Here is a 68,704-nt window from a genome sequence, read left to right on the forward strand (position 1 = left end):
ACTGGGCACTTAGCGGATGGCAGCAATGGCTGGTTTGGGAACAGAGCTGGGGGTGAAGGGCTGGGGTCCACCCACTCAGCCCCGCTGCAGGGGCTACCCCAGCTGCTCTCCACGCTTTGCTAGCTCCTGACACTTTCTCATTTTCCGTCTCATTGATTGCAGGCCCCGAGTGACAGTGTGGGGGCGGGGATGATGGGGAAATGGAGAGGGATGAGAGTGGGGAAGAGGGTGAAATGATCACCCTCTGGACAGCTTTAATCTACTGCCGCCTGAGATGGGAGAGGGATTCAGAGAGGGAGCCAAATGCTCAGGACACGAAGAAACCATGCACCCAGGCTGGCCAGCAGCTGGCACTCCACAGGCGGGTCTGAAAGGACTCGCTGGAGTCATCTGCCTGTGACCTGGGGGATGCTGGGGCAGGAGCACAGCCTTGTCTCCTGTCCCACCCACCCAGACTGGCGAAGCGCTGGCTGTCTCCGCTCCAGCCACCTACCCTGGTGCTTGGGGCTCTGGGGCCAGTTCTCTGCTGTCACCTTCTGCAAATTCTGGTGGCTTCCCTCCTGCATTCCAGCTTTCCCAGCGATGACATGAGGACTCCCCAACACTGAGTTTAAGCATGCCTGGTATACATACAAAAAGGTTCATAGCTTTGGGGTAAAAGCCAGGAAGCGGGATTAAAGTGACCTGGCACCTGCCAGAGACAGGAGCCTCTATACAGAAGACTGTAGTCAGTAGCAATATTTGCATGTTACAGATAGGGAAACTGAGGCTGAGCTGGTCACACAACTCAGTGGCTTTCAGAGCTAAGATTTAAACTTCGTTTTGACTGCCTGGAGCCGGGGACCTATTTCCTCTGCTCTCTATCCTCCTTCAGTCACCAGCTCTGACTCCAAGAAGCCAGTCTCCAGAGCATTCTCAGCCGGCGGTGGTGGCACACAGCTTTAATCCCAGCATTCAGGAGGCAGAGCCAGGTGGATCTTGGAGGTCGAGGCCAGCTTAGTCTACAGAGTGAGTTCCAGGACAGCCAGGGCTGCACAGAGGAAAAACAAATAAAACCCCCAAACAACAACAAAACCCAGGGCATTCATTCTCCATCATCCATTGGCACTCCCTCCCAAGGGAGCCCAGGAAACCCTTATCTGCAGAGTGGCCATTGCCCCTTCCTATTATCCCCAGCCCACTTGCTTATCTAGAAGTCCCCCCCACCCCCACATGTACAGGTCTGTGCTGATAAAATACACAATGGCGGTGAGGTGAGGGAGCTAAAATAGGAAAATAGGAGTGATTGGGAGAGGCTAGCGAGAATACAAGCCAGAGGAGGACCCGTCTGTCTATCAGCATCCTGACATCCCTGGGCAGCTGAATGACTGGGGAAGAGGAGGGGAGCCTGCCAGTCAGAGAGGGGTCAGAAGAATGGAAGCCTAGCAAGGATGACGGGGACAGGCTGGGGGCTGGGCTTGTCTTGTGAAAGTGCGGCTGAAGTCTTCAAAAGAAAGCCTGGAGACCAAGGGAGGCTGAGGCTGGGGGGCCTGAAACACCAGTGCAGAAAGAGTTCCCGCCCTTCTCATTGGGAAGCCAAAAGCTTGAGTGTACCGCGTATGAGAGCCACAGGCCAAGGCTCAGCAGGGCCGGATGGTCTGTTCGTAAAACCTTATCCACCGCCAGCCCCTCTCCCGAGCTTCACTACAGACCAGACTGAAGGGGGCATGGCGAGCTGTCACCCAGGAGCCAGACAGTCGGGGAGCAGCGCCCCCACGCGGCTGGTGCTATGACAACAGCCGGCCAGAGTTGACGGGAATCTCAGGGCGGAGTGGGATGGGAAAACCCAAACGCCGCTGCTCCTCTTACCTCTCCCTTCATTCGCAACTCTTCAGCCTCCCTTCACCCAGTTCAGCAGGCCTTACTGTCTCCGACCTGAGCCCCAAGTCCGGTCCATCAGCACCGTTTTCCAAAGGGTGCTGACAACATGTAGGCTCAGCTGGGGCAAAGCCTGAGACTACAGATAGATGCAACTGTGGGCACCCAAGATCCCACAAACTACATCCTATTGACCAGAGGAGAGGAGTGTGTGGGAAGTGATGGGGATGGAGGATTTGGGGTACAGCCGAGGGCTCCTGTGCCACTCAGGGTTAGTCTCACCCCCACCCTCACCTTGAAGATAAGCAGCGGCCAGGCTGGGAACTATCCCGCAGAGGGACCTCACCCAAACAGCCCTAACACTCAGTCCCGTTCTGTTTCCCTAAGCCCAACAATTAGGCGCTAAGTTAAAAAGAACTGTGGCCAAAAACAGGGAGAAGCAAAAGGGACCAAACCCAGGGAAGAAAGCACAGTGAATCTTTCCCAAGCCAGCAACTTTAGAGCCCACAGCAGCAAATTCATTTTCCCGTGATCCTACAGTGCCTGAAGATCACCCTGCTTCCTCTCCGCCTACTTCCTGGACCACTCAAGACTTCTGGGAGGTGCTGGTGGGGAGGCTGCCCTGGGTGGCAGAGTCCTTGAAGGAAGCCCCCAGTCTGGCTCCTATGCTGGTGAAGGAATGGCTAGGAGCCATTGGCCCATTCCCAGCTGTCCCAACATTACTCAGCCAATCAGTGTCCCTATTGTCCCCATCTCCCACCGCTGGGCCAATGAGCACTTTGTTACTTGCTGGCCACCCCCCCCCCCTCTCTGGGAGGCCCCTCCTTGGTGGGTAACATTCCTTTGCTTAGGCCTATCCTGAACCCTGCTTCCCCTTGACACAGGTCTAGTGACTGAAAAGTCTCTTTGGGCTTTACTGCCGTTCTCCCAGCCTTTCCTAGGCAATCTGAGGTTGTGGTTCCTGTACTTCTTTTATCTTGGTCTCTTTGCAGTTGATGTCAGCTTCTAAACCAGGCCCTCCGTAACCAGGTGAGGTTCTGAACCCACCTTCCCACCATAAAACACCAACTGGAAATAGGTCAGCCCTCACTTCTGGCCTATACCAGGATCCGATGCCACCTTCTATCCAGCTACACTGGTGCCACCTCTTGCAAGGCTTTCTTCTCAGTTCTTTTCCCACTCTTTAAGATTCAGACTTTAGCTGGGCGGTGGTGGCGCACGCCTTTAATCCCAGCACTTGGGAGGCAGAGGCAGACCGATCTCTGTGAGTTTGAGGCCAGCCTGGTCTACAGAGTGAATTCCAGGATGGCCAGAGCTACAGTGAGACCTTGACTCAAAAGACAAAACAAACAAACTACATGGGTTCTGGGGATTGAACTTGGGTCCTCATGTTTGCAGGACAAACACTTTTCTATCTGAGTTATCTTCCCAGTCCCATCCATGCCATTTCTTAAACAAATTTTTAAAAAAATTATATGTATGTATGTGTGTGTGTATGTATGTATGTCACATGTGTGGGTGACCCTGGACAATCCCCTGGAACTGGAGTTACAGGCAGTTGTGAGATGCCTTATTTGGATGCTGGGAATCCAATGCTGGTCCTCTGGAAGAGGAATGTGTACTCTTAACCACCAAACACTCAAGCATTCTCTCCAGCTCCAAATATTTTATTTTAAATTACACACATGCATCTGTGCACATAAGTGCAGAATGCCCACAGAGGCCAAAGGCATTGGATCTACCTGGAGCTAGTAATAATACTACCTGGAGCCACCCAACATAGATGCTGGGAACACTTGGGATCTTTGTAAGAGTAGTAGTCTTGGCCTGGAGGGATGGCTCAGCCGTTAAAGGTTAGGCTCATAACCAAATATATAAGAATAGTAGTCTTAACCGCTGGGCCATCCCTTCAGTACCGCACCCCCGCTCTGGCCATATCTTTAAAAGTTTTGTTGTTGTTGTTGTTATGCCAGGTATGGTAGTACACACCTTTAACCACAGCAGTAGGGAGGCAGAGACAGACATAGCTCTGTGAGTTCCAGGCCAGCTAGAGCTATTGTGAACCGTGTTGCAAAAATAAAAGATTTATGTGTATGGCGATTTTGCCTGCATGTATGGCTGGCACCATGTGCCTGCAGTGTCTGTGGAGACCACAAGAGGGCGTCTCTCTCTCTCTCTCTCTCTCTCTCTCTCTCTCACACACACACACACACACACACACACACACACACACACACACACACACACACAGAGAGAGGTGGCTGCCTTGATTGAAACTTCTGCAAGGCCACCAGTACTTGTCCCTAAGCCATCTTCCCAGATCCTGTGTTTTTCAGGGAGACGGTCTCACAATGCAGCCATGGCTGTCCCGGAAGTCCTTATGTAGACCAGGCTGACCTCAAACTCAGAGATCCACCTGCCTGTCCGAATGCTGAGATTATAGTTGGCTACTTTAGGTGGAACCAAAAGTGTCCTTGAACTCATGATCCTTCTGCCTTTGCCTCTTCAGCTAATAGGCCAGCCTGTACCACCGTCCCCTCCTGTCTCCTAACCCAGACCATCTCCACTCACCATCTAAGCTTGCTGCAAGCTCCTGATCGCCCTGTCAGTGGGACAGTGCTTCTCCATCTCCTCCGGGTGCTGCCACCAGCCTGCCCCACAAAGCTCAGCTCCTTTGTCTTCATCCCATTTCATTTCCCACCAGCCAACGCCCCTACCACCTCTGGGACAGTGCTACAGGGTCAGACACGGGAAACTTCAAACTCTGCCCTTCACAGCTTGGGCCTCGTGGCCGGCTGGGGGTCGGATCAGAGCTCCACAGGGCTGCTGACTTTCAGGTCATTTTCCGGATAAAGAGTTGGAGGTAAGCAACAGGTGTCTTTCAAGAGGTCGAATAGATTTGAAGGATTCATCCAAAATACCTGAAGAAATGCTAGCAGCTGCAAAGTGCTTAGGTCCGCTCCTGACACACAAGAGCCACTACCGGCAAAAAACAGGTCAAATATCTTGGGTATTGAGGTCAGGAAATTGAGTTCTGGCAGTTAATAAGAATCACATGGCACACTCAAGGTGGCTTCTCAATGGGTGGAAAAAGGCTCAGTCAGACATGGCGGACTTTATTGAAATGTTTTCTTTGCTAATAGCTGCTTTCATTTTATTTCCCAGTATAAGACCTCACTTCTGGTTGTAGCGAAGTTTACTCAATTTAGAGCTGTGTTATGAGCCAAAGCCAGCAGGGCAGGAACACCTCCCACCACTTAACAACTGAGGAGAGCGTGCGTGCCACTTGGCAGCAAGTGCTGCTTCCACAGAGGGACGGCTCCAAGTTCTGCGAGCCTCTGCAGCGGGTTAATGGTCTCCAGGCTTACACTTGCTCAATCCAAGTAGAGAAGTACTGGAAAGGAATTCTGTACATTGACCCATCCAGCCCACCCCCAGTTCGAGGAGTGATGACTGAGGGGGCTGGGTTTTTAAGACTGGAAGGGACTCACTTATTAGCAGGCCCGGCTGTTTCAGCCCCCTCTAGGGCACAGAACTGAACCCACCCACCCCAACTGCTCCTCCTCAGACAGCACCCAAGCTATGACCCTGTTTCTTTCAGAACTGAAATACAAATCTCACAGCCTGCTGTGGTCTTTCAACTCTACCCACTAGGCAGGAACCCCTTGCCAAGCCTGGCTCGCTGCTACATGGCAGGCCATTTTCACTGCTCTGCCAGGTTGTGGCGTACGTGCGATTTTTCACCCACTTCCAGGCCTGCCCACCAAGCCTTTGTGAGTCTTGATCTCTGCAAACTGGTTCCAGCTATTTGATCTATGTGGCCTGAAAGTCAGAAATGACGAGTTCCTTTCTGATAGAAAGATGCGTTTGAAACCAAGCAGGCTGTGCTCAGTCTCACAAACCACCCGCCCACATCTCTGAGCCAGTCTGCTCAGCCGAGAAAGGCTGAAAGGCTGTTACGACTGAAGGGAAATGGGCAACAAGTTTGTGTTGGCGCCACCTTTAAAAAGGGCGATTCCTTCTCATCGCTGCAAAGTGCACCCGCTGAGTGGAGACCAAGTAGTCTGGACCACTGGGAGCCGATGTGTGGAAGGTCTATAGAAACCACTGCATGTCTTCCTATAACCTAAAACTGGAACTCAAAGGAAGGCCAGATGTGATGGCACAGGCTTCCAGCCCCAGACTTGGGAGCGAGGGCAGCCAGGGCTATAAAGCAGTTTCAAACATGCCTGGCTTTGTTTCAAAACACGGCAAACAAATAAGTGGAGTGAGTTGATTCTCTTCTGTACTCCCAGGGCAAACGGAGCTTTATGCCCAGGGCGTGCCAAGTCAAGTCTGTTGTTCAAGTTCATGGACCAGGACGGCAGCTCCCAGCCTTCACCTGCAGCCACAAGAGCTACTTCCCCTTAGCACCTACCCAGGGCCCCATGTCAAAGGCCACTCAGCTCTCCATGGCATTAGGCAGTGGTCCCCAGAGATAGTAAGAGGGGTTCCCCATACTGATGACAACTGGAGAACCCCAGGCCACTAAGGACAGGGCTAGTCAGGAAGGAGTCAATGCCTGGAGGACAGTGAACCTCGGCAGCTACAACCCAGTGCACAGTCCCCCTTCTCCAGGACCTGGGTGTTCTCCTAGAAGGCCAAGCCCCACTGCTCAGGGCTTGGACTGCGACTTAACACAGAGCAGGCTGGACACAAGCCAGAGTCTCTAGGGGAGCTTTGATGTCTGGGAAACACAGAACTTGAGCACCAAGTGTCAGCCTGAGCCCCACAGAGCCCAGTGGGAGTCTCTCATCCCACCACAGACTTCCTCTGCCGGCCCACGGAGCTCATGAGGAACCAGGGACTGTTTGGCTATTTATTATATCAGTAGAAAAGTAACTGTACAGATTTGAGTGTAAGAACGGAGATGAGGCAGAGGGGCTCCCAGTATTAAAGACTGTACCCCATGCCAGAGAATACTCTAGTCTGGGGCCTAAAGCATGGTCTCGGTCTGTACATTTATATGCCCGGGCTATCTGGATGCCCCTGGATGTCTGCTAAGTGTGCTACCCCCGTAGGGGGCATTGGGATTCCTTGCCCAGCAGCTGGGCCCTAGAAACGGCCGAGCACAGTGGCAAGCAGAGCCATACGGATGTACATGCCATTCTCAGCTTGGCGGAAGTAGGCTGCTCGGGGGTCTGAGTCCACCTCCACACTGCAAGAGAAGGGGAAGCGTTACCACACAGCTCCCGTAGAGCCTGTCCCGGTGGGCACACGAGGGCTCCTGAACAGCAGGGCCACATCACCTTATCTCATTGACACGCGGCATCGGGTGCATCACCACCATCTTTTTCTTGGCTCGGGTCATAATGTGGGGAGTGAGGATGAACTGACCAAAGCACTGTAAGGTAGGCAGGGTCCCCATTAGGTTCAGGACAGAGGCGGCCACAACTGGGGCTCCTACCGAGGGATCCCAGCGCATGCCCAGTCTTCCCGCCCTCTTCTATGGATGCTCTACAGCCCAGCCCCGGGCCTCTGCCATAAGCCTTATGCTTACAGCTTCGTATTCCTGGGCAGAGCCAAATCGTTCTTTCTGGATGCGAGTCATGTACAGCACGTCGGTGTCAGGCAGCGCCTCCTCGATGCTCTCAAACTCCTCCTGGGGAGGGAGCCCGCGAGTCAGTACTGCGTTCTCACCACCCACCCCTCACATCACCCGGGATGTGATGAGCCACCAGGAGCTCACCTGTTTGGTGCCCCGGGAAGCCACAAAGTCCCGGACGCTGGCTGGCATGCGCAGGCTGGGAGGTGCCACATAGCGTAGGCTCACACGGTACTGGGTGAGCAGGCAGGCCAGGGAGTGCACTGTGCGTCCATGCTTCAGGTCACCTACCATGGTGATCTAAAGGAGGCAGAAGTCACCAGACCAGACACAGCAGGCACCCATCCTGTCAGCTCAAAATCTCAGCCCTCAGGACTAGAGACACCACTCCTGGACTGTCCTCCCCACCCCCTCAGAACTTCAGCCCTCACCGTCATGCCGTTGACAGTCCCCAGCTCTTCTCGGATGGTGAAGATGTCCAGCAGGGCCTGAGTAGGGTGCTCTCCAACCCCATCCCCAGCATTGATCACTGGTCTGCGACAGTGCTTGGCCGCCAGCTGGGAAGACAGGAGGCCATGTGGAGAATCCCGCCTTCTCCATTTCCTAGGTCCCTTCACCCATCCAACCCAACCTTAGACTTGTGGGCACAGGACATGTGGGCAGGGAAGGGACACGATGTTCCTCAGTCCAGCCTTAGCCACTCCATCTCACCTCCACAGCCCCGGGCTGAGGGTGCCGGAGCACAACGACGTCGGCATAGCAACTCATGGTCTGCACTGAGTCGGCCAGGGACTCGCCCTTCTGGACGGAGGATGTGGCTTCTGAGAAGCTGAGAACAGCGCCCCCAAGCCGGGCCATGGCTGCTGCAAAGGAGCTGCTTGTACGGGTGCTCACCTCGTAGAACATGGAGGCCATGACCTTCCCCTGGGGACAGGACAAAGTGGAAGGGTGTGTGTGTGTGTGTGTGTGTGTGTGTGTGTGTGTGTGCACAGGGCAGCACTCACCCTCCTCTTACACCAGAGGGCGCTGAGACCCTCCCCTCGACCTGTCACAACTTGACATTTCCACACTAGCATGACTCGAAATTAAAGCCACCCCTGTGTGTAAGACCCCGAACAGAAAACATCATAGCTGTCTCCTGTGACTACCCCCATGTGTAGGTCAACCACAGCTGGAAAGCAGCCAAGGGGACAGGGCCGGATTGCAGGGACCTTTCAAGCAGAGAGCTGAGCTGCTGACAGCACAGTCTGATGTACACACGAAGGGACCAGGTAGACCCACTGTCCACTACACCGCCCTCCTGACCTTTAGGATGTCGAGGCTCCGCTCTTTCTGCACCATCATCCGTAGCGTGTGCGCCACATTGAACAGATGAGACATCTGTGAAAGACCTTGAATCAGCCCCATGGGTGCTGACACCAAATCCTCAAACTCTGGGTGTCTCTGCCCTTTCTCCCCCAGGCACCTGATCCTTAGTGAACTGCTTGACAGACAGGATGTGTTGGCCCACTAAGGAGTGTAGCAGGGGTGACGTCTGGGGGTGCAGCAGGCCAGAAGCCCCCAGGTTCTGAGGTGATGCCTGTCTGGGTACTGGTGGTGCAGGGTAGCAGGGGCCATCGGGGGTTCCCATCAGCTCTGCAGTGAGGGGCAGTACAGAGACGCTGGTCAGAAGGCTACCCTACTTGGACCAGACTACAGAGGCCCCTGGGTGAATATGCACCAGGCTGGGCTCACCTGGCTCCACTATCTTTCTGGATGGCTTCTCTTTGGGTTCCTCAGCTGCAAAGGGCAATAGGACAGAGGTCACCTGGTGGCTGTGCTGTGGTGGGCCCAAGTCACAAGGACCTCTGCTCCCGGTGCTTGTGTTAAAGCCACCTCAAACCATAGGTGCTACAGCAGGTTAAGGGAGAGCAGGAAGGATGCAGCAGCTATGGGAGGGACCCGGGACTCCCGGAGGGGATGTGCTGCATGGGCCAAGTGGTGCCCTCCCAGGGCCTTCCCAGCTGGCATCAGGGATCTGAGGCAGAGGAATGGGTCAAGTTCACACCAACCAGCAAGCGGGATTTACCCCATGCTCGGCTGCCCCATGAGATCCCAGCTCCAGGGTGGAGGTACATAGCTGCCCACAACGAAAAAAGGCCTGTGAGAAAATGCTATGGGACTGTGGAAATTTCTCTAGTCAGAGAAGGATGCAGTAGTTCAGACTAGGAGCGAGGGAAGGAGAGTGAGGCAGGTAAGGGACTAAGGAGCCCCGAGAGGAAGAGCCTGAATCAGTTCCTGGGCAGTTGAGCCCCCAACCCTGGCCCATTATGGATGCTGTGAGGGACAGTATCCATCCCCATACAGGTCAGTACTACGGGACCCCTCTTACCTGGCAAACCTGGATCAGAGGCTCGGTGGATTCGGGGTGGCAAGTGGAAGCGGCCATCAGGAAGGCCTGGGATGACTCGGCGTGGTCTCTCAGGGGTCTGAAACGGAGATAGCCCAGCATGTTGAAAAGTGACTGACCTGCACTGGTCCCCACACAGTCCCTTAGGAAAAGCCAGGGTCCCCAGTGCAGAGCCCACCCCATGGCACCTCTGTCCTGCTATAGTCTCCCAACATGTTGCTAATGGTTGGTAGACACAATTGGCCTGTTTGAGGTATGTGCCAATCTGGCAACAAGGCCTGGGCAGACACAGTAACTTGTGATTCTCAGAGCTGGCTTCCTAAACTCAAAGCCAGGTCCACTCTGCAGTAGCCAGGGATCAGGTAGTGTGATCTCGTCTGTCAAGTGTGGCACTCTCCACCAATGAAACTGCTGCTGGCCCAGCCCTAGGGCACGCCCTTCGGGCTGATGGCCAGATCCAGCCCGGGGCAGAGTGGTTACCGTGGTTATTTCTGTGGTGGCAGGAGCTGAAGGAGGAGGCTGGGGAACAGCTCCCTGAGGCCACTTCCGTACATCTTGTCCATAGCCCGGGGGTACCAACACCTGCACACAGAAGGCAAGGGATGTGAGGGAGGAGAGCACACAGGGGCTCTTAGAGAAGCAGACACCTGCAAGCAAATGTCACGTGGGACACGGCAGTGGGTCTGTACTGGGCAGGGATAAAGTGAGAATCCTGCCAAGACGTCACCACCGAGACCAACTGGGGCCACACGTACCTGTCCGTCGATATAAGCAACCTCCCCTCGCAAGACCACACGGCGGATGGTACCCTTCACCTTCTGCCCTTCAAATGGGGTCCAGTGGGCCTTGGAGAAGGGCATATGGCTGGGGATTGTCCACTCGTGCTCCAGATCCACCTGCCCAAAGGGTCAAGGGTCACACAAGACCTCTGGGTCACCAGAGCACAGCTCTGAGAGCGGCACTCTCCCCACCTCCGGTCCCTGTCCCCACACCTCTACATAGGTGTCCTCCTGAAGGGGCAGGTGGAAGATCCGCCGTGGGTTGTGGTGCAGTCGCTGTAACAGGTCATCTAGACTGAGGCGGCCCTCGCTCACAGCCGTCAGCAGGAGCGGCAACATGGTCTCCAGTCCTGGGAAGCCAGGCGGAGGCTTGGGCCCACACTTCTCCTCCAAGGTATGGGGAGCTGGAAGAAAACAGCTATCACTCTGGGGGACAGGCCCGGACACCTCATTCCAGTCACCGTCTTCACTCCCAAACCTCTGGGGCTTGGACTCTGCGCACATAGTCTCTCATCTACAACCTCCCTCATCTTCATCCCTTCAACCAGCACTGTCAACTACCTACTACGGAGTCCCTGAACTTATGGGTCACACAGGGACCTCTCACCATGGTCTGAGGCAAAGCAGTCGATGACGGCCATGTTCTCCCACAGAGCTTCCATATCCTCTCGGGAACCAAGCTCTGGCCGGACCTCTCCCTTCCCAGGTCCCAGGCGCTCCAAGTCTTCCCGGTTTAGGAAGAGATGGTGGGGTGCAACCTCACAGGTCACTGGCAGCCCCTGGGCCTTCGCAGTTTTAATCAGCAGGATCTAGAGAGAAAGCAGGGCGACCCACGGGGCTCTCAACGTGCTCCGCCCTACAGAGTCTATGCCTGGCATCCTGAGAGCACTGAGGGCCAACTGTGACAAGGGCACCAGCTTGGACTCCTCGACTCCCTGGTGACCTTTGCCACACTCTCACCTCTTCCTTCCGAGCCACGTGACATATGTGCACTGGGCGCTGGGTCAGCTGAGCCACCATGAGAACTGCAGCAACGCTCTGCCGCTCGGCATGGGCCACAATGGGGAGGTGGGAAGGCCAGGTCTCAAAATGCTGGGCAGAAGGAATTGATGAGAGAAACTGATGAGCTTTCGATTCCCCGTGCTCATCGAGCCCAGTGCACCCGAAGAACCTGAATCCCCTCTGCTGACAGCCCACGTAGACAAGGCCTCAAGCCAGGAGACAACCGGTGGTGACACATTCCCTACCTCCATCCACTGGGCCACGCTGTCCAGCCGTAGCTCAGAGAAGGTCTCATTGAGGTAGAGCTTTAACCCCGCTGCAGACCCAGCCACAGCACCCAGAGTCCCTGCATTTTCAGACGAAGCCCCAAGGAACAGGGCAAAGTCACAGCGGGCACCAGCCTCTGCCAGCTAGAAGATAGACACGAGGTAAGGTTTGCTGACATCCATGCCCACACACCAGCAAGGTGCCGGTAGCTGGGGTCACAGGAAGGACAGAGGGAAAGAGGTTCAAGTAGGTAGGGGTATAGTGGCTTACCTTCTGGGCCAGGGCCAGAGCAGGGGCATCAATGATGGGGGGCCGGGTGTTAGGCATGGCACAAACCATGGTGACACCCCCAGCCAAGGCAGCGGCTGTGCCTGAGGCAAAGTCCTCTTTGTGTGTCCCACCTGGTTCCCGAAGGTGCACATGGACGTCGATCAGTCCTGGGGAATGTGAGGGGCAAGGTCAGAGTTGGAGTGGGAGAGAATTCACAGCTGCTGATGCAAGTTCCTCAGTCAGGAGCACCACGGACCGAGGGAGCTCAGAACAGAGCCTCTAGGAGCTGCCATCAGTGTCCCGAGAGACACACTCACCAGGTAATCGCACCAGCTTCTGGGAGGTCATGCAGTCTACATGGACTTTCAGAGGAGGGGCGGGGCCAATCTGACCTAGGGCCTGCAAGGGGACAGCAGTCAGGACAGGCTTAAAGGAAGGGTGGTCTTGTGAGGTGAGGTAGAAGCCGAGTTCTTTCCATCCCACCTCACTGCCTCTGGACCCACAAAGCTGTGCACCCGCACAGCCTTTCCACACGGCCACCTCCCAACCCTAGACCACGCCTCCCTCCCCCCATCACAGCAGCGGCCAGCATGCAGGACCATGTTACCTCCACAAAGAGTTTGGTGCACTTGATGTCGATGATAAGAGGGACAGAGAAGTCAGCAGCCAGGCGCCGGGTACGGTAGCCCTTGGTGACAAAGGAGGAAAGGCGGCGACCCCCAGCCCCGCGCATCGACAAGTTGATCACTAGCTCAAAGTGATTCTCAGCCAGCTGATCCAAGATGCTCCGCTGGGGTGGGCACTCGCCATCCACAGTCTCTTCAAAGTGCCAGTCCACAGCAGTTACCTGCCAGCCCAAACGAAAGTCAAGGCCAGCCTCACTCCCGCAAGCGCCAGGGAGGCTTATCTGAAAGGCTCTGGTCCCAGAGTCTATGATGAGAATGAGTATCCACAGGCTGGGGGTGAGGGGCTGCCTCTATTTGTTATATAGTTCTCAACAGAAAAAGTATTTCTCTTGTGTGCAAGAAGTATGAGCTCACACGCATGTACACACGCACAAGACTTGGGAAGTAGAAACACAAGACCATCAACACGTCAACAGTGCAGGAGAGCCTTCGAGAAATTTCTCTGCTTTCTTACATACCCTACTTGGTCTACATTGGGAAAGGGGAAAAGGGGAGACTCCTTTGGGCCCAGAAGGGGATGATGGGGGGCCACCACGTACCTTGACCCCGTGCTCAGTGTAGAAGTCAGCCGTACCCAGACTGGCATAGAGGCTGTAGCCCAGGCTCTCCAGCAGCCGCACAGTTGGGAGCAGCTCACTTTTGTTCTAGAACCAGGTGGGCGGAGGGAGACAAGTGAGTCCTGGCCTAGGAAGCTGAAACCGTGTGACTTCCCGCCTCCCCCATCGGCCTTGGTACCTTGTAGCTGCCAATGGTCAGAAGGATGTTCTTCTTTGGGATCTTAAACCCAGTGCTGAGCATGGCTTTGAGGTAGGCCTCACAACGGCTCTCTCCAAAGCCAGCCACCTCTCCAGTGCTGGTCATCTCTACGCCCAGCACCACATCAGCACCCGCCAAGCGGGAGAAGGAGAACTGAGGCACCTAGGAGAGCAACAGGACCAGTGTCGGGAGAAGAGGCAACAAAGGGGCCCTGTTCCCATCACCCCGGCGCAGCAGGGCTGGCCTTCCCTGAGCCCTGCCTGTCCCCATCACCCAGGCGCAGCAAGGCTGGCCTTCCCTGAGCCCTGCTGCGTCCACACTGCCTCCACCCTGACTGTTTCCTGGCCCCAACACAGCTCCAAGGCGCTCTGTAAATCCAACAACCGTACCATTCTTGAGACTCAGTCCAATACCACCCCTTCTCCCAAGCTTTCCCAGAGCACCCTTTTGGAAATAGCGTCGTCCGTCTCTAAACTCCTTGTACATTTGGTTTGTAACTTAGTTATGTAGGTGTATCACAGACTGTTCCATAACAGGCTATTTTTGGACCAAACTTCTTTTGCCTCCTACAGGGTAAGCTCTTAAGGGATGATGACCATCTTATTATCCCATGGTTGGGCATCGATGCCTTGCGTGGGTGAGGGTTTATCTGCTCATTGAGCACTCTCTCTGGGCTGAGCGGCAGAGCACTTATCTCGCATGCCTGAGGCCCTGGGTTCAAGTCTCCAGTACCACCAAAAATATAAATAAATTCACCAAACAAAGCAGCCAGGTGTTCCACAGTTTGTAGAACCATCTAGTTTTTAACCTAAGTGTTTTGTAACAATTCAGGGCTTTGTACACCAGTCTCAAGGGCCCGTGTTCCCCTTACCTTTACTCCCACGACTCCAGAGCCAGTCATGAGCCCCACGGGCTCTACCTTCTCTCCCATGATGATCCTCGTGGCCAGCGCCACTAGGTCAACACCTAGTGTTTTGGACACGAAGGGGAAGGAGCGAGAGACACGCACATTGCATTCAATGACTTTCAGCTGATCATCCTTGGGGACAGAACATCGGATCAGGCCTTGTGCAGCCCAGGTGAGCGGACACTGCTCTACGAACCTTAGTTCTCACCCTCATTCTCGAGTCTCGGGGATCAACTGGGTGACTGTCACCAGCCCTGACAGTGCTGTGGACTCTAGAAATGACCCCTTCCCTAGCTCTGCTGCCCACACGGATGAGGGTAAGACAGTGCACAGCCCCCCAGCAGAGAACACGGAGGAGCTGTAGGCTTTGGTCCCTTCCTGTCAACTTATTACCTTGGCAATGAGCTGCAGATTGAAGGGCCCAGTGACCTGGAGCTCCTGGCCCACAGCATGCACAATGGCTTTGATCCGCTCCAGAGTTTTGGGGGTGATGTCTTGTGGGGGGGTCACTAATGTAGCATCCCCTGAATGCACACCTGCATTCTCCACATGCTCAGAGATGGCAATGGCCGACACGATGCCATCGCAGGCCACAGCGTCCACATCAATCTCCTGGGGGCAGACACAGGCAGTGGGATGTAGGACAGGGCCATTTCCGATTCCTGCTGCCCTCCCGAAGAAGCTCCACTTGTGAAACAGCACTAATACAACCCATCTTTCCGAGCCCACCGTGCCTATGACTCAGCAAGAATGCAGCCTTCTCTGTGGCTGGCGGGGAGGAGACGCTCACCTTTGCTTCTTGAATGAATTTGGAGATGACCACGGGGTGCTCCTTGGAGACGGCCGCTGCACTGCTCAGGAAGCGCTCCAGGTCCCCATCAGTGTAGGCCACGTTCATAGCAGCTCCGCTGAGCACATAGGAGGGGCGCACTACGCAGGGGTACCCCACAGTCTGGCAGAACTGGCGAGCAGACTAAGGGAACAGGTGGCTCAGCAGGGCTGGTCACACTCACTCACGAACGACATCCAATCCCTAGGCCTCCTGCCCGGTCCCACCCTACCTCGAGGTCGCTGAGCTCACGCCACTGAGGCTGGCTGATACCAATGGTATCGAGGAGCCTGGAAAACTTGAATCGGTTCTCAGCTGAATCAATGGCTTCAGGGGAGGTGCCCAGCACTCGGCATTGCTGCCGATGCAAAGCCATGGCCATGTTGTTGGGCAGCTGCCCACCCATGGACAGGATCACACCGTCAGGGTTCTCCAGCTCGTAAATGTCCATCACCACCTGCAGTACAGGAGAGGAACCAAGGGCAACAGAGCCCTCTCGCTCGCTGCTTCCCTCAGCCTGATTAAGTGCAAAAGGACCTTGGGCTGCCCAGCCTGTCCCGCTCATTGCCTGGGTACTCCCTCACCTCAAAAGAGATCTCATCAAAGTAGAGTCGGTCACACATATCATAGTCGGTGCTGACTGTCTCTGGGTTGTAGTTCACCATAATGGTCTTATAACCCATCTGCCGTAGATAGGGCGTAGGTGCATTAACGATTAAGAGGAAGCACAAAGAGAAAGTGAGTCAAAGCTCCCACTGCAGCATGCCAGCCAGCCTGCTTCCTGTGGAACAGCTACACAGGGGGAGAAGCGGGCAGAATGTTGGGGAGGAGATTTAGGCAGCAAGAGGAAGCAAGATAGCCTGAGGAAGGACCCTAACCCAAAACCTACGACAGAAGGTGAACAATTAATAGGAAGACCAGGGTCTCGTGTGGGAGGACAGGCAACCGCCACAGAGAGCGGGAAAACTAGGAGCAAAGGACTCTGACCTTCCGGAGCTGCTGGATGCAGCCTACAGCACACCAGTCAAACTCAACACTGGAGCCGATCCGGTAGACGCCAGAGCCAAGGACCAGGACATGAGGTGTTCGAAAGTCGAGGTCATGGGTGTTGCCCCAGTATGTCAGGTACAGGTAATTGGTCTGTGCTGGCCACTCAGCCGCAACGGTATCAATTTGTTTCACCGCTGGGCAAATCCCGAGTTCCTGACGTAGCTTCCGAACGGCCAGCTCAGTGCTAAAAGGACAGAAACATGGTTGGGCCTTGGGAATAGAGCACAGACTAATGAAGTCATGCTAGGGCAGGGATGGAAAGGAAAACATCTTATGGACAAATGGAGGCAAGACCCTCCAGGTTTCCCACCAGTGTCCTGCCTGGTGCAGAAGCTCCCTCCCAACCCTTGGTGGCCTGAGGCCCTCGCCACCATTTCTGACCTCAGAACTGCAAGGGCAATCTGTTTGTCTGAGAAGCCAAGGCACTTGGCCTGGTGCAGCAGGTCTTGGGGCAAGGGCTGTCCCCGGTGTTGCTCCAGCAGCTGGGCGTGGGTCACGATGCGCTTCATACGGTGCAGGAACCAGCAGTCAATGCGTGTGAGCTCATACAGGCGCTCCACTGAGTAGCCAGCCCACAGAGCAGCGGCCACCACAAAGATCCGCTTATCTGTCGGTGTCTCCAACTCCTGTTGGGGAAGAGCACAGATGGATGGACGCAGAACGGTGCAGGGGTGGGGAAGTCTGTCCAGAAGTGAGAAACGGCAAATCACGTGACCGCTGCTGTTACTGTCTAGAAGTTCCGGCTGAGGGGCAGAGTGGAGCAGGGCCCACGTCAGGGTGCTTTCGGGAAGAAGAGCTGCTTACCACATCACTGACTGGCTTCACTGTGTGGTCAAAGCCCACACAGTTCTCATCCACCATGCGCAGGGCCTTCTGGAAGGCCTCTTCAAATGAGCGGCCAATGCCCATGACTTCACCTGGAGGAACAGGATGAAGGACGGGGAGTGGTGTGGGTGAGTACGTGTGGTGATTGATGCCTCATGGGCTTTATTTAAATCTTGGCCGTGGTAGTGGGCTTCATCGTGCTTCGCCGTGAAGAAGCCTGCAAACTATCTTGTATTCCTACCATTTTCCCAGACAAGCACAAACTGTACTGAACATGGAATTGGCATGCCATGCCAAAAAGGGCCTGTTGTTACTGGAATTTATTAGCTAACGGCAACAGACCACAATACTAATGGTTGCCCAGCTATCTGGCTTCCTTCATTCACACCATGATGGCACCATCTGGATGTTTCATCCTATAGAACATTAAAAGGTCTGGATAACAGGAAGATGATCCCACTACTCCTTGAATCCATCCTTAGCCAATTGCATTTTTTAAGATTTGAAGGCCCACATGATAGCACAGGCTGGCGGATCTTTGTGAGTGTGAGGCCAGCCTGGTCTACATAACAAGTCTTAGTCCAGAAAGGACTACATAAAAAGACCTCAGAAACAAACAAACAAGGATTTGAGGTGCGAAGATAGCTCAGTCAGTACAGTACTTGCTTAGCACCTGAGTTCAAGTCCCAAACCCAGACATAAGACCGGTGTGGGGGTACAGCTTCCAGTTCTAGAACTGGGGATGGAGATGGATCACTGGCCAGTCAGGAGAAAAGGGAGCAGGGTGACACGCGAGGTTGTCCTCTGGTCCCCTCACGACCAGTCAGCACACCCACCCAAACCCACACCCAGTCAAGCATGGGCTTTGGATCCAGGACTTTCCCCCTATATGTTTCATAGACAATTATAGTATAAACCTAAGTTCTGCTTTCCCCCACTCATAAGCACTTCCCCACATGGCCCCATTAAGCACTACTCCAATTCCTACACAGTTTCCCATCATTAAACTGCTAAATTACTGAAGGACATTGAACTTTTAAGTGTTGATGGTTATGAGGCTGGGGTACTTTTTATTTTATTTCAGGTTACTACTTACAAAAAGATTTCCAGAAGTGCAAGGGCCCTTGGTAACTGTGTAGCCCTTGTCAAGCACCAATTGCATCACATAAGCTCCTGTCCACAATACAAAGTATAAAGTGTAACAACCCCTTAAGAAGTGAGAATGATCATTTGGGTGATTTTTGCTAAACAGTATCTTGAAGGTTGAATGTGGTGGCTCATGCCTGTCATCTCAGCATTTGTAAGGCAGAGGCTGGAGGATCACTCTAAGTTGGAGGCCAGACTGTTCTATACATAGCAAGTTCCATGCTAGCTATGGCTATATAGTGAGACTTTGTCTAGGGGGAAAAAATTAAGAGACTCAAGCAGAAGGATTGCCAAAAGTTTGGGGACAGTATCTGGGCTACATAGTGAACACCAGGCCAACCTCATCTACAGAGTGGGGCAGTGCAGGGCCAGAGCCTCTCTCAAAAAGACAAAAACACAAATTCATAAGAAGTAAGCAGGAAGATGGCATTTCAAGAAGACCGGAGGAGGAGTGTAAGATATTTCAAAGTCTCAGCTGGGACTCAATCTTTGATTGTCCTATTTCTAATCCATTTATTTTAACCATAATTTAATTATGGCTCCAGTCCCATGTTTATTATAATTTTCATATAACAGAAATTCATCTCCAGAAGGAACATCTTGGCAGTCTTGTAGGATTTCTAAAAATTCTGGAATAATATCTGAGCTGATTTACTTGTTCCAAAGCCACTCCCTCTCTGGAGACGTGGAGCAGTGACATGCTTCTCCAAAGCAGGTGGCCCGCGAGCTAGTGCATGTGCATGCTCACCTGAGACGGGGCAACCGCAGGGACACTACAGAGCACACCAGCACTTAGGTCCCAGCCCGCTTCACCACCGCGTGGTTGTGACTGTCTCACAACGCTCTAAAACAATCCAAGGACTTTTCGTTTTGTTTTTGAGACAGGGTATCACTCTCACAGGTTAGGCTGGCCCAGAACTTACTATGTAGTCCAGACTGGTCTTGAACTTACAATCCACCTCTCTAACCCTCCCAAGTGCTAAAGTTCTTTGTCAGGTAGTGCTGTCGTGCTCTGATCTTCATACTCTGTTAAGACAAAACTTCATTGTACATGCTGGAACTTGTGCTGTTTAAGCAACAACCGGAACCGCTGATGGTTGCCCAGCTATCTGGCTTGCTTTATTCCTCCCATGATGGTACCATCTGGAATGTCTCATCCTTTAGAATATTAAAAAGTTTGGATAACAGAGAAACGATCCTACTATTCTTTGAATCCACCCACAGCCAATTACATTTTTAAAAAGTCCACTTTACAAAGCAGCAGAGGAGGAGATAGGCTAAGAATGGCTAGCACCATGCTGACTTCGATTTACAAGGGTTCACTGAGAGCAGCTTCCCACCTGGGCCTGGCGACCAGAGTTCAATTTCCGGAACTCACAAGAAGGTGGATGGACTCTAAAATTGTACCGACTCACACATCCATACTGTGGCACACACACGCCACCCTCAACAGATATCGCGCACACAAACACAATATTGTCAAATTTTAAAAATTAAGTAGGATTGGGGCTGGAGAGATGGCTTGGCAGTTCAGAGCACTGCTTTTCCAGAGGTTCCAAGTTCAGTTCCCAGAACACACATGGTGGTTCACAACCATCTGTTCCAGGGGATCTGATATGTTCTGAGGCACATACAAATATGCAGGAAAAAGTCACATACAGATAAATATCTAAAAAATAAACAAGGACTCACAGGAAAACAAGAATAAGCTCCCCTGAAGAGACACTGAAGCAGAGAGTAAAAGAGCGCCGACATCTATCAACCTAATGATAGGCCGTGGAGACGCCGTGCGGATGAAGGGCATCTAGGGGATTGGTTGCAAGGATAAGGGAGGAGTAGTGAACGATGCCCTCACAGGACCTGGTTGTTCACACTGCTCCTTTGTGAGCCTTCAACCAGGTCACTTTCTTCCTGTGGCCTCTCCATTTACTTAGTTGTTAAAGAGAGAAGACCCTAGGGGGCTATCCCAACACAGGTTTCCAGATGAGTCTGACCCTGCTCCTGACGATGACCATCCAACATGAAACGCACCCATTAACTCTGAAACTATTATTTCTAAGCTACTATCAATAAAGGAGCAGGGGAAATTCAGGCCACACTAGACCTCACTGACATTCTAGACCAGTGGTTCTCAACCTCTGGGTTGTGATCCTTTTGGGGAGGGGGTCACATATCTGATATTCATTCTGCATATCAGATATTTACATTATGATTCATAACAATAGCAAAATTACAGTTATGAAGTAGCACTGAGATCATTTTAAGATTGGGGTCAGCACACATGAGGAATTATACTGAAGGGTTGCAGTATTAGGAAGGCTGCGAACCACTGGTCTAGCACGTACAATGATGCAATGCCAGCATCTTGGTTCTACAGGACACTCACCAACACTCTTCATACAGCTCCCAATCTTTGTACTGACACGCAGGAACTTGCTGAGGTCCCATCGAGGAATCTTTACCACACAGTAGTCCAAGCTGGGCTCAAATGCTGCTGTTCCCCCCGTAACAGAGTTCCTGAGCATCAGGAAGTTGGGGTGCCAGACAGACAGAAATGCAGGGTGAGCATCTCGCTACTCTCGCAGTCCCTGTCTTCTGTATGCTTTCCAGCCCCCGCTCCCCCGACACCACCTTATACCTGAGCTCTGGCAGGGGAATGCCCAAGGCTAGCTTGGCTGCCACGTAGGCTAGAGGGTAGCCTGTGGCTTTACTGGCCAGGGCAGAGCTGCGGGAGAGCCTGGCATTTACTTCGATGATGTAATACTGCAAACGGGAGAACAGAGAGAATAAGTCATTGGTACCCGACCTAGAAAAGTGCTCAAAAGTGAGAGGAAAGATGACCGCATCCCCAGTAGGGTTGGAGTGAAAGGACCCTCCCCAAGCTCCAGCTCTAACCAAGATCCTGGCTTCAGTGTTGAGTGGGCAGGACCAAGAAACCTCTTAACCTCGAGGCCCCAAAACCAAGGTACAAGGGTGCAGTATTAACTTCACAGGCTCACCTGCTCGGACTCCGGGTTCAAGGCGTACTGCACGTTGCACTCCCCAACAATCCCCAGGTGCTGGGTGACCTTGATAGCTGTCCGTCGCAGAAGTTGGTACTCTCTGTCATTCAGGGTCTGGCTGGGAGCCACCACGATAGACTCACCAGTGTGGATGCCCAGTGGGTCTAAGTTCTCCATGTTACATACCTACGAAGTGGGGTGGTGGAGGTCACCAAAAAAGGAAGTCAAAAGAACCAGGAGGCTCCATCCCCAGGTCCTGCTATGGCTGGGGCTATACTACTCTAGATTCTGCTCCTTCATGAGTTCAGAATGCCTGGGCCACCCTCTGCCCCATCACTCACCGTGACACAGTTGCCATAGGCGTCTCTCACCACCTCATATTCAATCTCCTTCCAGCCTTTCAGAGACTTGTCTATCAGCACCTGGCTGGTGTGGGCGAAAGCTGGGGCCACAAGAGCTGACAGCTCCTCTTTGGTGGAAGCGAAGCCAGAACCGAGACCGCCCAGGGCAAAGGCTGCACGCACCAGCACAGGGTAGCCCAGTCTCTCGGCAGCTGCCTGAGCCTGCAGTGAGCAGAAGACGTGAACCAACAAGTCATTTGCTACCGCCCAGAGGGCTCCTGGACCCAAAGGAAATAAGATACAGAGGAAATGACGTCACTCTTTACCCAACCATCTCACAAACCTGTTCAAGAGAATTTGCCGCTTCGCTGGGGGCTACGTGCTCTCCAATCTCAGCCATCCTGGCAGCAAAGGCTCGTCGGTCCTCCGTCAGTTCAATGGTCTCCACGGGTGTACCCAACACCCGGACCCCATACCGAGCTAGTACCCCAGCTTTGGTCAGCTCCACACCACAGTTCAGGGCTGTTTGGCCCCCAAAAGTCAGTAAGATGCCATCTGGGCGTTCGTTACGAATCACCTGAGGCAGGAGGTAGGAATGAATCCAAACCATTAGGGGGAAAGTAGATCAAAGCAGTTTAGGACCCCATAGGTACCAGTGAAACCCCTTGCCCATCAAGAGTCCCCTCTTCCAGCTACCCTGATCTGAGCCATACCTGGGTTACGTAGTGAGGTGTTATGGGAAGGAAATAGACCTTGTCTGCCAGCCCCTGAGAGGTCTGCACTGTGGCAATGTTGGGGTTGATCAGCAGTGTCTGGATGTTCTCCTCCTTCAGGGCTTTAATTGCCTGACAGGATAAAAATGGCCTATCAGCCTCCTCGACAGACGACTGAAGCCTTAGGCCAGCATTTCTCCTCCTCCCTCCCTCCCCTGTACTCCAGTCCTTAGTAAGGGACTCCTATCCTTCACAACCTCAGCCATCCGGATGCACGCAGACCTCCCTGGGCCATTTCATCCCTGCTAACAGTGCCCAGGCCTTAGTCCTTCTCCTTATGACTCCATGGGTCGCACATCCAGATGGGGGGCTATAGTTACACCTTACCTGAGAGCCCGAGTAGTCAAATTCTCCAGCTTGGCCAATGGAGAGGCCCCCTGAGCCTAGGATCAGAACCTTCCGTGGTGGTGGAAGCCCAGAACCAGGAATGAGAAGCCCAGGGGGACAGAGGCGCTGCGCCAACCGCTCTCTAACTGTGAATGCAAAGAAAGTCAGTGAATGCCAAGAGAGTGGGCCTCCAGGAGCCATGCAGATTGAACCCCTCAGTTCCAGAAAAAAAATACAGAGAGCCTGAGAGGAGCCCAGGACCTCTAGCTCTGGAGATCCTTTTGACAGAGGCAGCACAAACTGCCCAGGGTTGTTTCTTCTCTTCCTCCCTCCCAAACACAGCCTTTAGAATAAGTTCACCTCGGGCTTGTCCTGAACTAGCCCCGTTCTTAAATCCACATCTTGGTTCTACAAAGTGGCTTACCTGTCTGGCCCCCGGGGTTCCCAGCTACAGCCTCTCTCACAGTTTCCAGAAATATATCAAAAAGCAGTTCCATATCTGAAGGGCCAGCTCGGTGCTCTGGGTGAAACTGGACACTGTCGAAGAGATTGAATGACGAAAACCTTTGACGTCACTGCCGTGGCTGTGGCAGCCTCCAGGATCGAGGTCCATGGCTGGGCTTTCTTTGCCCATCCTCACGGCCCCTTGTCGCCCCACGCAGCCCCACGCTCACCTGAAAAAGGGCAGGCTGTCATGTACAATGCCTTCATTGGAACAGTCATTGGCATTGGTGAAGAGAGGAGCCCAGCCTGCTGGCAGGGAGTCTGCATCCACAGCAAACCCGTGATTCTGGGACGTCAGAAAGCAGCGCCCAGTGCCCACCAGTAAACAGGGCTGGTTGTGGCCTCGGTTTCCGTACCTAGAGAAGGGAACACGGAGTCAACCGCTCTTACCGCCCTCTTCTGACTAAAGTAAACTCAGCCCTTTCAGATCTCATTGCTCCTGACAGCTCAACGCCAGTTTCCATACCAGGAACCCCCAGCTCTCAAGACAGTGCACTCCTCAATTATGTTCCAAGTGCTGGCTCCTTCTATTCTCCCAAGCCCCACCTCATTTTGTAAGTTTTGGCCCCAATGGCTAAAGCCAACAGCTGGTGTCCAAGGCAGATTCCAAACACAGGTCGGGGATTGGGCTCAGACAAGACGCGGTTCAGTGTGGATACCACACCAGGATAAGAGGCAGGATCACCAGGTCCATTACTTAGGAAGAGACCATCGTACTCTGGAATGGGCAGAAAAGGAGGTCATAAGTGGGATTTCAAAGACGCCCGAGGGCTGACGAGATGACTCAGCAGATAAAAGCACCAACCGTGCAAGCCTGATGACCTGGGTTCGATTCCCAGAACCCATAGGAGAGACCTGACTTCTTAAGGTTGTATGGCACAGACTTGTGGCCCCTCCAATAATTAAAATAATATCTCTCTCTCTCTCCCTCTCCCCCCACCTCACACACACATACACACACACACACACACACACACACACACACACACACACACACACACACACTCTCGACCATGAAAATGGAGCCCCTGGTTTCGGCCTTCCTTCCTACAACTCACGCTGACTTTCACCACCTGTTCTGAGGGACAGCTCTCCCGCCCAACAAAAGCTGCTGGTCTGTGAGGCCCCAGACACTCACCCCGGCTGTCTAATTCGTGATCCCATGGTACCACAGTAACCTCAGCCCCAAGCTGGCAGAGACATCGGATCTGATTGTACTTGAGGCCACAGTCCAGAGCAAAGATGCGAGGGGCACCCCCTGCATTGAATACCCGTGGAGTCTGAGGAACAAAGAACAACAGTTGGCAGCCACAGATCGGCAAGTTAAGACACACCCACACCAAACCCCATCTCTCAAGTCCTTGAGTTTACCCCACTTGTGGGCACCTCCTCTGTACCTTAATAGAGACCTCTGGTGCAAGGGGCCTGGCATTGGGGTCCACGAATGGCAGGGCTGACGGCTCTGTCCCACTCTGGACCAGCTTCCCCAGTAGAGACCCTTGTTCCCGTAACTTTTTAGTCAGCTCCCGAGTGTCCACGCCTATCAAAACAGCACAGCCTCAGATGACAGTCACCAGGGAGGGCAGGCGCCCAGGAACAAGGAACACGCCCGCTCCACAGCCCTAAGTCAAACTCAATTGCTCCATGGGCTGATGGAGGGACACAGCCCAAAATAGCACGCCCAAATTGAACCATGATCTAGAGCGATCTAATTATTGAAAATAACTTCTAGAGAAAAACGAGAAGGCTAAGTGACAGACACTATGGGAATAAGAACAGAAGCTGTGTGCAGTGATGCAGTCCACAACGATGGCCCTTGGGAAGCGTTCAAGGTCATCTTGGTCACATATTGCCTTTGAGTCTAGCCTGGGCTATATATATACCCTGTCTCAAAAGCTCAAAACCAACACTCTCCCCCACCAAAGGGGGGAAAAAGGGGAAAAGAGAATTCCTTAATTCTCTTAAGGAAGAATAGTTTGTTTTCATGAAATAGTTACAGGATCTGCAGATTTCACTTTACATGTTAACAGATATCCACTGATGATACATCAGGGAGCAGAGCTGCCTTTCAGACATGCATTAGCCAAATGCAATGTAATCATGTAAAAATCTGCTGGAGTCGGACTTAAACAGGCAAACCAGGAGCTAGGTTTGCTTTCTTTAGAGTTTTTCCTTCTCAGCAATAGTTTGGATTTTTCTTTAATCTAAGCTTTGCACATTTTGCCTTGCAACCACAGACTCAGGAACTAACAGATTTCAGAAACCTGTTTCTTTCCAGCTAGGCACACTGCCCTGTACCCAGACATCCCAGTGCTTGTGATCATACCTTGCAGGCCAGGGATGCCATGCTGTTGCAGCCACTCATGCAGCGTGCAGGTGGCACTCCAGTGGCTGGGCGTGGGACAGCATTCACCCACCACCAGTCCTGCCACGTGGATCTCCGAGGATTCAAACCACTACAGATGGAAAGAGGAGACGGTGAGGAGCCCAGGGACAACCAGCTGTCTAAGGCACGCCCCAACATTGTCTGCACTGACCCTCTGCTCAGCCCCACACGACAGTCTGTCATTCCTTCCCTGCTTTCACAGGTAGTCCTGAATATGGGCCCAGAGTGCCCAAGGGAACAGAAAATGGTACTTTCCCTTGCCCTAAAGCGAGTTTACAAGTCTTCTCTGTGAGCACCCGACTCCCTCATATCCACTGTACGTTAGCTTCCTTCAAAGATGGAACCCTTTCCCCTTCTTCCTTCCCAATGTGTCAGGAATGTGTACTTGCACCTGACGCAGACTGGTGCTGGGATTAAAAGTGTGAGCCACCACCACCTGGATTTGTTTCAGCATTGATCTTGAACTCACAGAGATCCATCTGCCTCTGTTTCCCAAATCTTTGGATTAAAGGTGTGCACCACCACTCCCTGACCTCTAGGGTCTTAGCTTTGCCCTTCCGATCTTTAGGCAAGCTGTATTTATCAAAACATAAATAAAATACAACTATAAAAAGATATTCGCACAGAACATTACAATAGAACAAAGCTTGCCAGGTGTGGTGCTGCACGCCTTTAATTGGATCACTGAGTTGGAGGCTAGTCTAGTCTACAGCGTGAGTTCCAGGGCAGCCTGGGCAGGCAGGGCTACACTGAGAAACCCTATCCCCCCCAAAAACAAACAAACAAATAAATTTTTTTAAAAAGTTACAGGGTATAATACCAGATAGATACGATGTCATTTTATCATTTCATTTCAGATTATAATTTTAAAAAGATAACCAATTTATTACTCAAAAGAAGTACATTATAGTAAATTAAAAAGGACACTTTGTTTGGAGATAAGTTCTCACTACATATCCCAGGCTGTCCCGAGATGGGCTATGTAGAGCTAGTCTGCCTCTACCTCCCCAGCACTGTGACTAAGTGAGTAGATGCCATACCTGACCTGGTAAATTTTTGTGGGAGGGATTAAATGACACTCAAGACAGGCTGGTGGCATGTGTCTATAATCCCATTCCTGGGGGTTGGGGGGGGCAAGGCAGAAAATTGCGGATAGTTGGAGGTCAGTATGGCTTAACAACAGTGAGTACCAGGCTAGTCTGGGAAACACACTGTCTCAAAAAGAAAGATTCCAGGGAGGGAGGGGTATGAATTAGCAAGATCTTATCTTGAAAACAAGCTAAGTGAAAATTGTATTTAAAGGCAAAATACTGCTATTTGCAATCCCAGCACTGCTGAGACAAACATCTGCAAGCTTGAAGGCAGTGTGGGCTTCACAGAGACCCTGGTCTTTAGTAATATGAAGATGATGATGATGTACTCGCCGCACCTGTAATTTCAGCACCAGGGAAACTAAGGAGGGAGGGTTCTGAGTTCGAAGGTCTACCTGAGCTGCAGCTTTCCCCAGGGTAAGTGGACTGACTCAAGCATACAGCTTCAGGCACAGCAAATGTATTGGGCTGTAGAAGATCTCAGGGGTCTAAACTTTTGACAATTCATATGTTAACCAAATTCATAAGATACTACGTTAAAATGAAAAAGCAGGTATGCGGCGGTTTAAGATGAAAAACTTGCAGGAATAACAACAAGTAGTGCGCTCTTATTCAGGGCAGGCTTCAAAAATAAGAATTAGTCAGGTGGTGGTGGCACATGTCTTTAGTGCCAGCACTCAGGAGGCAAAGGCAGGAGATCCCTGAGTTTGAAGTCAGCCTAGTATAGAGAGAGTATCATATCTCCAAAATCAAAAAATATAAAAATAATTTAAAAAGGAGGAAAAGATTGAAGGTTTGGTATAGTATCAAATGTCATGACTTGGGAGACAGAGGAAGGTAGATCTCCGGGAATTCCAGGTCAGCCAGGGTTTGATAGGAAGATGCCGCCGTAAGACTGGGATTAGGGCTTAAGCAAATTTTGTGAAATACGGTATCTAGTCTATGCTGACTTCTATTATTATCATAATGACTGTGTTAATATTTGTACCTAACTCTCAGAGACAACTTAGTTTCCAGATTTTACAGAATGAATGGGGAGGACCTCACTACATGAGGAAATTTGAGTTTTTCTTTTTCTGTTTTGTTTTTTTTTTTTTTTTTTTCCGTTTTTCGAGACAGGGTTCTCTGTAGCTTTGGAGCCTGTCCTGGAACTAGCTCTTGTAGACTAGGCTGGCCAAAATTTGAATTTTCTATCTAGAAATAAATACTATTGAGAAGCAGAAAATTAAACAATGCCTGGAGTCCAGATGGTGATCAGTGTCACGGGGATGTAGATGAACTGGCAATGATTGGCAGGTACAACCCTGGTTTCTTACCAGCTTATAGGATCCTAAAGCAGGGGCTCTCAACCTGTGGGTCACGACCCCCAGGCCAAACGACCTTTTTACAGGGGTCGCCTATGACCATCGGAAATATCAGATGTTTACATTACCATTCCTAACAGTAGCGAGGTTACCGTTATGAAGTAGCAATGAAAATAAATTTATGGTTGGGTTCACCAAGACATAAGGAACTGTATTAAAGGGCCATAGCATTAGGAAGGCTGACTATCTAAAGGATTTTGTTTGCCCCTATGACTGTTACTAAAAAAATTTTAAAAGCTTTGTTGGTTCTTATGAAATAACTAGAAAAAGTACACCTCTTGCATTTCATTTGGATAACTACACCCATAAGCCCTTTGCCATTTCCTATGGCCTGTGCCTTTACCTCACAGAAGACTCTGAAAGGGGGTACCACCTGGAGGCTCTGTGGTCTCCAGCTCTGCCTTTCAAGGTCCCTACAAGCCCTGTAACCACGGTCGCCTTAGTGCTTTTCGCTCTTTCCTCTAGGATGTCTAGCGGAGTGTCACTTCACCGTTAATTTCTGATCAGAGAAGGGATGTAGAGAAAGCACTGGGTGTGACTACCTTGCTCAGGCCGAACTCGTCCTCTTCATCTGAGGGAATGCCGTAGTTGCCGATGAGAGGGTACGTTAGCACTAAGATCTGAGCTTTGTAGGAAGGGTCAGTGAGGGCCTCTGGGTAGCCGACCATGCCGGTCTGAAACACTGAAGAAAGAGGCAGGACTGAGTTCTGGCGAGGGCAGCCTTCAGAGCACTGCCCCGAGCGCAGCAAATCCCGGAGGAGATGACTGCTTCGGTCGTGAGTGGTGAAAGGGAGCTGGGGCTGCGGCCACCGAATCGGGGAGAGGAGTGTGCAGGAGGGGTGGACAGGTTAAGCAGAGTGGGATGAGGTCGGCAGCCCGCCCGGGCTTGCTTACCCACTTCCCCAGCAGTCGACACAGCGGCCCCAAAGGGCCGGCCCTGCAGCACCGACCCGTCCTCCAACACCAGGGCCGCCATGGGGTCGGAGCTGAGACCGGGCGAGCACAGAGACGCGGGAGGCGCGGCGAGCCTCACTGGAACCAAGCGAACACCGCGCGCCGGAGTTGGTCCACGTGGCTCGCTGCGCGGAGCGCTGGAGAGCAGGCGGGCGCGGCAGGCGGGAGCCCTAATCGTACTGAGCTGAAGCACGACTGCGACGGCGCAGGCAGCCGGTAGCGTGAGGGGCGGGGCCATGCACGTAAGGGGCGGGACCATAGGGTGGGTCCTCAGCATCACACCGAGCACCGAGCAAAACCCTGGAGACCCGAGAAACCCGACCGTCCCAAACCAGCCCCTCAAGCAAGAAACACGCGAAGGTATGGCGCTAGTCCCTAAAACAATGGGGAAAAAAGTGTTTATTGTAGCCAATAATACAAACAAGTACTCGTCCACTCCTGAACCGAGGGTCCATCACTCCGAGGTGGTGCAATTTGACACCTTCCTTCATTATCAATGGCCGCTTCAGCTTTGAGCAGGATCCGCCCCCTGGCCAGTCCTGTTTGTCACGATCAGGGTGATCTCAAGTGAGCAGGAAGCCCTGTGTGGTTCATGAAGCCTTGGCCTTTCGGCGCTGGGTTCCCCAAAGTAGAACAGAGATGGCTAGCGTGGTGGATCCCAGAATGCCAAAGAACATAAGTAGTGAAAAGGAACCCTGTGATTAGCAAAGAAAACAAGTCACAGCAATATATACAGGGTCACTTTCTGCAACCGAGTTTTTCTTTGCCATGCATCCCCTCATCTCGGCCACTTCCCTTGTCTCTTTTTGAGAGGTTCTTGCCAAATGCATCCCTCTATTTCTAAAAGGTCCAGTTCCTTACCTGCCTCATACACTTGTATCCGTGAAAACCATCAGCACAAACGCACTGCGAAAGACCAGGACCTTCAGGTGCACAAGATCCATTCTCAGGACACATTTCTGGGAGCCAGAGGAAAACAAAAGTCACTGGAGTCTAAGGCCATGTGACCCTGACAAGCCAGTCTCCTTGATCTCAGAAGCATGCTACAGGGAGGGGAGGGTATCACTGAATCTCATTAGGTATTTTTCTCAAATATCTGCTTAGATCTTTTAATTATTTCTAGGTCAAAAGTAGAGAAGAAAGCTGGGCATGGTGGCAGATACCTAAATCCCAGCATTTGGGAGGCAGGGGCAGGTAGATCTCTGTGAGTTGAAGGCCAGTCTGTTTATACAAGTTCCAGATCAGCTAGGAATATATAAAGAGACTCTGCTTCAGAAAATAAAAACAAAAACAAAAAAATTAGAAGATCATAAATAATCAGACTGTAACACTAACAATTAAAACCTTGGGCTGGAGAGATGACTCAGCAGTTAAGAGCACTGGCTGCTCTTCCAGTGATCCTGAGTTCAATTCCCAGCAACCACAAGATGGCTCACAACCATCTGAAATGAGATCTGGTGCCCTCTTCTGGTGTGCAGGCATACATGCAGACAGAACACTGTATACATGATAAATAAATAAATCATAAAATATTAATTAAAATCTTTATAGGGGAATAGAGAACTCCAAACAGAAAGACACTTAGCATCCTTATTCTTCTAAAGTAGAGAATAACGTCACCTCAGAAAGAAGGAAAAGGACTCCCCAGTGAGATGGCCATTCCACAGCATACCTGGGCTTCCAGTGCTATTGCAAAGGTCCTTCTGCCCTTGGCAAATTTGCTTGTCCATGAAAGAGGTAATACTTTCCCAGGCATTAATACCTCCAGGACAGGTGACATCTGGTGGTAATATCCTGAAGACAGCACACATGATCATAAACACACAGCCAAAGAGTTTAGGGTGTAGCTCAGTAGCAGAACAAGCATTCACTAGCAACAAACATGCACACACATACACATGTGCATATGAGCTCACTCAAGCATCTATGCACACACACACACACAGTAGCAACAGCAGCTCCGATGTTGACTAACAATTAAGATCTATGATTCCCTCTTCCCAGTCTATTACTCACAGAGTCTGGAGCTGGGTAAAGCCACGGAAGGTGTCAGTCAAGTCTTCCTTGAGAGGATTTGCTTGAAGGTCTCTGCAAAACACACACTGTTAGTACTCTGTTGAGAAAAGCATGCTATTAACATTTATACATGCTTTCCTGGGCTATTAGTCCAATCCTCATCCTCAGTTGTACAGGTTTAGATGCTAATATTAATCTACCCTTTTTAAGAGTTATCTCCAAAGACTTTCCCATCACCATATTAGGAAAGTACCTAAACGCTTACATGATAACAGCAGTTGAAGCATGAAAAAAGTTTGGACCAGGATCCTTCAGGGAACAGTTCTGGAGATCTAGCCTGAAGAAACAAAGTGATTAGTGTAACTATGTCTCTTTTCCACGCCTAGCAAGGTTAGTATTTGTGCACACACCACACTTAATCCAATATTGATGGAACAACACTATGTTCAGAAGTATAAGAGAAGTACTATGGTAGGAGGCATTGTAATCGTGTACTATCCAATCTAGTTAGTGCTAGCTACATATGTCGACATTTTAATTTACCTAAAATTCAAATGCATTCTCACAAGTAAGACTACAAGCACGTATGACATCATGGCTCCTGTGCTCATTGGTACTGCTACGGAACATTGCAGTCACAGTTCTAGCCAGTACAGCAATGCACTGTGCAAGTACTGCAAGAAACTTGGTGTTATTTTCTCCAGGGTTAGTTAGTAGCTCTTTTCCTGTGAGTCTCAGACCCAGAGGCTTTTGTTGCTCTTGCTGGGGATTAAACCCAGGGTCTTGGGCATTTGAGGCACTTTATCACCAAGCCACAGCCACAACTACCACACTACAGAGATTTTATTTTGTTTTCAGACAAGGTCTCACTCTGCATTCCAGGTTGGTCTCAACTTGTGACAATCCTGATGCCTCAGCTTCTCAAATGCTGGGGTGAGAGACAAGAACCACAATGTGCAGCATCCCTGTCAGCATCCCCACCGAGATGATTTTTGAGGCAAGGTCTCAATGTAACCCAAGCTAGCCTCAAATTCACTAAGTAGCTAAGGGTGACCTTGGGTTTCTCTGTATATACCTGGCTGGCCTGGAACTTGCTCTGTAGATCAGGCTGGCCTCGAACTCACAGAGATCCGCCTGCTTCTGCTTCCCAAGTGCTGGGTGGGATTATAGGCATATGCCACTACCTCTTAGCCCACCTTGAATTCTTGATCCTCCTCCAAAGTGCTGAAATTACAAATACCAGGCCCAGCCACAGAGGTTTTAAATGAAAGAAAAAACAAAACAAAACAAAAAAAGCAAATCACTTAAGTTTTTCCAAACTATATTTCCTATCAGACAACTATAAACTTCTGTACATTAAGGACTTCTAGCCTTTAGTCCCAGCACTCCAAAGCAGAGGGAGGTGAATCTCTAAGTTCAAGGCCAGCCTGGTCTGCAGAGTGAGTTCCAGGACAGCCAGGGCTATACAGAGAAGCCCTGTCTCGAAAAACCAACCAAACAAAAACAGAACTTCAACACATTATTTTCATTTACTGAATGTCTACAAAATACAAAATCATAACATTATAAAATATATAACTTAGTTTCTGGCCTGGTGGTGCATGCTACCTGTAATCCCTGCTACTCAGGAAGCCGAGGCAGGAGGATCACAAGTTCAAGGTTGTGTAGGCAGTTCAGTGAGATCATGTGTCAAAATGATAAACGCTGAAGTGTGATGGGTCACTCTGTAACTCCAGTACTTGGGAGGCTGACGCAGAAATAATGTGAGTTTGAGGCCATGCTGTGCCTCAGTACACAGTAAGTACCAGGGCTGTATAGGAAGACCCTGTCCCAAAGAAAAGAAAAGGGGTCTGGAGAGAGGACTCAGAGGTTAAGAGCACTGGCCGCTCTTTCAGAGATCCTGAGTTCAATTCCCAGCAACCACATGGTGGCTCACAACCATCTATGAGATCTGGTGCTCTCTTCTGGCCGGCAAGCATACATGCAGGAGAACATTGTATACATAATAAATAAATAAATTTTAAAAAAAAGAAAGAAAAGAAAAGCTAAACCAAAAAAGGTAGCTTGGATAGGCTCATTCCCTAGTACCCAGAACAACTATAACAAAAAGACAGAAAAAAAACTAAGGACTAGAAAGATGGCTTAGCAGTTAAGCGTGAATACCGATCCTGCAGAGAACCGAGCTCAGTTCAGCACCCATGTTGGACATCTCATAGCTGCCTATCCCTCCAGCTGCAGAGGACCCAAAGCCTCTGGTCTTTTCCAGCACCTGCACTCAAGTGCATGCACACACACACACACAAAATAAAAAAATTAAATTAAGAAAATCGTGCCAGGCGGTGGTGGCACATGCCTTGAATCCCAGCACTCGGGAGGCAGAGGCAGGTGGATCTCTGTGAGTTCGAGGCCAGCCTGGTCTACAGAGCGAATTCAAGGACAGGCTCCAAAGCTACACAAAGAAACCCTGTCAAAAAAAAAAAAAAGAAAAAGAAAAGAAAATTGTAAATGTATTTTAGTAAAAAATAATCCAAAGAGTTATAATAAGACTATTTTTAAGCCTAGCGGTGGTGGCACATGCCTCTAATCCCAGCACTTGGGAAGCAGAGGCAGGTGGATCTCTGTGAGTTCCAGGCCAGCCTGGTCTACAAAGTGGGTTCCAGGATAGCCAGAGCTTAACAGTGAAACCCTGTCTCAAAAACAAACAACAAAAACAAAGCTATTTTTCAATGATGCCACAAAAGTCTATAAGATGGCAAGAACTACTGTCATCCAGGAAAAAAAAATCTTTTACCTATCGAATAATACTACACCAATTTAAACGTTTTACAATCAAGCATTAGACGTCTCCAGTTAGGTGCCAGTATTTATCCCCAAAGTCAGTTAGGCAAGCCTGTAGACTTTTTTGAGTGTCCATGGATGTCTTCTCCTCCCTCACCCCAAGATGGTGCCCTTCTGATTCAGGCAGCATCGGGCTTGCATTGACTCCGATGTATTCTCACAGTAAACGGCTACTCTGGACGTGTTCTGCACACCTCCTGGACACTGGGTGCATATCTGTAGAAAAGAAAGAAACCTTATTAAGACTCCAGAAAGAAAAAAAGAAGAACAAACAAGAATCAATAGTTAGTTGTCAGTGTTCTCTCCAGAATTCTTACAATACAAAGCAGAAAGCTGGATTTTATAAATAGAACCCATTTCTTCGGCTACAACAGTGCACCAAATCAGTGCACTACACAAGTCTTTTCCGAAAGAAGGTCCTCATCTAGGAGAATCATTACTTGACTATATTATGTCCTTTCCAGAGACTTCTCCACCCGAGAGGCATGCTTTGGCAAGTGTTAAAGAGCTGCATGCGGGTACACAAAGTACTCAGCCATGCCATTGCACCACACACGGTACTCGTGCAAGGACAGCTGGCGGAGGAGCCGGGGACTCTAGAGTGGGAAGAACAATTTAAAGTTATTCAAAAGCAAGGAGATCAAATTTCAAAGGTCTCTCTCTGAATGTGGGCAGGGCGAAGGTGCCAGTGACCGTCGCTACGTGAGTACTCGGGAGCACGATCCCCGCTGGGACAGGGCTAGGGAATCTTCAGGGAGAAATCTGAGCTTCGGCTGGGACAGCCACCGGCGGGCGAGCTCGACACAAGGCTGACGATCGGCAACCTTCTTCAGCCAGATCTCAAACTAGCTTTCTTCTGTACCTCAGGTAGAGCCAGGGCCCTCTCCACGCCCACAGCCAGGAGCAGGGTAGCAACCCAAGGTATCGAGCTCGCAGAACTGCCGGGCTCGCGAGACGCCATTTTCCACTCCTCTCAACCTTCTTGACAGCTCGCGAGAGCCGAGCGCGAGGCCCCGCCCCCTCGCCTCATGCCTCAGCCTTGGGGCCGGGCCTAATTTTGCGAACCGGGCCACTCTGGGGCGTGGCCTAATCAGGCCTCGCCTGGCGCCGTGGGGCGTGGCATGGTTTGCCGGAGCGAGGCTACTGCTCGCCGCCTTCTGGGCTCATGTCCGCGCTCCCGGGTGCATGTTCCTGGCGGGCAGACCCACCCTCCCGCCATTCTTCGGGGAACGCAGGCCTCCCCAGGCGCCGCTTAGTTGCTTGGAGCCTACTGCATGCTTTCTCAGCTCGGTGCGGACAACTAGGACTCTCCATCCGCCCTCAGTAAACATGGCGGCGCGGCGATCAGGGCGGGCAGGGGGGGGCGGGGTCCCGCTGTCACCAAGCCGGACGCTGCTCGGGCCGGGCTGGCCTGCGGGCCAGCTACCCACGTGTGGAATCGCGCAGGTGGGCTGGGCCGGGATGGGGGGGGTTGGGCAGGGATTGGGCAGAGAAGCTGAGTTCAGTCGCCTCGGGACGCGAGAGGCGGAGCTGGGAGGGGCGGGGCGAGGCGAGGGGCGAGCCTCTCCGCGTGGGCTTTGGGGAAAGGTCTTAAATACTAGCGCAAAGTGGTGAGTTAGCCACGTGTGGAGAAAGGGGACAACTGAGTTGAAAAGGGGTACGGGTGATGGAGGAGCGGAGATCGGAGGGCGAAGGGCAAACGCTGGCAGGAGGACACGAGTCTGGGAACCCTTCACCTTAATGTTGCGTAGTTCCCCGGAGCCCGGGCAAGGTGGTGGAGCGGGAAAGACGCTTCCCTAACTCATGTTCTTTGCCTTCCCAGGAAAAGAACAATGCTGGTTTCGGAAGGAACGAAGGAACTTTGGTAGTGCTGGCCGAACCATCGACGCAAGGCAAGGTAGCGCTTCTGCAGAGTGGTAGCAGCCGCAGGCGTCCTGTCTGGAAGGGCGCTGGGAGAGACCCATCACACCAAAGGGCAGCTATTGCTTTTGATGAGGACACCTCAAGAGGTCACCAAAGACAGTTGGAGTTCATTTCAGGTAACCTGCCTGTTCCAGGTTCCTGCCTGGAAGTCCCGAATTTACATTTATTAATACATTTAACTGCAGAAATATTTTATTCTGGTGAGAAACTATTCAGACGTTGAGGAATTTTTAACCCAAGACTCCTCTGTGGCCGTTGGCATTTGCATTTCAAAGGAGGAAGCCGGTGAGGATTTAGCCCTGTGGGCCTGTGCTTTACTAACTTGTTCAGGTTCGCGGGACTTCAGAACCCACACACCAGCAATACCTTTCACCGCAGTTAAAGTAACCTAGTGTGTGCATGATGACGATGAGAATCCTACTTAGGAAAGTAGCTTCGCTTTCTTCTGGCTACTCTTCTGAGATAGACATGTCCATTGGTGTGTCTGTGGAGTGTTCAGAAGGCCACTGTTCTCTTCCTAGAATCGGATTGTGTGAATTGAAGACTGTCATTGGATTGGCATTTTTCTGTCTGCTAAATTTCTTCTTCCTCCATCCTAGAGGATTCTTGGTGCCTAATGCAAATAATTTATCCGGAAGCTGGGTGGTGGTGGTGCACGCCTTTAATCCCAGCACTCCCAGAGGCAGAGGCAGACATATCTCTGTGAGTTCAAGGCCAGCCTGGACTACAAGAGCTAGTTCCAGGACAGACACCAAAGTTATACAGAAAAACCCTGTCTCGAGAAACAAAAAAACAAAAACAAAATTTTCGGAAACTCCAAAAGTAGAGGGAACTAGTCAGTACTGGGACCCACCACCTCTCCCCTTGTTTTTTTATTTTGAGTTAGGGTCTCACCGTGTAGCACTGGTTGTCCTGAAACTCACAGAGATACACCTGTCTCTGCCTCCTGTGTAGCTCTGACTGTCCTGGGACTCACCCTGTAGACCAGCCTGACGTTCAACTCCGAGATCCTTCTGCCTCTGCCTCTCAAGTGCTGGAATTAAAGGTGTGTGCCACTGCCTAGTCTAAGACGTTTTCATAGTAGTGACTACTTGCCAAAGAGTGAGAAATCTCAAGGTGTTACAGAATACAAAGGCCCGGGGCATCCTTAGGTTAAACCAGAGTGCCCTGTTGGGACTGTTGGTCTAGAGAGTTGCATTGTGACATAGAACGTGTGGCCCAAGCTCAGACCCTTTCTTAATCTGTGTGTAGCGCACCTTGTCAACCAGGCAGTATCTGCCCAGGCGTGTTGAATACAGTGTGGGAGAAGATGCCCTGATCTCCTGGTAGGCAGGATGTATTAATCTGTCACTAGATTGGTTGAAATCTATGCACTGTTCTATGACTGACTGACTACAGTTAGCACTTTGATCCTTTCTAGTCTTGGGAATAGTGAGGTTGGACCACGGTGAATTACCTGCAAACAGTTTCTTTACTGTTCTGTGCTGTGTGTGTGTCTATCCACGAGTACTAGTGTGAGGAGCCCAGAAGTGCCAGAGCTGGAGTTAGCGGTAGTTTCAGGCTGCTACTGTGGATGCTTGCATTCAAACTTGAGTCCTCTACAGAGAAGGCAGAACCCCAAACCCCGGGACCATCTCACCAACCCCTACAATTGAGACCCATTCTTCATAGGTTTTGTAGAGAGATGCTGAGGGTGTTTCAGGTGAAATACCCTGTTGCTCACCATTGGAGGAGGCTGGGAGAGAAGATTTAGCAGCAAATAAGACACAAAACAGGAAACTGCTTTTTTTTTTTTTTTTTTTGTAGAACTTTGAGGGGAGAGTGTTTGAGTTTTAGAAGGTGGGGTCTCTAACCTAGTGGCCCATACTAGATAGGATATAGAGCTATAGTTTATTTAGTGGCACACATTAGATAGGATATAGAGCTATGGTTTATTAAGGAAAAGTCCACTGTACCACCCTGCCTTAAGCTGCTCGAAGGTAGGAATTTAGCACCTAGAAGGTACTAGATAGGGTCTGAGGTGTGGCTGATTCCTCAGATGGGTCAAAAGTCTGTGAACCGGTGACATAGAGGCACTTTATTTACTCCTGGCTCCAAGGCAGGTATTCAGAGAACGTGAACTGTCATCACGCAAGGCTGTCTAAATATGCAGCGTTCTCTAGTGTTCCTTCCACACCAACGAGGAGTGCCTCTTTTTTGCTCCCCCACCCCCACCCCAGACAGGATTTCTCTGTAACTTTTGGAGCCTTACTTGGAAATCACTATGTAGTCCAGACTGGCCTCGAACTCAAAGAGATCCATCTGTCTCTGCCTCCCTGTGCTGGAATTAAAGGCGTGCGCCAGCCCCGCCTGGCCAGAGGAGTACTTCTAGGGGGATTGCTTTTTGTTTATTTTGTGTTTGTTTCAAGACAGGGTTTCCTTATAGCCCTGGCTGTCCTTAAACTTGCTGACCAGGCTGACCTTGAACTCACAGAGGTCTGCCTCTGGATCTGCCTCTCCCTACTGGTGGCATGAAGGGCGTGTGCCACCACCGCCCTGCTTAGGGATTGCTTTTCAAGACCAGAGGATGGACATTTGGGAGAGCAGGGTGGATGAGGAATCCATAGGCCTGTGTTATAAGGTTGCCTCTGACAGTTACTTAGCTGTATTTTAGAATGGTTGTTTGAGAGGCCCAGGAGATAGCTTAGTAGTAAGTAGGTCAAGGCTTGCCACCTAAGTGTGAAGACCAAAGCATGGCAGTTGCCTATAGATCTCTGTGAACAAGCCCTGCCTGGAAAGTGACCAAGGAAGACATCTGAGTTTCCACATGCTCGTGAATTTGCTCACATGCACCTGTGTATACATAAACATAGAAAAAAAGAAAAGGTTATGGCCAGGGCAGTGGTGGCACACTCCTTTAATCCCAGCACTCAGGAGGCAGAGACAGGCAGTCTCTGTGAGTTCGAGGCCAGCCTGTTCTGCAAGAGCTAGTTCCAGGACAGGTTCCAAAGCTACAGAGACATTCTGTCTCGAAACCAGCCCTCCCCCCCCAAAAAAAAGGAAAAAAAAAAGATTACTTGAATGTCTGGATCTTTAATGCTTCTGTGTGAAGTGGGGGCGCTGTAAGAGTGGCTGACTTGGAATAGTGTGATCCCATCTTTGTTCTTTTAAAGATTGTGGCATATTATTATAATGGTGATTGGTGTGAGAGAGAGTTAGAAAAGTAACTTTCCCGTCTTCTAGGCAACTCCTTTCTAACTCTGTCCAGCACACAGGGTGCCAAGAGCGACTTAGCCTGAGAGCCCAATCCATCTAAGAATGCTGTTGAACGGCAGCTCTGCTCTCTCTGGATCTGCTAGAGTTGAGCCGGGACATAGGGTGATATGGGCCATTTCGGGGCACAGTGCTTGATTCCCTGAAGAGCCCAGAACAGAGAGCAACAAATGCGTTCCTCTGACGCCCAATTCTTGCTCTTTCTTCAGCTCCTTACAGAATCAGCGCCTCTACCTCAGGGCCGCTCCAGGCAGCTCTGCCTCAGAGATTGCTTCTCCGGGTATGTGTCTGAGCCCAGCATTATGTATATGAGTGTCTTGTCTGTGTGCATGTCTGTTCCACATGTGTACCTGGTACCCACAGAAGCAATCAGAGGGCATCGGACCCCCTGGAACTAGAGTAATAGATGACTGTGAGCTTCCATGTGGATGCTGAGACTAGAACCTGAGTCCTCCACAAGAGCAAGTACTTTTAACCACTGACCTTCCTCTGGCCCGTATCTGTCTCACTTTTGAATTTTATCACTCTGACCAGATCCACCCTTAATGGGTGTGTCTAGCAGAAGCTGAGACAGACAGGTAGGGTTTCTCTAGTGATACTGGGGATGCTAATAAAGAGGTACGACTGGGCAGTGGTGGCACATGCCTTTCATCCCGAAAGAGAAAGGGGTACAGAGTAGTGAGCCTTCTGTTCTGAATGGGGCTGGAGACATCTGGGAGGTGAGCTCGCTGGGCTGGGCTGCGGGTAGGGGCGTTGTTCGGAGGACGACCCCTCTGGGTCATGAGAAGTGAAACTGAGGCCAAGGAGAATAGGGGAAACCCTGCTGTCATTGGTTTCCCATTTCTTCCCTGCGGGGCTGTGGCGCCAGGCTGGGCTCTGCTGGCTCAAGACATTGTAGTGACTGGGTCTGTGCCCGCAAATGGAGGCAGGGATTATATGAAGATATTAGGCTAGAGTTGATTTTTATTTTACTACTCGGGTGGAGACCCAAGAAAGGTCTTGAATTTCATAACTGTACATGCAGAGGTCCTGGCCAAGTTACTGTCTCCTGTGTCTCACTCTGCTGCTTTCTCCCTCCTCCCCTCCCTCCCTAACCTCTAGCAAAGCCGCCTGTACCTTGCAGGCATTCACCCACCGCTGTGCTGGCTGGCTAGTCTGAGTCTGGTCATGACATGTCCGAAGCCTGTGGGTGGGCAGCCATGAGGGCAGGGTAGGCTTGACTAAGAGATGGATTCTTCCAGTTGCTCTTGGACCGTGGCACCGGCTGGAAGAGGAATGCTGTAAAACTGAGCCAGGAACCAACTCGGAGCCCTTTGCCTATACGTGCTTGGTCGGTGAAGTGACAGCTCTGAACCCAGGAATACCAAGTCCTGAAAAACGGGCACAGAGAGGATGAGTATGGGGGAGAGCACCTCAGCTCCCTTCCACACAGCCGCAGACACCAACAGGGTTATTTCCTCCTTTTCTGTCGTGGATTATGTGGTGTTTGGCCTGTTGCTCCTTCTCTCCCTCATCATTGGGCTCTACCATGCTTGCCGTGGATGGGGCCATCATACTGTTGGTGAGTTGCTGCTGGCAGACCGCAAAATGGGCTGCCTTCCTGTGGCACTGTCCCTGTTGGCCACCTTCCAGTCAGCAGTAGCCATCCTGGGGGCACCAGCTGAGATCTACCGATTTGGAACCCAGTATTGGTTCCTGGGATGCTCCTACTTCCTAGGACTTCTGATCCCTGCTCACATCTTCATCCCAGTCTTCTACCGCCTGCATCTTACCAGTGCCTATGAGGTAAACAGGAAAGGCATGGGAAGGGGATGGGTACCTAAGGTTGTGACTCGGGTTCCACCGAAGAATGACTGCCCCAAGTAGCTCTTCTTCCTGGGGGAGGGGGTTGGAGAGTGCCATGCCTAGGGGGTCCAGAGTATATGTTCTGCATATTTTCTTGTGTTACTAGACCTCTTGAGGAAAGAGGTTATGTATTATGAGGGCTGGAGTCGCAAAATGCCATGCCTTAAAAGGCACAAATTCTTTGTACTTGTATCTAGTACCTGGAGCTACGCTTTAATAAAGTAGTGAGGATCCTTGGAACTGTGACCTTCATCTTTCAGATGGTAGGTGGGCTGCTAACTAAAACCGAGCCGGGGCAAGGGAGGGCTGAACTCGGGCCTTCAGAGTTGGGGTGGAGCTTTCCCTGTGATTAAAATTCCTGTGAGTGATTAGTTGGTCAAGTCCCCGGTGGCATCCTGTCCAGTGCCACTATAGATATGACAGTGGTTGCAAGCCAGGTTTTGGGAGGCGTTAGAGGGAAGTAAGCCCAAGCCTTGGGGACACTCTTTCCACTTTTGTCTCTTCCCCTTCACATCCTTCCCATCTCCCACAGGTGATCTACATGGGCGTTGCTCTCTACGCTCCGTCATTGGCCCTCAATGCAGGTGAGGAGTCATGGTCCCTGACGTCTGGCCTTGGCAGACTGGAGAAATGTCATTAGGAGGGGCAGAGAGGGTAGTGTACTAGAGAGAACTAATTCATGGACAGGGCTCTTGGTCTCTACCAGGGGTAGAAGGAGACGTCCTTCACCTCGGTTGAAAGCTGATCAAACATTACCATGCCACACCTGAACTGGTTAATCAACATTTCGGTGGAGCTCTGAAAATGTTTTTCCTCATGTTGAGAAATGATTTATTTCCCCTATGGTGACTAATTGCTTCAGTGTTGTGATGTTATGATGGGTTTTCTTTGTTTTGTTGTTGTTTTGAGACAAAGTCCCTATGTGGTCCTGGCTGTCCTGGCACTCTGCTGTATAGACCGCACTAGACTGTCTCTGCCTCCCAGAATGCTGGGATTAAAGTCATGTGACAACCCCAGCTGGCTCATCTCTATGCTTGGAGTAGTTATCCTCACCAGGCTGCTCTGGAAAACCTGCCAGAGGTAGGATTGTGACGTTTATCTGTTTTCAGTGACAGGATTTGATCTTTGGCTGTCAGTCCTGGCCCTCGGAATTGTCTGCAACATCTACACTGCGCTGGTAATTGCAGTTATCCTGGGTGACAGCGGGAAGATGGGGGAAGGAAAAGAAGGGCTAGCGTAAAGAGATCCAAGAAATGGGATGCAGTTCCAGGGTGAGGCGGAGAAGGTGGAGTGACTGACAGTTTCAGGGGTTATGCAAGGGCTTTCTTGGGAGTGTAATGTCCACTCTCTCCGTTTGATTTGGCATTTGTGACGGATGTGATTTTTTTTTTTTTCTTGTAGGGTGGGCTGAAGGCTGTCATTTGGACAGATGTGTTCCAAACGCTGGTCATGTTCCTAGGGCAGCTGGTGGTTATCATTGTAGGCTCTGCCAGAGTGGGCGGCTTGGGTCATGTATGGAATGTGTCTTCCCAGTATGGCCTCATCTCTGGGATTGAGTAAGTCTGTGCTTCCTCGACTGGTACCTTTAGCGTCTACGGGCTGAGTCCATTTCAGCCTGGTCTTGGGCCTTTAGTAAGCAGAGAAAGCTGGCAGCACCATAGGCAGACAGTCCATCCTGCAGAGGGAGAAAGTGATCATGGGTGTAGAGGCCTGGACGTTGCCTGGATGCACACCTGAGATGAGGTGGCTGTGGTTGTGACTGGGTATCTCTGTTGCAGGCTGGATCCCGACCCCTTTGTGCGTCATACTTTCTGGACTTTGGCCTTTGGGGGGGTTTTCATGATGCTGTCCTTGTATGGAGTGAATCAGGCTCAGGTGCAGCGCTACCTCAGCTCCCGCTCAGAGAAAGCTGCTATTCTGTAAGTGCAAGGATGGGACATACTAGAGCCTGGGAAGGGGTCCCTGGGAGCAATGGGGTGGGACAGGATTCAGAGTGCCTTCCCCTTTGTTGGGGGCTTTCTGGAGGTTTAGGAGGGCACGTCTAACAGTGTCTGTTAATGTCATCTCTGTCTTCTGGCACTGATCTTTTGCAGTTCCTGCTATGCAGTGTTCCCCTGCCAGCAAGTGGCCTTGTGCATGAGCTCCCTCATTGGTCTGGTCATGTTTGCCTATTATAAGAAATATGCTATGAGCCCCCAGCAAGAGCAAGCAGCACCCGACCAGGTGAGAGGGTCTCTCTGGCCCCATCCTGTGTTCATGAGAAGCCAGTCTGGATCCCTAAGCAGAGTACCTGTGTGGCTAAATTGGAAAAAGATGACTATTTTTTCCATCCTGAGGTCCCAGCTGTCTAGTGTCAGACTCCAGTCCTGAGCAGATCTAATCAGTGCTCACCCATTTGATGGGTGGGCAGCCAGCCAATACCAGCTCCCTTCACTGGAAACTGCTGCACGTCTGCTCTCATCTAAGCTTCCCAACAACCTCCTCCTGTAGCAGACGGGCCCGGTGTGTTAGGCAGCATGCTGCGGTCCCACTGGCCATCAGCGGCGGGGCTGGATGGGCTGTGGAGTTTGCTCTTCAGAGCCCTTTTCCTCCCTGAGTGTGTTTGCTCTCCTTGCAGCTAGTGCTCTATTTCGTCATGGACCTCCTGAAGGACACACCGGGGCTACCTGGGCTCTTTGTCGCCTGCCTCTTCAGTGGATCCCTCAGGTACTCCTGCAGTGGCCTGCTGGACCAGTCCCATCTGTTTTGGTTGGCCTCTCCCAAAGCAGGCTTCACTTGGCAGTGTCAGTCATCTAGGTGAACACACCTACTCCATCAGAAACGTCTTGCTTTCCAAACCCCTCTGAAGTAGTGTGGGCTACGCATCGATGGGTAGTGCCTTCCCGTCTGTGGAGTCCTTTGGCTCTCGGACCTGACACAGCTCGTCCTTTTCCTCCGCTGCAGCACCATATCATCCGCATTCAATTCACTGGCAACGGTCACCATGGAGGACCTAATTCAGCCTTGGTTCCCTGAGATGACCGAAACCCGGGCCATCCTGCTTTCCCGAAGCCTTGGTAGGCTTATTCTTCTGTGTATCTTAAGTCTTGTTCGTTTGAAGATACATCCTGGTCACTGTCATGAGTTAAGGAAGCCTGCTTCCCTAAGTCTGTCCTGGCCTCAGCACGTGCCTCGTGCAGCAGCACACAGCCATCATATGGCTTTCAGGGGAGAGCAGCGGGCCCTGGGCCTGGGTACAGAGTGGTAATTCGGTTGGAGTGTGTTATCCCTCTACTTGTTGACTCACATCACTTTATTGCCTCCCTCTGCATCTCCCCAGCTTTTGCCTATGGACTAATTTGCCTGGGAATGGCCTATATTTCCTCTCATCTGGGATCAGTGCTCCAGGTAATGCCTCTAGGGGAAGAAGCTCTTAGCAGGAATGGGGGGATATGTTTGAACTAAGAAATGAAGATAGCTGTTTTGAGAGTATTGGAATGTGCCTTTAAAAAAATTACTACATTTAAGCTGGACATGGTGGCACACATATTTAATCCCAGCACTTGGGAAGCAGAGGCAGGTGGACGACTCTCTTGAGTACAAGGCTAGCCTGGTCTATGGAGTAAGTTCCAGAACAGTCAGGGCTATATAAAGAAGCCCTGTCAAGACCAAAAAAAAAAAAAAATAGCCATTCATTATGTATGGATACTTGCATGCCAGTGCTCAAGTGGGGGTCAGAGGACAGTTTTTGGGAGTTGGTTCTCTCCTTGTACCATGTGGGTCCTGAATATGGAACTCGGGTGTCAGCATTGGCAGCAAGCACCTTTATCCCCTGAGCCTTCTCCCCAGTCCCATACATTGTCCTTCGATAGATGGCCTTTAACTATGAACAGACTCTCAAGTGAGCAAAAGCCCAGCATTCCTAGGATGTTGTTGACCCAGAGAGCCCTAGAGCTCAGCCTCAGCCCGAAGTGCATCACCACAGCCCTTCCCTCCCTGAAGAAACCAACAGCTGATGATTGACAGGACATTGAGGCCCAAGTCTCTGAGCCCGTGCGTTCTTTTCTCCTTCCATCGACTCCAGGCAGCACTCAGCATCTTTGGCATGGTTGGAGGGCCACTGCTGGGACTTTTCTGCCTGGGGATGTTCTTCCCGTGTGCCAACCCTCTTGTGAGTGACACCCGGCTTCCCAGATATGCGCGTAGATGGAACTGGACTGTTGAGGAGCTCAGCAGTTCTGGGGATTGGTGTGAAGGTTTGTGGTGGGCCTTGTGACAAGAGAGCTGGCTGTATCTCTGGGCAGGGTGCCATCGTCGGCCTGTTGACTGGACTCACCATGGCCTTCTGGATCGGCATTGGAAGCATAGTGAGCAGGATGAGCTCTTCTGTGGCGTCCCCTCCTGTTAATGGGTCCAGCTCCTTCCTGCCCAGCAACTTGACCATCGCCACTATGACTACTCTGATGCCTTCTACCACCCTGTCCAAGTGAGGCACAGCTTGCTCTCGTTCTTGGGTGAAGCTCAGTTTTGAGGGATTTCATGGGGACCTTACCATAAGCTATAAGGAGGGTTAGGCTGAGTTCTGAGACCTTGTAGGTGGGGGGCTTGAAGTGCCTCCAGAATGCCCTGCCAAATGCTTTTCCTCACCTTCTCACCCTAGGCCCACGGGACTGCAGCGGTTCTACTCCCTGTCCTATTTATGGTACAGTGCACACAACTCCACCACCGTCATTGTCGTGGGCCTGATTGTCAGTCTGCTCACCGGTGAGGGCGTGGAACTGCCACACAGCAAAATGAGGGGAGAGGGGGACTTTTCAGTCTGGGGAAGATGGGATCCTGCCCTTGGGGTACTGGGTGTCAGTAACAGCTGGTCTCCCCTGCTGACATCAGAGTGGGCAGGAGGACTGGGCCCTTGGTGCAGGGACAGCAGAGTGCTGCTCTAAGAAGTTCTCTGAAGGGCTCTTGACAAGCACCTTTGCCTTTAGGGGGAATGCGGGGCCGGACCCTGAACCCTGGCACCATTTATCCAGTGTTGCCAAAGCTCCTCTCACTCCTGCCCTTATCCTGCCAGAAGCGGCTTCGCTGGAGAAGCTACAGCAAGGTGAGATCCATTGTCATGTGAAGCCTTTCCCTGTTCTCCTTGTGCCTGCCATGCTCCTCTGCCCTTGTCTACCGTCACCTGCACTCCCTGTCCCCAGGATGTCCCTGTGGTCCCCCCCCTGTTTCCGGAGAAGATGAGGAATGGAGTGCTGCAGGACAGCAGGGATAAGGAGAGGATGGCTGAGGATGGTCTCGTCCACCAGCCGTGTAGCCCGACCTACATCGTCCAGGAGACCTCTCTGTGACTGTCTGCCCTGCAGGACAGCAGCCACGGGCCCTGACAGTGCGGTGGTGTCACTGCATGTGTTCTGCAGGGGCGGGCCAGTGACCTCGCCCACAACAAAGGACCTTGCTCGCGCCTCCATGGACGCCGCTGCATGCAAGGGCTAGACACGGTTTTTCCTTATCCCTTGCCAATCCTACCCTTAGGATCAGGTTTGAGGGGTACAGAATTATGTCACAAGTGGGGAAATAAATGAATCCACAGAGAAAAGGATGACTTTTGATTGAGTATGACCAGAGTCCTTTGGGGTGGGTAGGAATAATATTTCTTATAACCACCCTGGGGCCTGATTTGGCAAGATTGACCAGCCCACCTTAAGCATGAAATTCTTGGCTACCTTTTGATTCCCTCCCTTTCAAGTCATCTTGGGTTATCTCAGCCCTTTGTGGGTACCCGAAAGTGATTTCAGGTTATCTGTAACACTCAAGCCCCCTCACAGTCTTACCTGCCTACCTCAGTTCTTCAGAGGGAGGCTTCGGTGTCCTGGGTCTCAGACAGTTGTGTAATATCTGCTTTGTAGAGGGGGCGAGTTTTTACATCACAGATGTCACCCTCCTCAAGTGGTCCTCATCGGGTTCCTTCTGCACTGTGCTGTCCTCTGAACTCTGAAGCCAGGGCACCTTGGTGTCACTCTGTCGTCTCTGCGCCTGTTTCATTTTGGAGTTTCCTCATGCATTTTGTTCCTAGGGAATAAAATAGCTGTTAGACCTAGTATCTGGCCTCTGTGTTCCTTCAAGTAACCCCCTGTGCCCTGGAGAAGATAAGATCTCTGCAGGTGTCTTCCTCTACTGAGATAGGACTTGGACCTCAGTCTCTGCAGGTGGCTGCTGGGGGAGGGGAGGGGCAGAGTTAGACTTAACTGTTTCCTGAAGTAGCTCATCCCATCCTTGCTACCTCAGTTCTTAAAAGAACTGTTTTGAGATTTGCTGTTGAGACAAGAGAAAGAATGTTAAGGAGAAATAATACTGACTTGTATAGTGAAGAATATTCATACTGCCCATGCCTCCAGTACTTGTTCTCCTCCCCTACTTGGCCCCATCCTGCTGTTCCGAGCAGCCGTGTCCAAGTTCTCAGGCTCTCAATAGAAACATGGGGCCAGGCAGATCTGAGGGTTCAACCATAACCCAATTGTTCTCCCATATCCCATGCAGCCCAGGGTAGGACATTATGTGTCTCAGTATCCACCCCAAGTTTTGTTTAAGGAAGTGCAGGGTTTTTTGCTTGGTTGGTTTGTTTTTGAGGCAGAGTTTCTCTGTGTTAACAGTCCTAGCTGTCCTGGAAATAGTTCTTGTAGACCAAGCTGGCCTCAAACTCACAAAGATCCACCTGTCTCTGCTTCCCAAGTACTGGGATTAAAGACATGTACCACCACCACCCAGCCAAGGAAGTACAGTCTTAGGCCAGTGAGAAGGCTAGTGAGAAGGTTGTGAATCCTCTGAGTTTGATCCCTGGGTCATGCGTGATAGAAAACTGAATCCTGGAAGTTGTCCTACGACCCCCAGCAGATCCCATTGCTTGTGTACACGAGCAGTTTTAAGAAACAAACCTGCAGTGGAGCTCATATGTGATATCAGAATATGGGAGACATGAAGATCACAAGTTAGGCCATATCTCAATACAGGAACTAGGTCTCGTTTGCCTAGGCTGGTCACAAACTCCTGGGATGGCATGAGTCTCTTGCCTCAGCATCCTAGGTAACCGGGCTATAGATGTATGACTTTGTCAGCCATCCTTCATGCCCTTTCTGCTGCTGTCCTAGCCAGCATCGTGGAGGGAGGAACAAGGCTTATGTCCAAACAGACCCCAGTGGATGATAAATCTTGTGTTCTTGAATGTGGATTCAGATCCCAGCACCCACATGATGGCTCACGACCATCTATAACTCCAGTTCTGGGGGGATCTGATAATCCTTTCTTCTGACCTCTGAGTACAGGCAACGTATGTGGTATACATGCATGTAGGAAAAACACTCATGCACATAAAAACTAAAGATTTAATGTTTATTTGTTTATTATGTATACAATATTCTGTCTGTGTGTATGTCTGCAGGCCAGAAGAGGGCACCAGACCCCATTACAGATGGTTGTGAGCCCCCATGTGGTTGTTGGGAACTGAACTCAGGACCTTTGGAAGAGCGGGCAATGCTCTTAACCTCTGAGCCATCTCTCCAGTCCCAAAACTAAAGATTTAAAAAGGAAAGAAAAGCACGCATTTGAATAAGGGTTAGCAATGTAGGTCTGTAAGAAAATGGAGAAAGTAGAGAGGGCTTCAGAGAACGTTCAGAATAACAGGGCAAGTATGTTTAGGATTTTGGCTGATATCCAAGAAAAAATGAGAAAAGGAAAAGTTATGTTTTTGAGTTAGAGTTCAAAGCAACAGCAGGCTTAGTGAAGATCTGTAAGAGCTTCTGAGGTCTTGAGGGGCATCATCACACTGAGGGGATAGTGCTCACCTCCTTGTTGGGTAAATCAGCTCCTCTGCGGGGGTCTCCTGGTCAGGTGTGGAGATGGAGGCTTTTCTCTTTCCTGTGTCGTCTCACAGCCATTTCCAAATAATCACTCAGAGGCTTAATATTACTTCTCAATGCTTGGCCAATGGCTCAGACAGAACCAGCTAACTCTTACAGTTAAATCAACCCAATTTTCGTATCCTTCGCCATGTGGTTTGCAGCTTGTTGCCTTAGTTTTTACTTGTCTTGCTCCCTGGGTGACTGACTGGCATCTCCCAGACTCTGCCCTGCTTCTCCTCACAGAGTACAGAAAGACCATCCCACAGCACAGGTGACAAGACCGGTTAGATTAACTTAAAATAGGGGACAGGGCTGGAGAGATGACCAAGAGGTTAAGAGCACTGGCTGCTCTATCAGAGGTCCTGAATTCAATTCGCAGCAACCATGTGGTGATTCACAACCATCTGTAATGAGATCTGGTACCCTCTTCTAGTCTGTAGGCAGAACACTGTATACATAATAAATCTTTAAAAAATTAAGCGGGGACAATAGAATATAGCCTTGTAAACAGGGCTAATTGGAATGTCTATTTAAAACAAGGTTCTTTTTAAGCTTTATTTTTTTATTTTCTGTTTTCTTTTTTTCAAGACAGGATTTTATGTGTAGCCTTGGGTGTCCTGGAACTAACTTTTTTGACCAGGCTGGCCTCCAGTTCTTAGAGATCCACCTACCTTTATCTCCAAAGTTCTGGGATTAAAGGCATGCATCACACTACTTAGCTAAACTTTATTTTTATTTTATCTGTATGAATGTACTGTATGCATACCTGGTACCCACCAAAGTTAGAACAGGGCATCAAATCTGGAACTGGAGTTACAGATGATCCCCGAGGGTGCTCAAAAATGAACCTTGCAAGTAACAAGTGCTCTTAACCACTGAGCCATCTTAGCCCCAATTCTATTCTTTTTGACCAGGAAGAAGTACTTTGCCTTAGTGAACTTCAGGATAAACCCTGACATTTCCACCTTCCTCTCATATAGCATTTTTTTTTTATAATTTACTTTTATTTTATGTGCATTGGTGTTTTACCTGCATGCTTGTCTGTGTGAGAATGTCAGACCTTGGAGTTACAGACAGGACAGTTCAGTTGTAGGCTGCCGTGTGGGTGCTGGGAACTGAACCCAGGTCCTCTGGAAGAGCAGTCAGTGCTCTTAACTGCCGCCACCTCCCCGGCCCTCGTATAGCATCTTAAATCTTAAGGAGGGGAAATGCTTACCATCAGTGACCTCCAAATCTTTTAAAGCCCATCTATCAATTAACATTCCTCTTAGCATTTCCGACCTTAAAATCATTTAGAAGATAGGCATCAAGTCAACTGGCGACAATGAAACACAGAAAAGTTAAGGGTCTCCACTCTTGCTAACTTTCAGGCACTGGAGGACGATCAAAGGCTCACAAATGGAGCTAGGCTATCAGTGCTGACGGAGGAGGATGTGCGATGAGGGTGCAGCTTAGATCTCACTTTAACCCCTTTGGCTCCTAGATCCTTGGTTCCTTTGTTTTTCAGGCAGGTTTTCACTGTGTAGCTCTGGCTGTCCTGAAACTCACTCTGGATCAGGCTGGCCTCGGACTCACAGAGATTGACAGCCTCTGCCTCCCGAGTCCTGGGATAAAAGGAGTGCTACATCATACCTGGCTGGTGCTTGGTTTCTTCTAAGTTTTGAGTCCTGCAGATTTTTTTTTATTATTTATTTATTGTGTATACAATATTCTTTCTGTGTGTATGCCTGAAGGCCAGAAGAGGGCACCAGACCTCATTACAAATGGTTGTGAGCCACCATGTGGTTGCTGGGAATTGAACTCGGGACCTTTGGAAGAGCAGGCAATGCTCTTAACCACTGAGCCATCTCTCCAGCCCCTCCTGCAGATTTTTGTTTGGTCTTCTAGGCAAAATACAGATCAGTATGTAAACTTCTGAGACCAAAATGGAACCGCTCTAAAACGTAGCAGCTGTACATGGTGTGGGATTTGGGACTTGCAGCTGGGTCCTTGGCTATAAAACGGTAACCTAGGTGGAGCCTGGCAGGTAACACGACTTACCTAAATTACCAATGAGCCAAGGAGAACTGGTTAGGCCTAGTTGGCAGCTTGGTAGGGAAGGGTTCTGAATCAATGAGCAGGGTCTTCAGCCCCCAGTTAGAGGGCTGCCAGGAAGGAAGACTTCGGGGCAGAGTCGACTGCCATTTTCTCTGGTTTATTTATATATTTGTTTTGGTGACATAGTCCTCCTGAAACTCGGCTAGCTTCAAACTAGATGTGGAGCCAGGGATGACCTTGAACTTCTAATCTAGAGTTCTGGGACTGCACGTGCCCACTACACACCTGGCTTATGCAGAGTTGGGAATCACACTCAGGGTTTTATGCATGCTGGACAAGCACTGCCAACTGAGCTAAAGCTTCAGACTCACTCTGGTGTTTTCTAGGACACTCCTTGCTCCTGCTGAAAGAAGCGTTTCCTGGACGTCTCAGACTAAGAGGCTGTACAACAGAAGTCCTCTGAGGCTCAGCAAGGCAAGACTCATAGCTTTTATTGTTTATGTGTATTTATTTCTTTAATTGTTTTGAGACAGGGTATCTATATGTAGCCCTGGCTATCCTGGAATTTGCTGTGTAGTTTTGGCTGGCCTTAAACTTGAAGAGATCTGCCTGTCTCTGCCACCTAAAATCCTGGGACTAAAGATAAAGATCTACATGTCTTTTTTTGTTTCTTTTGTTTTTCAAGACAAGGTTTCTCTGTATAGCAACCCTGGCTGTCCTGGAACTAGTTCTTTTGACCAGGCTGGCCTCAATCTCAAAAAGATCTGCCTGTCTCTGCCTTCTGAGTGCTGGGATTAAAGGTGTGCCCACCACTGCCTGTCTCCAAGCCTACATGTTTTAAAGCAAAAACAAATCAAAAAGCTTAAGCCCAGAGGTGGTGGTGCAAGTCTTTAATCCTTGATAATACAGAGTGCGTTCCAGGACAGCCAGGGCTACACAAAGAAACCCCCGTCCCAAACAAACAAACAAATAAGTTGCTCTATGGGAGTTCTAGTGGGGATTTTAAATCACTAGGGGTATGCCTTTAAAGGGAATTGTGGGACCCCAGCTCATGCCTTCTTTGGTTCCTGGCCTGTGAGTTGAGCAGTTTGTTCCCATGCTGCAGCTTCCTTGCCATAGCTGAAGCACCAGACTTTCCTCTTATAAAATGATTATTTAGGGGCTGGAGAGATGGCTCAGTGGTTTAAGAGCGTTGCCTGCTCTTCCAAAGGTCCTGAGTTCAATTCCCGGCAACCACATGGTGGCTCACAACCATCTGTAATGAGGTCTGCAGACATACACACAGACAGAATATTGTATCCATAATGAATAAATAAATAAATATTTTTTAAAAAAGTAAATAAATAAAATGATTATTTAGGGTGATGTATTGCGTCGGTACACAAGACAAATGCCGCTGGAGCAGAGGCTGGGGATGACTCAGATTTTCATCTGGATGGGGGGACCCAACACGATGAGTCTCATAATGACAAGCCAGTGGGTGAAGTCAGCTCTCTATCAGAATCAGATGAAATTTAACTTTCTTTTCCCTTCTGTTCCTCTCAAGACATTTGTGGACAGCCATTGATTTCTTCTATAAACGGTACCAATCCTCAGGGAGATGGGGACAATACTTAGGGATTCTCAAGATTTTATTACCAGTCACAAAACAGATTTGTGCTGTGCTGTATGAGTCCCTTGGGGTCACAATGATTCAGGAGGGGTTAACCTTTCGTGGCCAATTTGTAAATAGCATCTTTATGGCTGGGCGATGGTGGCACACGCCTTTAATCCCAGCACTCTGGAGGCAGAGGCAGGCAGGTCTCTGTGAGTTCGAGGCCAGCCTGGTCTACAAGAGCTAGTTCCAGGACAGGCTCCAAAGCTACAGAGAAACCCTGTCACAAAAAAAAAAAAAATAGCAACTTTGTGTCAACAGACATCAACTTCAGCCAACAGGGGATGCTACAAAGGTAGGGCAGAGTTGACTGGGTTGGGGCCTTACTAGGAGGGCACAGGTGCGTGCAACCCCTGGTGGCTGCTGTCTCTGTGTCCCATTTTGAAGTTGGTTGTCTCGGGTATTTTATCACAGTGATAAAAGCTGAAAATTTACATCGTACACATGTTACGATAAGCAGAATGCCACCGGATATTGTAGCACATCCCTATAGTCTCAGCATTCAGGAGCCTGGGCTATATAGCAAGAACCTGTCTCAAAAAATAAAATAATAATAAAATAAAAAATTGAAGAAAACTTTTATGGGGAAAAGTACTCATGGGTTGAGTTAATATACTTTGTATATAAAAGAGTGCTTGGACAAAGAGTCTGCGAACTCTGTAGCACGTGTCTTTCCACGCCGCTTTTTAAATTACAGCACCCCTGCCTCAGCCTCCTTGGAACTATAGGTTTGCACCACTGTGCCAGATTGTAATTGATATTTTTGGAGCTCCCTCCACGCTTCCTAGTTCTTAATGATTCAATATGAAAGCCGTTGTGTGGAGCAGAGCAGGGACGCTCTGTATTGTTGCAGCGTAGTGTGAGATAAGGCAGTTCCAGTGAAAGGCCGGAGGGCAGTCTGGGAAGACATCCTCGTGGAGAAACAGCTGGAAGGAACGAAGACACGCACACAAGGGAATAACTAGAGTCAGAGTGTAGTGAGGAGGAAGAAGAGGTAGAAAGAGCCAAAGTGAGGTAGGGTCAACCACCATGGAGTTGACTTGGAGCCCCTGTTGGAGCCTACAGTGAAGAAGATGCACACATAGGGGTCATGGGGTGCAGCTTCAAGGCCTGAGCAGAGCACAGATACGAGATACCCAAGATACTGTGATTGGCTACAAAAAAAGGACATGAATCCAATAAGACAAGCACGGGACACTTTTTCCTATTGGAGAACATTGCTAGATGAACAGGAAAGAAGAAAGGAACCCGGGGGCTGGGGATATGGCTTAGTTGGTAGAGTAGGCCCTGGGTTTGATCCCCACACTCAAGTAAGTCCAGCACTTGAGAAGTGGAGACGGGAGGACTAGAAGGGGGTCAAGATCATCAGCTACTGGGCTGGAGACAAATGCCTGTTGCTCTTGCAGAACTGGATTTGATTCCCAGCACTGATAACCATCTGTAACTCCAGTCCCATGGGATCCATTGCTCCCTTCTGGCCCCTTCCAGGATCAGTCAAAACACTCACATGCAAAAAATAATAAAATAGCCAGGCAGTGGTGGCACACGCCTTTAATCCCAGCACTTGGGAGGCAGAGGCAGGCAGATCTCTGTGAGTTCGAGGCCAGCCTGCTCTATAAGAGCTAGTTCCAGGAAAGCTAGGACTGTTACACAGGGAAACCCTGTCTCAAAAAACAAACAAACAACAACAAAAAAAAACAAAAAAAGAAAGAAGGAAAACCAAAATAATAATAGTAATAAATATATAACTTTTAAAATAATCATTAGGTACATGATGAGTTTGAGGCCAGTTGTCATGGCAGTGAATTGGTGAATTGAAAGAGGAGATGCTGGGATATGCTATATCTACATAGAAATGAACAGCGGTGGAGATAACACACTTGTTATTGGCACAACTACAATAAGCACCTTATGCCTAGATCTTTGGTCTCTAAATACCATTGAGTACTAAAAAAGAAACAAACAAACAAACAAAAAAACTGGGCATGTTGGTACATGCTTTTAATCCCAGCACTCAGAAGGCAGAAGCAGGAAGATCTCTGGCAGTTCTAGGTCAACCTGGTCTACAGAGTGAGTTCCAGGACAGTCAGGATTACAAAGAGAGACACTGTCTCAAAATTTAAAAAATTGAAAGAAAACTAAAGCAACAGTGTCTTGGGGAAATAGGTCATTTGAGGGCTGGAGGCAAAAAGTGCAAGCTGTGCCAGGAATATCTTAGGCAAGAAAGCCAAATATTTCTCAATAAATGATAAGATCTCAAAGGAACATAAAAAGCCAACTGGCAAAATCTGGGACAATCTAAGCCTTAAAATGATAGGACTTAGGGCTGGGTACTGGAGTTATAGGTGTTTGTGAGTCATGTGGGTGCTGGAAATCAAACCTTGGTCCTCAGTAGCCTCTGCTCTTAACAGCTGAGCCATCTCTCCAGCCCAAGATGACTTTTCTTTGTTTTGTTCTTCTGTTTTGGTTTTTCGAGACAGGTTTTCTCTGTCCTAGTTGTCCCAGAACTCGCTCCAGGCTCCTGGCCCCAAACTCACTGAGATCCACCTGCCTCTGCCTCCCGAGTGCTGGGATTAAAGACATGTGCCACCACTGCCGGGCAATGACTTACTTTTTAAAATATATTAATTTTAATCTTTATTTTATGTGTATACAGGCATTTCTACTCTTCTGTGAATGAAAAGAAATAAAAAGGAAAGGACATGGGGAGAGCATAGCCAGAGGCAGGGACAAGTCTCAGAAAGTCCAGAGTGAACATGACCAGACTAAGCTGAGCCATGTGGGAACAGGGGGAAGGGAAGGGAGAGGAGAAAGGGGATTGAAGTGCAGCAGCTAGGAGGCCAAAAGTACAAAAAGATGAGTATCTGAAAATGTCTGGATTATATAGAAAAGAGCAGCCCAGCCCCCTGAACTGGAGAGTTCAGGGTAGGGGGTGGGATACGCTTGCCATACCCTGTAACAGGTAGGGACTGAGGGATTCTGGGAGAACCTGGCGGCCAGGTCTGCTTTGATAAGTAGGCACCTCAGTTTTGTCCCAGGTTTGAAACTTAAGAGTCAGTATGTACATCACGTGCATGCAGATGCCCGCAGAGGCCAGAAGAGGACATCCCCTGATGTGGATTTTGGAAACTCAAACCAGGTTCCCTACAAGAGCACCAAGCGTTGTGAACTGGTGAGCCTTCTCTCCAGCCCCAGGCTATCCTGTTCAACCAAGGCAGTCTAGAGTTCTAGCTTGGTTAAGCCTGAACTATCCCAAGTTATGCATCCCTTTATCACGTCTCAATGAGCTTTCATTCGGTGGCCTTTTGGGCTGTGTGGGCTCTCTAACTGTGGTCCACCGCTTTTTTCTCTCTCCTGTTTTCTGCCCCAACTCCTGCATCTTCCCTTTTTCCTTATAAAAAGGACAGCCTTTCTCCTTACGCTCCATGAATCCATCACCGCTGACCTGCCCTTGGGTAAGTTTTGAAAATCATTTCTCTTTCTGATCCTCTGCCAGACTGACTTCCCAGAAACCCAGTGCTGCCTGGAGAGTCTGATGACCAAAATGTTGGGGGATACCTCCTTTTGTAACAGGGCCCTAGACTTCAGTAGGCTCCCAAACCTCAGCACAACTGACTCTACGATGGAAGAGCCATTCAGGCTGGAAAACACAGCACGTAGCCAGCACCACCTGCCAAAACTAAAACAAAGACCTAATCCATCAAAGTCCATAGCTTTGGCAAAGCCTCTAAATGCACTAACCTTGCTTTTTGGCTTCTGCAGTTCTGCTTCTGACTAACTGTTCTTGTTAACTGAAGTGTGTCAAACCAGAATAATTGTGTGTGTGTGTGTGTGTGTGTGTGTTTACATGTTTACTCAGGGCTATACTGGGATCCTGAACATCCAGTGTAGTTGCCGGCTAGCTAATAAAGACTTTCTTATTGTCTTAAATCCTTGTCCATGTCCTACTCTGGTGGACACCCCATAACACTTTCAGTCTGTTTTCTTTTGGAAAGGATCTTTCTTCACCTCCCCAAAGCTATGGGCCAGCAGTCCTCTACTACCTAGAGACTTTGTACTATAATATGGCCTGGTTACTTCTCGACAACGGCCGGGCAGCGTGTTTCATTTCCCCATTCAAATGGATTTGACATTAACGCAATGGAATGTGGTTCACAGGTTTCCCGCATCCAAGCTTTACTCTTCCTCTACTTTGGCCTTGCTCCCTTTGTCTTCTGTCCCTCCTTTCTGGTTCTGGTTCTCTGCATTAAACCTCTCATCCACCTCTAATCCCAGCATTTGGGAGACAGAAGCAGGCAACTTTCTTTGAGTTCGAGGCCAGCCTGGTCTACAAGAGCTAGTTCCCGGAAGGCTCCAAAGCTACACAGAGAAACCCTGTCTCGAAAAACAAGCAAAACAAACAAACAAACAATAACAAAAAAAATAAGAAGCCTAGCCAATCAAATAAGACTGTGAGGTCAGACCATAGTCAATGGGGACTAGACAGTCATTATCTGAGTTAGAACAAAAACCAAGTGCACTTCTGTTGTTTTTTTAAGGTTTTTCAAGACAGGGTTTCTCTGTAACTTTGGAGTCTGTCCTGGAACTAACTCTTGTAGACCAGGCTGGCCTCGAACTCACAGAGACCCGCCTGCCTCTGCCTCCCAAGTGCTGGGATTAAAGGTGTGCGCCACCACCACCCCAGCTCAAGTGCACTTGTTGTCCATCCAGTTTCTGTCCTCTCGTCTGAGCACACCCTCCTGGCAACGCTATTGCTCTGTCCAGACACTCCAACTAGGGTGGTGCTCTCTGACTTTGTGACCCTGCACTTATTCCTAACAGTTTAGGGGGCTTCTCTGGGATCCTAGCTCACGAGAGGGAGTGACTCAGACCCCTCCCAGGGGGCAACTCATCCTAACAGCTTTTTTTTTCCCCTTTGGAGGCCCAAGGGCTCGCTGGGCCTCTGGCATTCTCAAGCTCAAGATTGCAGTGTTTGGAAGTCTGTCAATGGAGGGAGGGCTGATCCAAAGAAATGGCTTTGGTCACCAGGAATGCTCTGTGCACAAGCCAAAGGTAAGAGATGCTGTGGGAACAGCGAAGTATTCCATTGGTTGTTGGGCCACACTGGGGGGTCGAGATGTGTCTTGACAAGTGCAGGAAACCTCCATTCAAAGGGAGCTGAGAAGAAGATAAACAAGGATGGGGGAAATAACCTATGTAAAAAGAGCTCTAAAAACAAACAACAACAAAAGCACCATTAAAATCTGAGGTTAGCTCGTTAGTTTCATATAAAGGGGTTACCTCACCTTTAGGGCTTAATGGCACCAGGGAGTTTATAGGTGTTATCATTTTGGTTTATGCCATGTTATTATATTATCTAAGATGGTGATGAAGTCACATTTATTGTCATTATTTCATTTTCATTAGCCAATATAGGGCCAAATCCTGTGTTTGCCTCGATCTTAATGATGTCACCAGCCAAGATGGAGGTGAAGCACACGGTTACTTTATGTCCATGAGCTGAGCTTCATACATAGTAAAGCAAACTCATCCTCTGTCAAGATACAAATTCCGCTGGGCAGTGGTGGTGCACACCTTTAATTCCAGCAGTCAGGGAGGCAGAGGCAGGAGAATCTCTTTGAGTTCAAGGACAGTCTGTTCTACAAAGCAAGTTCCAGGACAGGACAGGCTGCATAGAGAAACCCTGTCTCAAAAAAAACAAACAAAGAGTACGTTAAAAAAAAAAAAAGATACAAGTCCCTGTGGGATCTACACACAACACAGCTTAAACATGAACAATTTACTCATTTCTTTAAAAAAAGACACCTTAGTTAGGTTAGTATTGACTTAGAAGATGGTACCTGTGGCCTAGGAATGTTTACCTCAAATAGCAAAGAAACAGAGGAAGGAATTCATGGTCTTAACTCAAGAAAGTCGAGTTTATATGTCTTACCACACAAACTGCGGCTGCAGACACAGAGGGTCGGCATCTGGATCTTGTCTTAACCTCTCCCCTGGCCCTAAGGAAATGCTGCTGCTGAGAGGACCAGATGAAGGAAGCAGAAGATTGGAGCGGTGCCCAGCGCCACAGTGGGGCTCTGCCTGGGAGCACGCAGAGGAATGAAATGTTTTATGCCATGGACAGTGGGCTGGGATCAGATGGATCTATGACTTGCCATGCTGCCTGGGATTTTTTTTTTTTTTGAGACAGAGTTTCTCTGTGTAACAACCCTGGCTGTCCTGGAACTTGCTCTGTAGACCAGGCTGGCCTCAAACTCACAGAGATCTGCCTGGCTCTGCCTCCTGAGTGCTGGGATTAAAGGTGTGCACCACCACCTGGCCTGTTGACTGGGATTTAGGATCTTTGAATACCAATTTTTTTTATTTTTTTATTTTATGTGCATTTGTGTTTTCTCTTGCATGTATGTCTGTGTGAGGGTGTCAGATCTTGGAGTTACAGACAGTTGTGAGCTGCCATGTGGGTGCTGGGACTTGAACCCAGATCCTTTGGAAGAACAGCTGAGCCATCTCTTCCAGCCCTGAATACCAATTAGAATAGTTAATACTAGTTCAAAACATCGGAAGCCTTGTGTGGAACTTTCACCTGGTTAAAAGATTGTCAAATCATCAGCCAGATGACATCATCTAAGGCTATGTGAGACTTAACTATACTAAGAGACTGCCTTTGTCCCTTCCACCAGATCAGGTCCAAGGTCTCCCAGGTTCTCTGAGGGAAGTGGGTGAAAGGGGAAAGAAGGGAGAATCCTGTACCCAGAGAGGGAGAAGATAGAAACTTAGCTGGGCCTCATGAGGCAAGAGGGAAATCTAATTCAACACAACTTAGTTAGCTGATGCCGGTTCAGACTTCTAGAGTCTGACCTGGGCAGTTTATTTTAGACATATTTAAGAGCGGTAGAGTTAGCCAGGAGGTGGTGGCGTATGCCTTTAATCCCAGCACTTTTAATCCCAGCACTCGGGAGGCAGAGGCAGGAGGATCTCTCTGAGTTTGAGGTCAGCCTGGTCTACAAGAGCTAGTTCCAGAACAGGCTCCAAAGCTACAGAGAAACCCTATCTTGAAAAACCAAAAAAAAAAAAAAAAAAAAAAAAGAGCAGTACAGTTTTTGGTTTTTTTTTTTTTTTTGTTTGTTTGTTTTTTTTGGCTGGGGGGGGGAGTTTCCTGGTAACAACTGTCTCAATTCCATGTGCACATGTGCACACTAAAGCTTAGGTGTGACTACATCCAAACTTCTGCAAAGTACACGTGGACTCTACCATGACAAGGTCTCTGTAAGCTGAAGGGTCTGGGATCTGCTGTGGTTTTGTTCATGTGAATAGTATAGAGGTCACCAGGCTACAAAGTACAGGTGACAGCTCCCCTAAGGATGGGATCTATTGACTGAGCAACAAAGCTCAAGATAAAGATCTAGGAAGGGAGATGGGAGAAACTTAATGATCTGGGGGATGTGGTGTGGCTGGTCCTACAGATAGCACAGGTCATCAGGGTGTTAGCTACACCCACTCCCAGCCTTCTGGGTGGAAAACAAGGCATGCATCTCCCTTGCAGAGACAGGTCTGCGAGCTCAGCGTTCCTGGTTTCCCTCGTGCTTATCTGTGAGCACAAGGACCTTTTCCCTCTATACCTTGACAGGTGCCACAGATGCCCAAAGTAGAACTCTGACCTTTGACCCAGTTTCTAAATGACTTCATGGTTATATCTTTAGGGAGGTAGAATGGTAAAGCAGCAATGGAATTCTGTTAAGAGAAAATCATGACTTTGAAGAAAAGAATGCTTAAAACTAAGGAGAGATTTGTATGAAGCATTAAATTTGAGCATTTTCTAACCAAATACTATAAAAACTTGTGTTAAGAACAAGGAATTCAGATCTTTTTATCGTTTCCCCAAAGATTTCTATGCAAATGTTTTAATTCTCAGCACTTCACCCTTTGTTTGCACGAAGACCCTCTGTTACACGCCAGGAATTTGGTGTTCGCGCTCTGAACCCTTTCCTTTTCCTTCATTTCTTGAGCACTAATTATTTTAAGACTAGGCAATTGGCCGGATGGTGGTGGCGTGCGCCTTTAATCCCAGCACTTGGGAGGCCAAGGCAGGTGGATCTCCGTGACTGTGAGCTCAGCCTCGTCTACAAGAGCTAGTTCCAGCACAGTCAGGGCTACGCAGAGAAACCCTGTCTCAACAAACAAACAAACAAACAAACAAACAAAAATTAGCCAATCAAATAAGACTGTGAAGCCAGACCCCAGCCAATGAGAAAAAGACACAGTCATCACTTCCTGTCCCTGTGCGTTTTCGGTTCTAGCAGTGTCTCAGTCAAGAGTGATGTTTGCTTTGTCAGACATTTCAGTTGAAGTCATGCTCTCTCTCTTTGCCACCCTGAACTTGTTTCTGTCACTTGAGCCGGATCCTCCTCCTAATTTGTCCCCTTCACTTGTGTTTATTTTCATGCCACAACACTCCCTTCTCTGCTGACTGTTAGGAATATTTCTTAGAGGAGCCTCTCCTCTGACACAATTAACTCCAAACAGAGTCTTTTGTTAGGTCAAATAAAAGATGCTCATGTTTAATGCAGTGCTCCTGGGTGGCCCAGGGAAGCATGGCAAAGGAAAGAACAGGGGAGACCATGCAAAACTTGGAGACCACGTGTTCCTTTTCTGGGCAGCAGCCTAAATAGCCTATGGGAGTGGTCCTGACCCTCCCTGGGGAGGGGGTCAGCGTTTTGCAGGCTTTTCCGGAGGTGGAGTCTGGACCAAGGCAACTCCCAGGGAAGGGATCTTGAGCTGGAGCTTTCTGCTCCATTCCTGCTCCATTGGCACTCCAAAGATGGGTGCCAGAGCCTGGGGTGATGCTTTCCCCAAACATCCCAGACTCCTTGAATAAAGGGGCATCGGCTCAAGTCTGGCTACTTCCTGCAGGCATGGGGCGGCATTGGAGAAGAGAGAACTGGGAGTTGGATTGGTGGGCTCACGCTCAGCGAGAGGTGTGGCTGGAGCAGCATCCAGTTTACTGTCATCCTGGAGTCCTCAGGCAGCTGTTCCTTGAGGGAGATGAGAAGGCAGGTGGCTAGGAGAAAAAGTATTGTTATTATTGGCCCTATGAATGGGGCTAGCCTTGGGAAGTCATTAACTGCTAAAAAGAATGGGACAGAGAAGTGCCCTGGCTGTATAGGTGAGACTCAGGTGTATAATTGGGAGACAATAGCAGGTAAAACCAGATTTTAGTTGGTAGGTGTCCTTGAGCCAGGAGAGTTGGTACCAATAGTGAAGTCCCAGAAGCTGGTACAGGTGTTGGCGTTGTCTGGAGAGCGCTTTGTGAGTTGATCTTGGCCCAGACAGCAGGAGTGACCTGTAAAATATGTTTGAAACTGGATGGGATTAGAACAGGCTCTGGAGGCTGTTAGTCTTTACCAGACCAGATTTTCTGATAGCAGAGCAGAACTTTTTCCCAGAACAGATATCCAGGTATCTTATAGACACCTGTAGGTATCTGTAAGACAACTGGAACAGATTTACTTCTTGGTGTCATAGCAAAAGGCTATTGCTTTAGGTTAAAAGGTATGAACATTTTAGAAGACAAAGGAAATTGGGAACTCTGAATTTTTAAGATACACCTGAAACTTGTTAGTTCTGGACTATGAAGCCTGTGAAAGAGGCACACCTGTCTGTATTTTTAGCCGGAACTTAACACATGAAGTAATGAGCTACCAGTACCTTAAGTCATCAAATGCCATTAGACAGATCTAAGGGGATAAATAAGCAAAAATGAGACAGCTTTTTTTTTTAGCTACACAGGTAATCCCAAGTCTCTCCTTAGTCCTTGGAAAACACCAGCCTAGAAGCAGTGCTTGTCGTTAGCTGCTGAGTACAAGAGGCCCAAAGATTTTTCCTGTGGGAGGGGAAGATTTAGTCTACCTGTCTTGGCAGGATGAGAAGATTGATTCCCTGGATACCATCCAGGAAACTGAAGAGGTAAAAGGCTGCTTTTTGCTGTGTGGGTGGCTTTGCCAAACCCAAAGACAAACCTGGAGGCAGAAGGTCTTCTGTAACCATGCATCTTCTTGGAGGAGCTATGGGATGTTGTGGGAGCTGGCATGTCTCTGTGTTAGAAGGTCTTTTGTTAAATGCCATACTCTCAGATCTGTAAAGGCATTTGAGAATTGGGTACCATCACCTGTTATTTTAAACTGGGCATATAAGCTAAATTTAGACGTGTGTTTTAATCCAATTAGTTACAGTTTACCAATGCTAGTAAATGTAAGAAGATTAAAAGGAATATTTTAATGAGTCAAAGAATACTAGTGCATGTGGGTACTCTTACCCAAGATGGCAGTGAGGTCAAAATGGCAGTTACCCATGTGTTTGTACTTTTCCAGAGCTGTTATAGTCTGGAGTTATAAATTTTACTGATCTTAAAACAAGCACATATGCACACAGAAACATAAATCAAGCATGCTGTGAAAACACACCCACATATTCACACAGACATATTGTGGCCACATTATTCTAACAGACAAACAAATGAAACACTTTTAGAAACCTCTGTCAGCTGACCAACTTAAAAATCCTGATGTGGACAGGTGGCAGAAGCCAGGGAAACACAGAGGTAGTCCCGCTAAGGATCAGATTAGCAGATGCTGCAAGGGAACAAGAACAAAAGGACCGAGGAACGATGTGGTGTTAGAGTGGAAGGACAGGGGAAGCAGATCCATTGTAGAGAATCCCAGTGTGAGACAAACAGCAAACAGCTACAGAGCAGGGAGGGGGAGCAGAGTGGGGAGAGCGGGTGCTCGAACATGCATCTAGGAACCACAGTTGGAGCCTTTAGTGGGAATGGCTACCAGGAAGCTTATCCGTGGACAGGACTCTGCCTAAGAATCTTCAATCATTAACTCTTGCGTCATAGGACTTCCTTAGTTAATCTCCACTAGAAGTTGTAAACCTCAATTCGATAATGTTTTGCCTCTCTCTATATGCCACAGGTACTCATTTCAAACAAAGAGCATGGCTGTATGCTAGAACATTTTGGGGCCTTGCAAAACACAAAAAGATTTTTAAGAGGTAGGAGACAAGACTTGGATATGCTAATCAAGACGTGTTTAGAAGTCCTGTAGACTTTCTCTAGATTTTATGGAGTAGTTAAAAGTACCAGACTGGTGTACTAACCTGGGTGTTCAATAACCTTGTTTAGACGACTCTCCTGATGTAGACAGAGGAGTTAAAAGGGACAATATTGCCCTTTGTCCTCCATGGTCAACTAGGTCTCACAGAACTGTGTGGATTCCTCAAAATGTCCTATAGCCCTGGTGAGCCAGCTGTCCTTTTGTTTTCCTTTTGTTCAGGAAGGCAATCAACACCATACTGTGTGGGCTCTGACCAGCCACAATTCCACAAAGAGAAAGTTCAACACAGCAAATTTTCTTCTCTGCTTCCAGGTAAGGCTAGAGCCGAGCAGAGCCTCTGTCTTATCCTCATGTAAAAGTGAGGTGAGAGGGGCAAGGAACTCCTCCCAATCCCAAGTGACTCCCGAGGACCAGACCCTTAACTGATCCAAGAATAAAGAATAAAAAGACTCCATCTTCTCCTCTGGGGTCTAGCCTGAAAAGTGTAGTTCACACTCCTCATCAAGAAAACTTCTCTTTGCAATAGATGGAGACCACTGTAGAAAACCACAGTCAAAACGCAGAACCCAGTCCTAGTGGCTACATTTATAAAACATTTCTGGCACTTGGGAGGCGGAGGCAGGCGGATCTCTGTGAGTTCAAGGCCAGCCTGGTCTACAAGAACTAGTTCCAGGACAGGCTCCAAAGCTACAGAGAACCCTGTTTTGAAAAACCAATAATAATAATAATAATAATAATAATAATAATAATAATAATAATAAAACATTCCTGTACCGAAGGCTCAAGGAACACTGTGGGAGAGGGTGTGGAAAGATTGTAAGAGCCAGAGAATCAGGAAGTTGCTGTGAGATTGTTTCCTCGGACTGTCAGAAGCTGCACCCTTAAAGTCTCACCAATAAGACCAGCCAAATGTGAGCTGATCAAGGACAGTAGACATGCCGAGGTGGGTGGGAGTCGGGGACACAGAGGACAACCCCATGAACCCTCAACCCTACACAGAGAGCTGGAGACAGCTAAGGAAGGCTGGGTGTGAGCTCCTGTTCCTGGCCTAGGCTGTGTGTTAGTGGGTGCCGGAGATTTGAACTCAGCTCCTCATGCTTGTGAAGCAGTTCTCTTACCCTGTGCCTAGACTTAACAGCTTCAGTTTTAATGGAACTAGCTCAGAGGATGATCAGTGTGGTGGACCAATAGGGGTTGGGACCCAAAAGGATGGGCACACTTTAAAGCCGGCACTCAGGAGGCAGAGGCAGGCGGATCTCTGAGTTTGAGGTCAGTCTGGTGTACAGAGCTAGTTCCAGAACAGCTAGGGCTACACAGGGAGACCCTGCCTTGAAAAACCAGAAAACCAAAGTCAAATAAAAAACTGCATAAAGACTTGCTTTAGAGACATGGGTGCAGTGCGGAAAAAAAAAAAAAAAAAAAAAAAAAAACAACCCTGGAAAAGCATGTCTGCCTTAGTCAACAAGTTGAGTGTGGTTTGAAAAGAATAGTGAAATTCATCAACTATGACCAAAAAAGGCACAAATATTTAATTCTAGAAATAAAAAGACACACAGTCACAGATATAACTGACACCCAAGTACTAATAAAATATAGACAGCTAGATAAAATAGATTAAGTTCTAGAAAAATATCACTTGGTGAAATAAAACATAAGAAATAATGAAGTATCTGAACTCAAAGGTTAAAAAGGTAAGACGAGGGAACATGATTTAAGATAGTGCAAGCATTTATTCTGGAAAGAAGCATGCAGAGCAGAAGTGGGGGTGGGGAGGGAGATGGAAAAACTTCCCTTCCCGCTTCTGACCTGAGATTGGTCGTTACTAGGAGTAAAGAGGAATAGTGAGTAAAAGGGTGTCAGGTGACAAGCATCTCTTGTGGCCAGCCATTAGTAAGGGTTTGCAGGGAGGGTGGGGTGGCCGGAATCTAGGCTTTAGTTCTGGAATGCTAATTACTCTGATTTCTGGAATTGTCACCACATAACCAACATAAAAGAGCTTCTCAAAAATGGCCTGTTCATGGCGCATGTGAGCGGTTCCGGTTCCACCAAAGAAGCAGAAACAGTAGTAGGCGATCTTAGGTTTCAACCGCGGCTGCCATCTTCCCGTAACTCGGCAAAACGAGGAACACAGTGGGAAGGAGAAAGGGCACTTGCTACGTGTTCTCCAGGCCTTTAAAGGAAACATGGAGTTGTTCCTTTGGCCATGTACATGCAAATCTACAGGGAGAGTGATATTGTATACATCAAGGGAATGGGCACTGTTCAAAATGGAATGCCCCATAAGTGTTACCATGGTAAAACCAGAAAAGTCTACAGTGTCACCCAGCATGCCTGGGGCATCACTGTAAACAAACAAGTTAAGGACAAGCTTCTTGCCCAGAGAATTAATGTGCGGACTCAGCACATCAAGCACTCGAAGAGCAGAGACAGCTTCCTGAAATGGATGAAGGAGAATGGCCAGAAGAACAAGGAAGCCAAAGAGAAGGGCACATGGGTTCAGCAGACATCCCAGCCTGCTCCGCCCAGAGAAGCACACTTTGTGAGGACTGAGGGGGGAGGCTGAGCTGCTGGAGCCCATTAGGTAGGAATTCACAGCCAGTGAACAAAAAAAGTGCAGTGTCTCCTTCCTGAAAGAAAATGTTGAAGCAATAAAATAATTTATATATATATATATATGAAAAGAACCCCCCGGGCTATAGGGTGTCACTGTTGAAACATTCTTCAAGGAATAATTAATTCTAGATTTACATGTATGACATAAGAGTGAGCATGGATAAGCCCTTCCTAAATGTGCTTCATAAGTACCAGCAACATTAGCTGGGCGCGGTGATGCACACCTGTATTCCTGGCATTTGAGAGGCAGGAGAGAAGGATCAGGAGTTCAAAGTTATCCTCAGCTAATTCTGAGGCCAGTCAGGGCTATGTGAGACCCATATTAAAAACCCAACCAATCAAACAAAACTAACAGCAAACATTTAAAATATGAAAATTTAAGGTATGTTTTTGTAACAGCATTAACTAAAGACCAGAGGGAGTATGACTGAGTTATCTGAGGACCTGACTTAGCAAACTCTGTTTTAAAAAAGGGCTTCATGTTAATTCATATAATGAGCTGGGGCTGATCTCAGCTCCAGAAGTGTGCTGTGATAGCAGAACTTGAACAGATACCCTGAAAATGGCCAATTAAGGAGCTAGGGAGCAGGGCCATAAAATTTAAGGAGGTCCAGAAGCTCCTAGGAGGCGTCCTGTCCTTGAAGATACCTTGTCAGTACTTAATGACTCTTTGTTAGGGTTTTTGTGCCCAAAAAACTGACCAATGGCTTCAGAAACCTTTCCCCTTTAAAAGTTCTACCCTTCCTGGGCCCCCTGCCACACTTTCTGCACCATGCTGGGGTGCTGGAAAGGTGTTGGTCCAAACTTGAGTTTGAATATTAAAAACCCTCATGTAATTTGCATCAGAAATCCAGCTCTGTGAATTCATCTGGGGACCAGAAATTTGGGCATAACAAGTTAAAGTTCAGCTGGTCTTGGTGTCACATGTTTATATCTCCAGCATTCAGGACCGGGGCAAGATGATTATGAATTTGAGGCCAGTCTCGGATAGCCAGTGAATTTCAGGCTAATCTGGGCTATGTAATCAAGACTCTCAAAAAGAGCCAGTAATAAAAACATAGGCTAATCTAACTCAGGAGCATAGGTTAAAAAACATATTATTATTATTATTTTTTGATACAGTGCCTTACCCTTTGTAGCCCAGGCTTGCTTGGAACTTAGTATGTAGCTCAGTCCAGCCTGAATAGCTACATGGTAATTTTCCTGCCTTAGCCTCCTAAGTGTGGGGATTACAGGCATAAACCCCAGTGCTTAACTCAAAAATCATAAAGCATTAAGACAGACTATAGCACTGTATTGCAAAATAAATTTACTATGATGATATATTTATTAGTTATATTATTACTTGATAACATCATAATAAGAAGTGAAAACTGCTTTAACAATACACATTCAAATAGTACATTACTGTCAAGAGCTCTTGGGCTGGTGTCTTAGTTGTTGTTTTATTGCTGTGAAGAGACACCATGACCAAGGCAACATATAGAAAAAATAATTTGGGGGGTCTTGCTGACAGTCTAAGAGGGTTTATGACTGGCATGGTGAGGAGCGTGGCCGCAGGCAGGCAGGCAGGCACAGCGCTGATGAAGTATTTGATAGTTCACATCTGATCTGAAAGTTGCAGGTAGAGAGAGAGAGAGAGAGACTGAGAGAGAGAGAGAGAGAGACTGGGCCTGGCATGGGCTTTGGAAACTTCAAAAGCCAGTAGCACACTGCCTCCAACAAGGAGGCCACACCTTCTCATCCTTCCCAAACAGTTCCACTAACTGGGGGCCAAACATCCAATGAGCCAATGATGGGGGGGCATTCTCACTCAAACCACCATCATTGAATTTCTTTTCTCTGTCAATTAAAGAAATAAAAGGTAGGAGATAAATTAGAGTCACAGCAAGCAAGCAAGTTTTATTAAAAGCAAAAGTTAGCCTTGTAGACTCCTCAAATGGGGAGGGGATTTGGAAACCAAAATCTTTCCCGCTGGAAGACTGGGAGTTCCACCTTTTTGTTGTTGTTCTCTTGTTTGTTTCAGTAGCTTAGAACAGGGCTACTTCCCCTTGTTTTGGATTGGTCTTCGTAAACAAAGGAGGAGGTTGATTGGTCCACAGAGTGTCCAGGGTCTTCCTATGACATGCCCAGGCGTGTCAGCTGAAATGGGGGTAGGGTATGGTACAGAGAAGATCATACCAAGTCTTTGTTCTGAGAGAAGCTGGAAGCATGTCACCTTCTTGTTTCCCTATGACCACTGGTCCTAGCTGTCTGACAGGGCCTATCTGACACCAATATTTCCTCATTGCTCTGTGTCAGAGGTCACATTAACTGCTGCTGGAACTTGGGGGCGAAGACCGCTCTGGCTGCTTCCTGCTGACATCATGGGCGATGTGGGGAGAGAAAGCAGTAAGATCGACTCTGGAGCGGATTGAACTAAGTGGCCACGGTCGCCCTTAGTTGATGACGG

The 68,704-nt window shown here is 49.3% G+C and overlaps 3 protein-coding genes, 1 long non-coding RNA gene and 1 pseudogene across 14 annotated transcripts; 2 read left to right on the top strand and 3 right to left on the bottom strand.

Moving 5' to 3' along the window:
• Positions 1–6,701: 6,701 nt before the first annotated feature.
• Cad (carbamoyl-phosphate synthetase 2, aspartate transcarbamylase, and dihydroorotase) lies at positions 6,702–29,366 on the bottom strand. 2 transcript variants are annotated; one of them, XM_048436568.3, is made up of 45 exons: positions 29,030–29,366; positions 28,678–28,817; positions 25,621–25,750; positions 24,692–24,834; positions 24,433–24,574; positions 23,841–24,012; positions 23,465–23,650; positions 23,215–23,327; positions 22,791–22,936; positions 22,404–22,535; positions 22,034–22,267; positions 21,691–21,912; positions 21,347–21,535; positions 20,986–21,110; positions 20,734–20,864; positions 17,181–17,293; positions 16,758–17,002; positions 16,314–16,560; positions 15,911–16,009; positions 15,559–15,783; positions 15,288–15,470; positions 14,891–15,109; positions 14,462–14,629; positions 13,570–13,752; positions 13,374–13,478; positions 12,756–12,995; positions 12,466–12,547; positions 12,149–12,315; positions 11,857–12,021; positions 11,570–11,701; positions 11,217–11,418; positions 10,823–11,013; positions 10,586–10,726; positions 10,311–10,412; positions 9,813–9,909; positions 9,510–9,560; positions 9,176–9,220; positions 8,907–9,076; positions 8,747–8,821; positions 8,153–8,365; positions 7,873–7,998; positions 7,586–7,741; positions 7,397–7,498; positions 7,146–7,240; positions 6,702–7,054 (listed from the first exon to the last, which is right to left on the bottom strand). In XM_048436568.3, exons 1-45 carry the CDS (start codon positions 29,364–29,366, stop codon positions 6,952–6,954), a joined length of 6,984 nt encoding a protein of 2,327 aa, XP_048292525.3. In that variant the 3' UTR covers positions 6,702–6,951. The 2 variants fall into 2 exon arrangements, with proteins under 2 accessions (XP_048292525.3, XP_048292526.3); XM_048436569.3 differs by lacking the exon at positions 9,510–9,560.
• An 86-nt stretch (positions 29,367–29,452) lies between these two features.
• Atraid (all-trans retinoic acid induced differentiation factor) lies at positions 29,453–34,964 on the bottom strand. Of its 2 annotated transcripts, none has more exons than XM_085691222.2 (7): positions 34,806–34,964; positions 34,041–34,159; positions 31,371–31,442; positions 31,106–31,177; positions 30,762–30,883; positions 29,951–30,048; positions 29,453–29,732 (listed from the first exon to the last, which is right to left on the bottom strand). In XM_085691222.2, the coding sequence occupies exons 1-7, from the start codon at positions 34,902–34,904 to the stop codon at positions 29,595–29,597; spliced, it is 720 nt and encodes a 239-aa protein (XP_085547348.1). In that variant the 5' UTR covers positions 34,905–34,964; the 3' UTR covers positions 29,453–29,594. The 2 variants fall into 2 exon arrangements, with proteins under 2 accessions (XP_085547348.1, XP_048292536.2); XM_048436579.3 differs by having other exon boundaries at positions 29,453–29,784.
• On the top strand, positions 34,490–47,037 carry Slc5a6 (solute carrier family 5 member 6). 9 transcript variants are annotated; one of them, XM_048436574.3, is made up of 18 exons: positions 34,490–34,645; positions 35,766–35,982; positions 39,328–39,398; positions 40,360–40,903; positions 41,161–41,226; positions 41,496–41,547; positions 42,073–42,140; positions 42,365–42,519; positions 42,742–42,882; positions 43,057–43,186; positions 43,581–43,669; positions 43,907–44,019; positions 44,283–44,350; positions 45,027–45,113; positions 45,247–45,428; positions 45,603–45,706; positions 45,928–46,043; positions 46,141–47,037. In XM_048436574.3, exons 4-18 carry the CDS (start codon positions 40,511–40,513, stop codon positions 46,285–46,287), a joined length of 1,911 nt encoding a protein of 636 aa, XP_048292531.2. In that variant the 5' UTR covers positions 34,490–34,645; positions 35,766–35,982; positions 39,328–39,398; positions 40,360–40,510; the 3' UTR covers positions 46,288–47,037. The 9 variants fall into 9 exon arrangements, with proteins under 9 accessions (XP_048292531.2, XP_085547346.1, XP_048292532.2 ...); XM_085691220.2 differs by lacking the exon at positions 34,490–34,645 and adding an exon at positions 34,666–34,810; XM_048436575.3 differs by lacking the exon at positions 34,490–34,645 and adding an exon at positions 35,088–35,233.
• Positions 47,038–61,037: 14,000 nt separating this feature from the next.
• On the bottom strand, positions 61,038–62,721 carry LOC125402025 (uncharacterized). The gene is made up of 3 exons (XR_007232524.3): positions 62,542–62,721; positions 61,776–61,865; positions 61,038–61,583 (listed from the first exon to the last, which is right to left on the bottom strand). It is a non-coding gene; the product is annotated as an uncharacterized LOC125402025 (long non-coding RNA).
• A 1,853-nt stretch (positions 62,722–64,574) lies between these two features.
• On the top strand, positions 64,575–66,224 carry LOC125402026 (large ribosomal subunit protein eL21 pseudogene; annotated as a pseudogene).
• Positions 66,225–68,704: the final 2,480 nt, after the last annotated feature.

The sequence above is a fragment of the Myodes glareolus genome, chromosome 6 (genome assembly GCF_982192425.1).
Source record: "Myodes glareolus chromosome 6, mMyoGla1.1, whole genome shotgun sequence".
Lineage (NCBI taxonomy): Eukaryota > Metazoa > Chordata > Mammalia > Rodentia > Cricetidae > Myodes > Myodes glareolus.

Bases quoted from the DNA above. Each gene is read 5' to 3' on its own strand.
- Atraid (XM_085691222.2), bottom strand. From the start codon at position 34,904: ATGGCGTCTCGCGAGCCCGGCAGTTCTGCGAGCTCGATACCTTGGGTT. The intron at 31,178-31,370 runs GTAAGCGTTTAG...TGTGTTTTGCAG, and splicing joins GCTTCAACTGCTGTTATCAT to AGACCTTCAAGCAAATCCTC. The intron at 30,884-31,105 runs GTGAGTAATAGA...TGCTGTCTTCAG, and splicing joins TTTACCCAGCTCCAGACTCT to GATATTACCACCAGATGTCA.
- Cad (XM_048436568.3), bottom strand. From the start codon at position 29,366: ATGCTGAGGACCCACCCTATGGTCCCGCCCCTTACGTGCATGGCCCCG. The intron at 21,536-21,690 runs GTGAGTGATGGG...CCCACTTCGTAG, and splicing joins CCTATGGCAACTGTGTCACG to GTATGTAACATGGAGAACTT. The intron at 13,479-13,569 runs GTACCAAGGCCG...ACCTGGTTCTAG, and splicing joins TGACCATTGGCAGCTACAAG to AACAAAAGTGAGCTGCTCCC.
- Slc5a6 (XM_048436574.3), top strand. From the start codon at position 40,511: ATGAGTATGGGGGAGAGCACCTCAGCTCCCTTCCACACAGCCGCAGAC. The intron at 42,520-42,741 runs GTAAGTCTGTGC...TCTCTGTTGCAG, and splicing joins GGCCTCATCTCTGGGATTGA to GCTGGATCCCGACCCCTTTG. The intron at 42,883-43,056 runs GTAAGTGCAAGG...GATCTTTTGCAG, and splicing joins TCAGAGAAAGCTGCTATTCT to TTCCTGCTATGCAGTGTTCC.